The following is a 72,089-nucleotide window of genomic DNA, read 5'->3' on the forward strand; positions in this document are numbered from 1 at the left end:
CTGGCTGAACAAAAAGAACATGCGCAGATCTGACCCAGACATGATTGATTGCTCTGATTTTTTTTTTTCCCCACACCCTTCTTTTCCTGCTGTAGCTGCCGACTGATTTAGTGGTCTGTGCTGGCTCAGAGAGACTGTAAGGTCATTTTTACTGTCTCTCTCCCACACTGTGCCTAATGATTTGGAGTCGCAGCACCCTTGCCTATAAAAGGGAACATAAAGCAGTGGGAACTGCTGCCACTTGCTGTGCCTGTCCTCAGCAGAGACAGGGAAGTCTCCATGCACAGATAATCCTGTTTATGCTTCACAGTCCATAGGGACCCTATTCAGAGTAGAATGGAAAAATGATCCCTCCTCACTCTGACAGCACAGTCTCAGAGAAGACTTACAGGTCACTGCCAAAGGGGTGAAGACATTTTTACCTGTCCAGGAGTAAAAATAAGGGGACTGGAGTTTGTCTTAGGGCAACCATGTTGATCTTTGCTATCACTTGCTTTTTACAGAGGTTAGCAGTGGACAGAAAAATCCTTACACATAGGATCCCTGACCTTCCCAGGGACTAAGGTGCTCATTTTCAGCTCCTCTGCTGCCCCATAAGACTGTTACTGCAATTAATCAAATAGAAGCATCCCCACAGAAGCATCTCAGTTTTTGTGTCAGCCTCATACTTAATATCAGACACGGTCCTGAGTGTCTTGTAAGCACTTGGATTTTTTTTTCTCCTCTTGGATGTTAGCTATGAAGCTATCTAATCTTCAAATACAGACAGAACTTGTGTGTTCTTCAACTGTTTTTTTTTTTGTTTGTTTGTTTGTTTTGTTTTGTTTTTGCTTTGGTCATTTTTTTGTTTGCTTTTCATTTTAATTTTTCTGTTGAGCATATCTTCAAACTGCTATCATTTATTGACCTTCTCATGGCATAAATTTGTACAAAATCCCCTAACCCTGCAGCAAAATAATACTATTTAATCTGCATAGCCAAAAAGTCATAAGTAAGAAGGAGCTATAATGAGGGCTGTCTCTAAAGCTTTAACTTGACCCCAAAGGCAGATCCATCATTTTACAATGACATGATCATACGTTATTTTTCTCCAGAGAACTCCTGAGTAATTTAACACTTGAGGAGTGTTTTCATTTCTCTTGCTAAGTGTCTGAGTCTTGTGTCGGGCCATCAGGCTGACTTATTTGCTGCACAAGACTCAGTTGGAGGACTGTGGAAGGACAACCTCTGTCCCATCCCATCCCTTGCCACTGACCTCAGGTATACCCATTTTTTAATTTTTTATTCTTTCACCAAAGTCTGGAGATGGTTAGAAGCCCCAGACACACTTGGTTCCTACAGTTGGCTGAAAAGGGGGGAAGTATTTTTAATGCCCTCCTGCAAGGCCAGTCAAACACACTTGCCCCTTCACAGAAACCAGATACTCCCCTCAGAAATCCGTGTCCTTATGCACAGAATAAAGTAAACACTGTCATAGGATATATTGAGTTGGAAGGAAACCAGAAGGATCATCAAGTCCAACTCCTGGGTCTAAACAGGACCACCCAAAAATCAGACCATGTGTCTGAGAGTGTTATCCAAATGCTCCTTGAACTCGCACAGGCTCTGTGCTGTGACCGCTGCCCTGGGGAGCCTGTCCCAGTGCCCGACCACCCTCTGGGTGCAGAACCTTTCCCTAACCCCCAGCCTGTCCCTCCCCTGTCCCAGCCCCATGCCGTTCCCTCGGGTCCTGTCGCTGTCCCCAGAGAGCAGAGCTCAGCGCCTGCCCCTCCGCTCCCCTCGTGAGGGAGCTGCAGGCCGCCATGAGGCCTCCCCTCAGTCCCCTCTTCTCTAAGCTGAAAAAAACAACCTCAGCAGCTCCTCACACATCTTCCCCTTTAGACCCTTCACCATTTTGCTGCCCGCCTTCTGATAGTCTCTAATAATTTTATATCCTTCTTGTATTTTGGTTTCCAATACTGCATACAGGTGTCCTTGGCTGTTCTGTGCTGGAAATGTCTGGTTTATCTTGGTATTCTTCACTGCCATGTTGATGCTGGCCACTTCTGATTATTGTGTTTCCTTGTCAGTCTTTTTTTTTTCTTTTTTTCTTTCATTTCCCTGGGGCAGAGCAGTGTGAGAAATTGAATTCCTCTTAAAAAAACAAACAGACAAACAAACAAAAAAGATTTCTAAGTGATATATCCTCTCCTGGAACAACACAAAAAGGGCTAAAGAAAGGAACAAAAGAGTCTATTCCTTATGACAAAATGCTAAATCTGCAGTGAATAATAAGATAACTTCTCATGATGAGATCTCAGGAGTGGCTCTGGGGCTGGAGCACGCAGGAACTTCCATAGCACTTTGTGTTATGCTCCCTCTTGATGGACTAGAAAAGGGATAATGGCTCTGCAGAGCAAAGAGGTCCAAAGTCCCATGGTATTCTCAAGAGGTGTGAGGGAAAGAAATTAAAGACTGCATCATTAGCTGATCACCATTACTCTGACATGTGCAACAAATGGGAATCTTGTCATCCCCAGTCAGTACACCAGAAGGAAGGGATGCCATCCAAAGGGACCTGGACAAGCTAGAAAAATGGGCCCATGTGAACCTAACGAGGTTCAACAAGTCTAAGTGGGAGGTGCTGCACCTGGGTGCAGCCCTGCAGAGAACTTGGGGGTTCTGGTAGACGAAAGGCTTGACGTGAGCCAGCAGTGTGTGTTTGAGGCCTAGAAGGCCAATAGTGTCCTGGGCTGCATCACCAGAGGGGTGGCCAGCAGGCCGAGGGAGGGGATTGTCCTCTACTCTGTCTGCCCTTGTGAGGCCCCACATCGAGTACAGTGTCCCAGTTCACAGGGCCTTTGGGCTTTTACCTCTGTTTCTGATGGTGTCAGACCGAGAAGGCAGTTATGGCTTAAATACTGTGAATAAGAACTACCCCAAATATTATTTTGTCTTGACTGAAGCCTTCTGTTGCTCTCTGGCCTATGACCTCTCAAAGAAATTGAGCCAAGGATAGCAACTTCCCCCAGAAGGGACTTCAAGACTGTCAAGGGCAAGCAGAGAAGAATAATCAAAGCACTGGAGGAAATAATATTCCTGGTGTTTGTTGTTGACAATTTGGATGCTATGCTTTGGCAACACTCATGAAGAGAGGCCCACAGCAGCTTGAAAACAGGGCTCCAAACCACTCTCAGAGATTTGCCACACTGGCTCCCAGCCTGTGTCACCGGCGCAGGTAGATGCAGCAGCTCTCTGGCACTGCTGCTGTTGGCAGGAGAGGAGCAGGATGAGCCTCTTTTTCTGCCTCCTTCTCATTTCACTCATCAACTCCACTGTTACAATGCAGAGCTTGTGTCCTGCTGTCCTGGAGACAGTAGATGGTGCTATTGATAACACTATTCATGCAAATGTTTATCAATAAAAGCATACTAAGATGACTAATATTAAATGCTTCGTGTTTTCCTTTTATTCATCATCCCAGGGAACCTCAGGGCACTTCCACAAGTTCAAAAATAGCATTTTTGTGTCAGGCCATGTTTGACCTTGGTGCAGCCACCCTTTTGTGTGTCCCCACAGACCTGCTCCAGAGAGAAAACAGGAAAAGATAACAGACTGCAGATAAGTAGCAAAGAGCCTTGTTACACCGAGTCTCACTGAGACTTCAAGGATAATTTCAGTAAGCAGGGTGCAAACAGCCAGGTCAGAATCTGGCAGGGCTAATCTAAGTGAAACTAATCTCTCAGTTTTACAAGAGAATCTTTAACAACTTGAGGTCAGGCTGTCATCTCCATAATCGCTTGGGAAGTGCTGCTCTCAAAAGGCTGCACTGATTACCCCATTGCTACATGATAGCTGCTCTGCTGCTTTTCAGAAAAGAGACTTGTGGTCTTGGTCTCATTACAGTAATTGACTATTATTACTCACAAAGTAGCAGATTAGGGAAAAGCCCTGGATCCCAGTGGGGCAGAGGCTGTGCAAAGACACAGCTTTTGCCAGAAACTATTTACAAAGGCAACCCTGCTCCCCACACCCAGCCTGCAGAAGTGAAATGACATCAGCAGTATCAAAATGTTGAAACCACTCATTTCTGACTCCCAGATCAGTCATATTTACAGGAACCAGATAAGCTTCTTTTCTACCCTGTACAAAATTGTCATTACAACCAAGAAATGTGCATTCTAGCAGAGGCTAATGAAGGAATGGGCCAAGATACACCCACAAAGAATTGTCCCCGAGTAACATGGAACCGGCGCACAAAGCACCAAGACACTCTGCAAAGTGTTTTGTATCATCAGGCTTAGAGAAAGACATCGGAGGCCCCATGTCAGTGCACGTAGGAAAGACAACACTTATCTGAGAGAAGGAGATGCTCAGAGTTGAGTTTCAGCTGTCTGCCCACCTTAAGTCTTCTGTGTTCTAAAATCAGTGCTTCAGGCTTTCCAAATGAATCCAAACAGACACATCCAGCTTTGTGAACTGCATACCAAGCCCGGGGGGTCAGCCTGGTCCAGCTCCTAGTTCTCCTTAAAATCACCACTCTTAGGTGTTCTCTTATTTTCTATCATTTTCCCTTGCTGGCAGCAATTCTTTAAATTGATCTCTGAATGTGTACAATTTTGTACTCTGTAGATTTCTCAGAGAATATTTAAATAGCAGCAGATTGTGTTTCAAGCATTTCACATTGATGGAAATTAAAGGCCTGTTTCCTGAAGCTTTTAAATGTGTGTTTAACTTTGGGCACATGAGTAATGCTATTGATAACAAGGGGATAATTCATGTGCTTTGCTGTATTGCTGCCCAACAGCTGTGCAGACAATACAAATGGCTTGAGTGACATTCATAAGGTTGATCTATGTTTTTTTTCTTTTCTTTTTTTTTCAAAATAAGACTACAGAAGGTAAATAGGTTGGAAACATGTTTAATTCAAGGGGTAAGGGGCCTAGTGACAAAGGACATAGAAAAGGCTGAGGTACTTAAACTCTTCTTTGTCTCGTTCTTTACCCATAAGAACAGTCTTCAGCAATAAGACCCCTGAGACCCAAAGGAAACTCTGGGGCAAGGAAGACATTCTGCTCATTCTGCCATTCTCAGACACTTGCTTTTGTGTAAAAGTCCTTTCTGTTGACAACTACACTAAGGATGGCTCTGTAGTTTCCTCTTCTTTCACTAAGGCAGCAAATACCTTTTAAACTTGCAGGAAATGCCAGTTACACTCCTAGAGTACTTTTGGTCCCTCTAGTAAAGGTTGAATCATATTAACACCAAGATGCTGGGAACCCTGAAGTGGTCTTAGAAATATTGTCGCTATTGGTGAATTAAAGGCCAAATTCTCCAGATGTGACTAAATCACCAGCTTTCTGCAGGCCTCCCTCACCATCTGGAGGAAGGTTTAAACTGATGAAGCTGCCCAGAATCTCAGAAGAGAAAGAAAGGAAGGCTTCTATGGCAAAGCAACCATAGTAAGAGTATTCATCTTTGACAGATTTCACTGAGTATCCTCAAACTCATCTCAGCCATTTTCCAGCCATACCCATTCAGCTCAGTCTCTAATTCTAACATCTGCTGCATACAAAGTGCATATGTATGCTATTTTCACGAATACTAAGTTTTGTCCTAAACCTTTGCAACACCAGAAGTATCAGACTAGTATCCACGCAAGCCCTGCATTAGCAACAAAAGATTTGAATCAACAGTTACTTCTGTAAGTCAAAACTAGCACCTTTTGCAGGGAAACTGAAAATAAGAAACGTTGCTAGCAGGTCTACAGGAAGGCCCATCACGAAGTGACCAGATTAGCAGCCTTCAGATTGGCTGTTAGTGGCTTCACTTTTCCCTTGTGGCCTAACACAGAGGTGGCCCACCACTACTTAAGGCAGAGTGGCACATGGTTTTTGTTATACTACCAGCACAAAAACTGGGTGCTGCAAACAGCAGCTCTCACTTACATACTCTGCAGACCACCCTAAAACAAGCACTAGGAGATTTTGTTCCATCAATACGAATGCTCCCTCTGTTGGTACCAATGCCTGTACCATTGTTTTCTTGTTTGGGAGCCTCAAACATTGTTGAGACGTGAGGCAGTAAACTTGATTTTCTCAGGCCCTGGAGTTTATGGGCCAAAATCTGAGTTGCAGTTTTAAGCCACTCTTCATTTAAAAGATATTTGTACTCACGAACAATGCTGAATATTGCCCTCCCCTTTGTTCAAAAGAGGAGTGAAAAGTAGAGAGAACTCCCACCTGATTTTTTTTCCCCCCCTCTGAATTCCCAGTCACAGAAGCAAACGAGAGCAAAGAAAGAGCTAGGCTGAGCCCCAGCTGAATCATGATACTTGCAAATAAACATGTTCATTAATAGCATGCATTGTAGCCTAACTCTGCCAGCGTTGAGTATCAGTTGAACCATTGCTGAACTACATAGAGGCTGGGTTTTGTGCAGCAGACATTTTATGGAGTCAGTCCAGCAAGACAAAAACTGTTTTCTAACTCCAAATGTCAAGGCTAAGCAGTCTGAGAGAATAACCTTCCAGGTACTAAATGAATGTAGTTCCACTGAAGCAAAAGTTAGGAAATCAGCTAAACTTCTGCTCAGTACGATAGTAAGTTCAGTGCTTGCTTTTCCTTGTTCATCTCTTTTAGAAAGTTTTAATTTCAGTTTCAGCTATTCATTTCTACAGAGGGCAGTACTGACACAAAATAAATGGAAAACTATACAGGATTAGCTTTATATACCCATTGGACACTTGTTCTGCTTAGCCATGAAGTTGATCACTATGTAGGTACTGTATCTTTTCCTATCATAGCTGATTTATCATATTTTTTGCTCACAAGTGCCTGCGCATCAAACCATAAATCATAGTAGTTTGTGTCTCTCCCACAGCCAAGGCAAGGTCCAAAGCACCAGGTCTGGATGACACTGACCTGCCAGAGCTGCTGTCAGGTATTGGTGTAATTTCATAAAAAAGGCAACACATGAGGTGTGAGCAAAGCCTTGATACCCTTGTAGTGCTTTTCCATCAATCACCTCAAAATTTTAATTGCCAAATGTTTGAAAATGAGAAACGATTGTGTTTGCACAGCCCACTGCAGCCAGTGCCCCTGCAGCAGGGTAAGTAAGAAGAGGCTGAGTATAGAAGTACTTAGAATATGCATGAAAAGAGTGACATCATTTAATGAACTGAAAACGTTGCCTCAAAATGCTGCTGAAATATCACAGCTCATGTTTTCAGGGGTGGAGACAGAACTGAAGCACTGCAAGGGTACACTTCTAAAAAAATGTTAGCGTTGTTTATAACTTCTTTCCATAAATCACTTGTCTGGCTAGAAATAAGTTTCTAAACACTTACTAAATGTTTATCATTTTCCTGGACTCACTGATTTGGTGGCATTTGTGTTCAGTAGCTGAATCATGCCTTTTCCTTCTTCCAGTGAGAGACCAACTTGTCTTCTTGGTTTATGTAAGAGATCCTATTGCAAAAATATATGGCCTAGCTCAAATGGAAATAGTAAGATTTATAAAAACATTGCTGACCATGATGTAGTGTGGCTTTCAAAATCTAAGATGAGGATGATGATACTTTGAATAGTCTTTCGAAGTATAAACAGGCGGCTAACAAACACTGTTTTGAAAGTATTAATTAATACACAAAACAGCACATATTCTATCCAAATTGGTTTCTTTGATTTCTACAGCTTTTGTATCCTTTTTGGAAAGTGAATTCTAAAGAACAGTGTTTCTGGGGGGTGGAACAGTTTTGATGATATTAAGAAAACAGGAATTTCAATGTGAAAACCACACAAGCACGTGCTCACTGTCCTGTGCACACTTCAGTGTACCTCTTAGGATCAACAGGTTACAGAACGTACCTTGGCGTTAAGGCTAGGTACTGTCTTAAAATCCTTCTTGGAACCAAACATGGAAATTGATGGGAATATTTAGGAAAGTCATACTGATGGAAAAACAACCTGAAGTATAAGAGAGACTTCCAGGAAGCAGAGAAGAGTCAGATTTGGTGATCATGAAATGAGGTCTGAGCTCTGTTTGTAATGAATATGTATCTGGTTCAAACCATAAGAGTTTTTAACTTTTGCTCTGGGACCCTTTATCAAAATAGAATATTTTGTCTAGTTTCCAAAGCATTCCAGATCCAACAGTGGACAGCCACTGACATGTGCTGATAGATGGCTATCTATATGTGGTATCTATAACAGGGCATCTGTCACAAATGTCCCAGGGATGTTTCTCACTGCTGTTGTTTTAAAGATGACAGGACATGTTTTCATTCAGAAAGGTTGTCTATTTATATCCCTTGGACGCAGCTGCTTTCAGTGCTCCATGGAAGTTTTAACCGAACAGGAAGGAGGCCTTTGTACCCTGAAGGATGCTGTCCCCATGGAAATACTGTGTACAGGCATCTCTGCCTGGGAAGGCATGGGAGGGCAAGACTTAAGTTAGGGTTAATCCATAAATGTTGGTCCTGGTTCCTTTATGATACACTACCCAGATGATGTGTCACTGCCTGCAGGTTCATCCTGCACACACCACAGGTCAGACACCTGACTACTGTCACCGTAGGAAGCCACTTATGAGTTATCTGGTTTTTGATTGAGCCTTAAGCTGACACAGACTTGTTCCTGACTTATTCTGCTGAAAATTTAAGGGACAATATGTTTCACAAGGAAAAAAAAAGTGTATTTGTGTTTGGATATCTTGTCAGTGAATTCAAAAAAGCCAGGATATTTTCAGTAATCTCAGGGTATTAACATAACTTTCAGGTCACCCCTCTTTTTTATCCATTTCTATTATTTTCAGGCCCCGTACACCGGAAACAGCAATATTACAAGTTAATCCAAATGCAGCTGTTTGTACCCTCACTTTCTGTTTCATCATAGTAAAGTTCTGCCTGAGGAAAATGATGGGCTTGCTCTTCCTTTAGCCCTCCCTGAAACTGCTACCTTAAGGCTACAGATTCACCGCAAGACACTTAACTCTTTATAAAGATACACCAAATGAAAATCTTACTAGGTATTAAAGCAGCAGGTTTAACTTCATTAAACCACTGCAGGGAAAGGTGCAAGGAGACCCTCACAGCTTCTGTTTTACTCCCAACAGTAAGAACACTAAACAGACATCCTCAGCTTGTCCAATTACAAAACAAGTAAATCAAAATGACCTGTCAAGACTCATTGACTTTCCCACTGTTCACATCATTTTTTCCTGAATATAGATACATCAAAGGAGTTAAAGACATGCTATTAATGCCTATAACTGACTTAGGTTCACTCACCTAATTATTTCTATGTGCTTCCTTGAGTAGCTGAAGGAGCAATTAGCCAGTAGATTTCAAGAGTATCAAAGATGCAACTAAGAGCTAATGCAGTAGTACACTCCTTCCCATGGAGACAAATGCAGTAAATAAATAAATATATGTATATATATATTGATAATCCAGTGCTGTTTTCTGCAGAGTGGATATAAAATTCAGCCTTGAAACGCCTTCTTTCACACACTATCATGGACCACAGACACTTTTGCAACAAGCTGAAGATCTGCAGTAGAAGACAGAAAGCTTTAGAGATCAACGTGCTATGGACAGAAAGGAGGAGATACTGAAAGAATCCCCCCAAAACCCACTTGCCAGTGGCATGAATTTAGCTTATGTTTTGAGTACCTTAGCTTCCAGATGCTCAAATCTTCTGACTGCTTAAACACTGAAACCTTGAGCTTCTTGTCTCGCAGGTCTTAGGACTGCCATCAGGGAAGAGACTCTGCTACTCCTCCCTGTTGGGGAGCTCGGGGAGGTGAGGCAGGAGGCTTCAAGGATCAGAGGGAAATCAGAGGCTGGGCTCTGGGTCTGCCTCCTGTGATGTGAAGATTCCATCCAGATGTTCAAACAGACACAGCAAACGAGCACCAACAAAACCTGGGCAGAAACAATATGCTATGTGGGGAACTAACTAAAGGATGGGGCACTTCTTTGCAGGGACCATATCTATTTTGCCCCTGTGGGTAGCACTAATAGCCCTACCAGCCTCTTGTAAATACTCGTTCTCTCTGTGTTTGGGTCTCCAGAAGAAGCTCACTCACGAGGCAGAGCCCCTTTGTGCCGGCTGCTCTCTCTGTGGTGGTCTTCCCTACCTTTCTGTGCCTGCAATCGAGGACCGGAATGAGACAGAAGAATTAAATGAAACTACTCACGGCCAGAAAGTAAAAAAATAGTCAATAAGATGGGCTCCATTGACTCTGGACGCTGAATTTATGGCAAAAGCTCTGTTAAGGTAAACCTCAAAATGTAACAGTGCATGTAGTACATCTAACCACCCCCAAAGCACCTAGAGTCTGTGGCTCATTCTTCACTATCCACAGGACAGCAGCTTTGCAATTGGGATTCAGGTAGTAGGTGCAGCAGTATGGTGTTATTCAGAATCAAAGCCAGTTCATCAGCCACTACAACGTGAGTGATGGCATTGCTGCAGTCGCTAGTGCTGTGTTCATTAACAGCAGCTGATAATCCAGCCCTTGGGGCCTGATTCAGACAAATCTTTAATCAACTAAAAGCCACACAAGAAGCTGCAGATGTATTTGTGGAGAGCCCATCAGTAAGAACAGGCTGAAAGAGGTGAATTTTTTAATGTATTTTTAACAGCTACATTGTATTTAATTTCTAATCTAACAGAAGTTAGACCCAGGATGTCTCTTCAGAGCAAGCTACACTAACCAGAGTCCCTGTCCTTACATACAGAAGCAATGCAGTGCAGCTGAGGAGTACGCTGCCCATTATTATTCTCGATACGCTGCACTCTCATTACATTCCAAGGGAGCTGTCTGAGTCGATTGCAATGCTCAGAGTGTTCATCACTGCGGACCGGGGGCTGGCTGAACTGAGAGCCAAAAATGATGCTGGGGAATACGTAAATGCAGAATGCAGATTCCTCTGGCATTCAGAAGGAAATTAAGTCACCTAATTTGATTTCCTGGTAAGAATCTCCTCACGGAGCAGTGGGGATGTGTGCTGGTGCCAGAGATCCTCCAGGAGCTCCTGCAGTTTGGGAATTTGTTTGATCTGACCGCCTCATGGATGAGGATCAGAAGGAGTGATAGGACTTCCAGAGGGCAGTCCTACTGAGAAGGTGAGGTATGGGTGGGACTAAGCTGAAGGAAATCCCATTCTCTGTGATCCCTACATGTGTTACTAGGAGAAGGACAGATTTAATAGGACATCCCACCCAGCCTGGGCAGGAGGGAGCTGGGGCTTCTTGGGCAAGGTGGTGGTCCCAGGCAGAGCTGGCTGGTGCCTAGCAGCCAGGCTTTTTCCATCTTGTATAAGGACAGTTCAACCAAAGCCCAACATGAAGGCAACCCTTCAGAATAGGCTGTAATGTAACGTATCCCTACACAACACCACTAAAGACTGAGAGGTGCCACAGGCAGCTCTGAGCTGTGTCATATGTCTGTTAGCAATGCTACTGCAAATCTGTCTGGAAGCTGCTGATGCTTAGGCAGATCCACAGACAAGCACTGATTTATGAACCCTTCCAGAAAGCAGCATCATGTAATGCATTTAATTAACAGAGGTTCCCTGCTCATTTTGGCTGCTTAGCAGAAGGATGCGAGGGCTCTCTGCCTCCAGTTACTGGGGACCCAGTCTGGAGCACTTTGCTTTCGGCTGAGCTCTGTGAGGAAGGAACAGTAGCAAGGCTACAGCTTTTAGACATGGAAAACCCCAGTGAAGAGCCATTCTTCTGCAGGCTTTATCACCAGAAGGGAACCTATCAGTCACCCACCCAGACTGTCCGCCTAATATATGCCAGAGAAAAACATTAGCTAATTTCTGCATCCAGTTGACAGGGCTGGAACTTGCTGGTCTTGTCTGAGACACTCCTAAGTGATTCATTTGGACCATGCTCCTAAACACTGGCACTGATGCTATTTGATTCTTGCCAGCCAGCTTTGCCTCACTATGACTTCCATGCATCATGTCCTGGCCAGACCATGAGCTGGTGAACAGCTGAGTGGCTTTAAAAAACACCAGAACCTTATCTGAGCACTTCACATGGTGAAGGCAACAGGGTTAAAATGCTTGGGCTCTGTAGAGGAGAGGTAAAATATTGTGCAATGCATCCACTGTGTGACTTCAGCATATTCTGGGTCATCTGATACCAGAGCAGCATAGAGAAAAATGTTCTCTTGGACCTGAGGTAACAGAGGGTTCAGGCATTTGCTAAGTGACATGGAAGGCTTTCTCTTAAGGAGCCTTTCACAGACACTAAGGCAAGAACTTAGAAGTCCAGTGCTAGGGTACAGAGCCCCATTTGCCTAGATCACCAGCTGAAACCTACCCACACAGCAGTGCCCCAAATTCTCTATTGCCTGATGGCTTTGGGACAGCCTGTAATAAAAGGCATGCCTAAGTATGTAAGAATTGAGATCATCTTCACAATTGCCAGGTTAACCATTCTGCTGGCAATTTATACAGAGTGGTAGTCTTCGGAAGAGCTATGGTCCCGTGACTAACCACTCCCTTTCTAGTCCACTAGGCAAAGAGAGCTCTTCTGGGGCTGGGGAGCATCACCAGAGACACCTGAGAATCAGACCCTGGACCAACATGTTTATCCAATTTACTGCAAAGTTATTGATCTTGTGAGCAAGAGGCTGTATACAATCACTATTTCACCACAAGCTAGGAGTTCATGCTTGGCTGATGGTCCCTTGGGTTTCAGTGGTTTTCTTAAGACAAAGTGATACATTTGCAAAATTCTTCAGAAAAGTCATCTTGGAAGAAGGGGGAGCTCAGCCATTAAGTATGCGAGGCATGAACCATGGCAGTGGGCACTCAAATATGAAGGCATTTCCTTTGCTAAAAAACAACAACAACACATCTACCAGATTGTGATGTTTTGACACTAGAAGCATGCAAGTTGTACAGTTGTGTGGCACTTCTGGTTCTCCTGGGCTGTAAGTACAGTTTAATCGGTAATTTGCTGAAACGATTTATTAAGGAGGATGTAAACTTGGTAATCATGTTGCATAGCTGTGTAGACACGAGGAGGGGCACTCTTCACAAGAGATCTGTAGCTTTACAGTGCAAGAGTCCTGCCAAGATCAGCTGTTCCCCTCTCAGTTGTCTCCCTGCCCATGGCAGGGGGGGTTGGAATTACATGACCTTTAAGATCTCTTCCAACACAAACCATTCTATGATTCTATCAGTACTTCATAGAAAAATGGGAAGAATTGGATTTTGAATCGCTGTCCCTGGAGGTCTTCAAAAAGCATGTAGATTTAGAGTTTAGTAGCATGGTATAGTGGTGGACTTTAGTACTAGATTAAAGGTTGGACTAGATGAGCTTAGAGATCTTGTCCAACCTGAATGATTCTACGATAGCTCATTAGAAGTTAGGAAGGAAAAAATATTCGCTTTGCTTCCAAGAGAAAGAGTTTTTCCCTTTTGCTTAAATAAAGAAGAAAAAAAATGACTCAATCTCACCAGATTTTCTATGCTATGCCACAGCTAACATCAGGGGAGGACCAAATTCAGTGCACAGTTATTGGCAATAGTCTTTTGGGGCTTTAAAACTGATTCTTCAATCAGATATTAATTTGCGTTGCAAGACATGAAAATCTGCTGCCTGCAGATTTAAAGCATACAGCTGCACCAGTTACACTGAAGGCACAATTTCAAAGCAATCTATGCAGCTTAGAAAGCTTTTTTTTTTTTTTTTTTCTTTTTTTCCCCCCCAAACAGAAATAGACACTCTGCAAGGCAAGACATAGTACTTCAGGCCCTGTATACCAAAGGCACAGGGCCAGTGAGTGACAGAGTTAACTATCCCTACAACACCATGGCTGCTGCTGCTTACAAGAGCTTTTATTTTATTTACATGCAGTGTGTTAGCAAGACACTTAAATAGACGTGTGCTGAGTATTCCAGCAGGCAATGTTTTGTTCCCGGTAAACAACACGTGCAAAGCAAGGATGAGAGCTATGAGGCAGAGCTCCATTTAAAAGGCATCTCATTTAAGGCAGGTGGCAATCTCACATAACATGCCAACAACATCCAAATTGCCAGAGCACATTTTTCATTCCTCTATTGGAATCCTAACGCATAAAAAGAGTCTGTTGACAATTTCCATTCACATAAGTAAACATTTTTGATTGGCATTTCTCTAATGCTCTGGGAGGTTACCCAGTCAATGTATGTCTGCCATTTCTATCTTTAAAAACCCAGCTGACATAATTTTTCCCACTAAAAATCAATGCAGGCTTACAATAAAGTGTCTAGCAGGAACTTCATATTTCTTTCTGCAGCCATGTGCCTCTTGGCATGAAAAGAGAGGGCAGCAATAGGACCTCTAGGGGAAACCCTGGCCTTACAGGGTTTTGTGTGCCCCTCTGTTAAGTCCAGACAGTAGTGCCATTTTGCACTCCCTGGGCTTCCCTGGATGGTGGGAGGACAGAAACATGTCGCAGGCTTAGCTCCTTTATGTTCCTATTTTATATGGCTCTAACCCTGCCTGTTTTTGCAAAGCAAGAGCCACAAATCCAGTGCAGCATCCCAAATCTCTTCACTTTCTTAAAGAATCAAGGTCTCCCGCAGAAGCTGCACCTTTTCCTTGCTATACAATAAATACAAAAGGCAGTTCTGGAAGCATGGTGCCTTACTGCTGGGTCCTTCCTTTCAACCCAGGCCCTAAAAAAACCACCAGGTTCAGGTTTCACAACCCTTTGAACTAACCTTAAGTACAGTCACCACGCAGACAAGGATTCCATGTCTCTCATTGCTTGCAGCTCCCCGATCCTCTGAACTGTTCCACGGGGTGAGCAATCTTATCAAGCCATGACTGGATGCTTTCATGTCTCTCCTGAGAGGGACCTTTGCCCACTTTTATACCTAGGTCTCTGCTGCAGCTCATTGCATCTATATCAGCCTTCTCTAGGCTCTTGCTTTTTGGCAATGTAATCACTACTCAGCTGTCACTGTAAACTCCTTCCTATCCTTTAGCTTGATTTCACCTCCCTTTCTCCAGATGCAAGAAAAAAAAAAAAAAAAAAACACTCACACCTGCTTCCATTTACATATAACAATACGTAAATATCTGCCCTGACTCTGACCAGCAATGGTTTTCTATCCTAAATTGGAGTAACTCCTTACATCCAGCTGCAGGAAGGCCTCACCATGCTAGATGCTGCAGGGATACAAGCAACCAGCAACTTTGTCCATTTGCTGGAGGATCAGCTCACTACATTTCTTGTGTTAACATGACTTATGTAGCAGAAAATCCCTTTTAGCCCAGATGAAGATGTAAGCTGTTGTCCCTTCTCCCACCCATTTTCCATTAATGAGTTATTGCACCCGTGAGGCCTCACCTCAAGTATTGTGTGCAATTTTGAACATCACAGTGTAAGAAGGATGTATAACTGTTAGAGAGTGTCCAAAGGAGGGCTACAAAGATGCTGAAGGGTCTAGAGGGCAAGGAGTGTCTGAGGCCCGTTGGTTTGCTCAGCCCAGAGCAGAGCAGGCTGAGGGGAGGCCTCATGGCGGCCTGCAGCTCCCTCACGAGGGGAGCGGAGGGGCAGGCGCTGAGCTCTGCTCTCCGGGGACAGCGACAGGACCCGAGGGAACGGCATGGAGCTGGGACAGGAGAGGGTCAGGCTGGGGGTTAGGGAAAGGTTCTGCACCCAGAGGGTGGTCAGGCACTGGGACAGGCTCCCCAGGGCAGTGGCCACAGCACCAGGCCTGCTGGAGTTCAAGGAGTGTTTGGGACAACTCTCTCAAACGTATGATCTGATTTTTGGGTGGTCCTGTTTAGACCCAGGAGTTGGACTTGATGACCCTTGTGGGCCCCTTCCAACTCAGGATATTATATGATTCTGATTTTCACCCACATATTAAAGCCCTTTGGAATGAACGTCACTTGATTTTTGAAAATCAAACTGAACTGATTTAACAGTGGTGAAATGACTCTGCAAGAGAAATTCATTCACCCAGAAAAATGTGGAACACCCCAGGAAAAGAAGTATCTAAGACCACCCTACCCCTTCTCCTACAGATCTTTTACTTTAATACAGAGCTTTCTCTTTCTCTTGTTTGGGAAGACCTTTCTCTCCAAACAAATCTCTGCTCTGTGTTTTTCCTCCTGATTTCCTGCTGAACATGACACACTCTCGGACAGGAACACTAGAACCAAGGAACACTAGAACCAAACATCTTTTTCTTCCTAGTATCTGGAAAAGTGATCGGATTTTATTTGTTTATTAAGTATAGGCCCTTCTAAGCCACAACATCGAAAGGCCCAAATAATTTATTCAAGCAAAGCTTGCAAAACAAATTAAAGAAATATGAAGCTTTTTTTCTGGAGCTGATATTGGACGCTTTGCAGTAGTAGAGAAGTGTGCAGTCAGTGTAGACCACCAAGTAATAGCAATGTACCTGTGTATATGCTTGGGTGAATAATACAGAGAAGTGGGTCCCAGTTCACAGAGGCTTAAATCATGGAATCATTGAACAGCCGGGGTTGGAAGCGACCTTAAAGGTCCTCTAGCTCCAACCTTCATGGGCAGGGACACCTTCCACTAGATCAGATTGCACAAATATTGTTTTTAGTTTATTATTCTTCCTTAACCTCCATTAGAGACAGAAGGGATCAGCCTCGGCCTCTGCATCTGTAGCTAGTTTAAAAAAGGCTGTGACTTTTTTTTTTTTTTTTTTTTTTTTTTTTTTTTTTTTTTGTCAGGGAGTAGGTTCTGTGGAAGCTCCAGCTTTTGTATCAAAAGAGATTAGGACCATTTATGGACTGTTCTCAATTTTGTAGGCCGTTGTCCACACTGTCATCAATTCATTTGCAATAGGTATTCCAACCAGGTGAGAAAAAAATGCACAGAAGAAACTGGACAGATTTTCTCTCTTCAAGAAAAGCAGTGCCCACTATGAGACAGTTACTGCAGCTCAGTGCTGGTGTGAAGTCTTCCTTCTTAGGGAAACATCCAGTGGAGAAAATGTGACTGCTTTGTGCTCCATCTGTGCTACCATGAGGGAACAGGCCAGAGAAGCTGGCTTTGGCTTTACAAGGGAAGAGGGAGAGGTGAGAAGTGAGTGGCAGACAGGGAAAAGACTGCTCACCCACTGCCTTTCCGAGGAGCAGAAGCCACATCCTGGCTGCATTGCTTGCACTCAGTTTGGTGACCTCAGGACACGACCCAAAGCACAGGAAACCACACTAAGAAAATCCATCACAGTTGCTGGTATCACTACAGCAACATCCAGGAAGTGAAAAACAGATGAGAGAGAGCTAGCATGAGAGAGAGCCGTGCAGCTGTGAGCTACTTCACCCCTCCAAACTGCCCTTCAGCATCAACTGAGTCAAGGTGGTGGGTGAGGCTGAGAGGAGGGAGAAAGCTCTGCATAAGAGAGGTGGATGAAGGAGTTGTAGACTGCTATATCATAAGCTGTATGACAGGGAAGCTAGGGTGAATACCAGGAAAACTTTCCCACTAGAGAAGTATGTAAGCATGTGGAGCAATGTCAATAAAGGCAAAGAGATAAACCCATAAAAAAGAATACTTCACATGGGTCCAGTATCTGTACAGAAGCTTCTCCCTTAGTTTTAGACTTACTGAAACCTAAGCAATTTGTCTCATTAATTGATAGCCCACTAGTAGCTTATACCTTTCTGATGTTATGTAAGTGGATTTAGAGAAAAAGCACTGCCATGAGCAAGTTTCATATTAGGAAAAGAAATAAAGAGAATTATGGAATTAAGGCAGAACCCCAGCTTGAGTGACCCAAATCCCTTCCTTGTGCTTCAGTCCACTGCAGGCTATTAGAAAACTTTTTACTTTTATCTTTTTAAAGTTAATTCATCACTAAGATAGAACAACAAAGGCAAATTCCCTTGCAGGCTGGCAACCACACCCCCAAGTTGTTGGGCCCACCTAGTCTGACTGGTGCAATTGCAAAGGACGATGCTTTACTGAACTGGGTGCTCTGCCATGCAAGCAGCTGGACCCTCACTCATACAAGCACTGCTGGAATACGAACAATAGTGCATACATCACCATTTCCTGATTTGTGCTGGCAACTTTCTGTCAGTCCAAACATGCAGACTGTCATTATTATTCATAGTCAGCTACTACTAATACTTACCTACTACAGTACTGGGTATAGGTGTCTAATTAACAGTGGCTTTCTTTGCAGAGACATCAAGTGTCCACAGGTCTCCACGACCTGACCTCAGCAGGAGAAAAGAGCACTCTATACTTCTCACAGATTAGGGCATATTTACCTAAATACTCAGCTGCAGATTTAAGTGCCTACATTTTAAAACATTGGTTTGTGAATATAGCAATTTATGGTTCTCAAAGGAGCAATTTGAAATTTGGTGAGGGAGTCTTAAGGTCTCCACTCACAATTCTGCCACTTACTGCAGAGTGGTTTCAAAAGCATTTGAATCTCTGAAAGTATTTCAGTTTCCTTATCAGGTTAAAGAAGCTAAGCAGATATCCTGGGTTGTAGTGCTGCTGGTAGGAAATCTCACGTACTCAGTAAATCAGTTTATACACAAGTAAGAAGCCATATTTATTTTTTTATACATGCAGGCACTATCTCACTGCTATGTTGTATAGTATAAAATCTGTGTCAGATGGAAATGGTGCACTGGCGATGACTGGTTTGATAGGATGCTAACTCTTTTTCTTTTGCAGAATTGAGCACTGGTCAGTTTTTTGCTGGGCAGGGGATCTCTAGGATTTTTCCTTGCTGCAGTGAGGCTACACGGATGAAGTAGGAACAGCTCTCAGAGGTTTTCCTGCCTGGAAAGGAAGACTGTCAATTGCAGCATGCAGCTGCACGAACCCACCAAACGCAGGGGAACACCATGCTCCTGGCAGCTAGGATTCAAGACTAATCTTTGGCAGCTACTGGCATGCAGGAACCTGAACCGTATGACAAGGAATCCAGCAAAGCTCATTAATAAATTACCCTGTGTGATTGCCCAAAACACTGAGCACTTAGCTGAAGTAACCTGAACCCTCATAGCCAACCACAAGGTACAATGAGTATAGAAACACACTTAAGGAAATAGCTAATTATTATTTTGGGAAAGAGAGCTCCAGCTTTGGGTGGAAAGCCAGAGTTTCCCCAGCAGCAGAGCCACTGTGTAACCACATTTGCTCAGGACCTATTTTACTCCTCTCACCTCTCTGAGTGTGGCAATGTAGGAAGGTAGGAAATGATTTTCCATATTCCCTAAGCCATTGCCATAGTAAAGAGCGCCCCTAGGTAGGGTCGCTGTGTCCTCCAGTAGGAGACAGGCACGTTGAAATACTACACCTGTAACAGCATCAGACCAAAATACTACTCTGCCATTGTCTGTTATGCTCATTCGTATCATGAGATAAAACTTCTGTTTCCTTTAGGGGCAGAAGAGGGTTCAAAGTTATTCTGATGCTGGTACTACCAGCACCTCACCTTGCACCACTTGGTGCTTGTTGTGCACGAGTGTTGGATGCGGGGGATGACAATTTACTAAACAGTGTCAACACAGACCTAAAATCCTGCCCTTTTCACCCTACAAACAGAGACCCAGAATAATTAAGACAGTGTTAATTTTATTGTACTCAGCATGGAAACCAGAAGATGTAAAACAGCAAAACATTAAATTCCTAAGGAAGTCAATCAGGTGGGTAACATTGCTTTATATCATTGTAAGATTTCTTCACATGCAAACTTCTGTTGGTATGTCTCGAATAAATGCTACGGTACATCTCGAAGCCTAAAACTAGCTTTACTTTGTACAGTACATCACATTCAGTCAGTATAACTATAAAAATAATAAAGCCACAATAATATTAGTCATCATTAGAAGCTCCAAAATTGGTTTTCTTCTTCTGCTGACTGATTTATGGCCATCATTTTTATGGTGCTTGCAACAGGCAGGAATTCAGAGGTCATCCACCCACTCTCCCTTTAGCTCTGGGTACAAACTCCCATCACTTTCCAGTGTGCTACTGAGACCTTAACTTCAGGCTTGAGGCTTGGTTTTATATACCATGAACACTTAGATCTTTCTCTTCCCTGCTACTGAAACTCTTCAGGTCAGTGTCTAAACCTGGGTTTGATATACTTGAAACTACTTATTGTGAACTGAGCTAGAGGACGTGTTTTTGGGAGAACCCTCTAACGTATGGATCAGCTAGATGAGCTGCTGATCCATCTTGAGAAACATCTCAAGAGTCTTGGATTCTGCAGCACACAACTGCTGGAGACTTTGCCATCATTTATTTCTACCCCAGAGGTTGTCAGTCTCAGCAGAAACCTAACAAAACCTCAAGGTCTAGTACGTCAAGAAGGACTTGGTTCATGTGATTCTGTCCCTAATGAGCTCAGATGCTTGCTATCACCCCTCTGCTATCGGTCTTTGTGCAGAAACCCAAACTAAGTGTGGATATCCACAAAGTTCTGGAGTCAGTGTATCTCTGTACACCCAAGCCACTGTGCTTTCTGTTGGCAGTTCTTTCTCTAGACACAGAGGTTGGCCAACTCTTTTATTTTAGCCAGAGCGATGGGATTTTTTTTAGAGACCAAGTAAAGATAAAATCCTTGTCTGTCTACCGAAGAATGATCTAAACTTGCCTCAAAACTGTAGAAAATGCTGATCCTCCGGCATTCAGTCAGAAAGAGGAAAGGGAAAAATATTAGAGTGTGAGTAATGCATGAGAGCTGCACACGTGTACAGCCCTTTTAAACGTGTACTTGGACATGTATGCACACGCAAGGTGACCTACAGCAAACGTCTTCCTAGAGGAAAAAATATTTCCTCTCTGTGTGTTTGGACTCTATCAGTTTCTTTGTTAAAAAAGCCTCAATGATGAAGGATAAGTTTCAAATCACAAAATATTCCTTGCCAGGATTTGATTCAAAATCCAGGTTATAAATACTGGGAAGGAAGAGCTAGTCAGAAAGGGACGCAGCAGATAAATTAGTAAATATCAGAGCTTCAAAGAAATGAATGGTGTTCATTTCAGTTCAGATCAGTTCACCTGATCAGAACTTTAAATATCTATACTAACGCAGGTGAAATAATGAAATTTAGGCCCCTAAGAGAACATTTCAGCCATTTTAATGTACAGAAACTGACCTTCAGGCTCATGGGCCACTGTAGCATCCTGCAACTCCAGAGATATTTGGTAGTGTGCAGCATTTGGGTAGGAATCTATCTGCATACTTTTGGGATGGCTGTGAAAACACTGACCACTCATAGAAGCATCACGCAGTGACTAAAAAAATAAATGAGCAAAGTCTGAGATGCTACTAAAACAGAAAAAAAAAAAAAAAAAAAAAAAAAAAAGGTTATAAGAGGGTTTGTTTTACTCCAGGCCACGGCGCTTGATGAACAGGTCTCTCACCCAGAGCCACCATCTCCATAAGCTGCCTGTGAAAGGTTTACTCTGCCTTGGTAACCTTCTGAATTCGTTTTTAAAAGGTGTAAAGAGATAGACACGGAGCAAGGCAATGGAGAATCAGCCTAATAAACTAATACAGATTTTACTTTTATGCTTATACAAACTGTGCTAAGTAATAAAATGCTGATGTGGGAGATGTGGTAGATTCCACCAAATTTCCAAACTGAAAACCAATAGCATCACAAAGAAATCTCCCATCAACCTCAACACTGGTTTTCGTTTGCATTTCCGCTTCCAACTTTAACATTTCAAAGCAGTCATGACTTTCAAGACAAAAGTTAGCATTATCTTTAGGGCATATATTCACTTTTTCTGAATCCCTTGAAGGTACTTCTCTGAACAATGCATTTTTACAAGCTCTTACGTGACAGCAGTGGTAATAAACTGCGGCTGTTCACCTGCTGGGATCACCAGCTAGTTTATCAGATCAGTTTTGTTGAGTTGTATTTGGATATACCTGTACACACCAGCAAAATATGCAGCCTTCGGAAATGTTCATTTTCCTAAAAAACACGGGACACCAAGAACATGAAAAACGTGTGAGCTCAGAATGAACAAATGGGGACAACTGCAAAAGTTTAGTAAAATAGTGGCTTTATGGACATAGGAATAGAAATACCCTCATGAAGGATCCATATCACCTACGTTTTAGTTTTCATTTGGTCCTTTCTTCCTCATTTTTCTCAGCAATTCCTTCCTATACGTTCAAAGGGAGGTTTCCTACCTCTGAAATAGGGAAGACAGGTGTTTTCCTCCTTGTCTCCAGATCTTTCTTTGCTTTTTTTTTTTTTTTTTTTTTCTTTTCTTTTCCTAAGCCAACACGAGATCTGGGGCCATGCTGCAAGCTGCCTGCAGCCAGGCTCTCCTTCAATTCATCTTTTATATTGGAAACATTGAAATACAGATTTGCATTCCTATTACCTGTTTTGGTTTAGGTTCTGGCCACACCAATCCCCCCAGAAGATGCACTGACAGAGGTCCTCTGACAATAAGCTTGTTGCCACAGTTTCTCATCTTCCACCGAACTGAATTTTGATTTTTTGAAGCTTCCAACACACCGAGTTACTTCAGCTGTCCGGGCTGCAACACAGGTCCTTTGTTTTTCTTTTTCCTCGTACATATTTACTCTTGGGAATGACAAAGTAATTTCTGTTTTGAGCCCTCTTTTTATTATCCCAAATTAATTTCCTGGCTTGTTAACCACTGAACTGACACTCTGTGGTGCTGACTCCCAGGGCAGGGAAAAAGAAGAGGATGAAGGCACGTGGATCACCTCCCCCTGCCCTCTGCCATACAGTAACTTCTATTTTTGACACTGATGTGACACCAAGAACAGTCGTTCTTGGCTGCTAAAGGACTATTCACACACGTATTTGCTAATTGCTACCCAAAATATGTTTTCCTTCTGGTGAAACATGCATCATCCCTCCGAGGATTCACATAAATCATCTAAACATTGTATGCACGAGAAAGCATAAATTGCCAGCGTAAAGCTAGCAGGCTGCCTACAGGCTGCACTAGCAAGGCGAAGTGAAATCATAAAATATTTCACATGAGATGTGCTGGTGATTACTGACTCATTTTTTGTGTGTTTTTTTTTTTGGCACGATATTGCTTGGCTGTGAATGCACGCCTGCAGGAGCTCCGTGCCCACAAGACGGTGTTGCTGACATTTTGCAGGTTGCCTGTGCATGAGTACTTTCACAGCACACAAAACCACAACGCTCTGCTGAGCACCGTGGTGTATCCAGCTATGCCCATGCAGTTATTTAGATGCATCCAGTTGGTAATTTACCTGCCTGCATTTTGCTGTACATCAGTATTGGTGAAATTTCCCTGGAAGAAAGGTTGGTGGGTGTGGGGGGAAGGTGGGAGTGGACCGGCTGGTGCAGACTCACAGCTGGGAGCAGCTGCAGGGTACCTGGAGATCTCTGGTTCCTCGTGAAGAAGTGTTAATTGCAGTGCTTACTCATTGCTAAGTCCAGTTTGGCCTCTGTAAAGCCATTCATACCCATACTGTAGAAACATTTAGGAGCGCTTGAGCTAAAGGATAAAGTTCATGGAAATTGCTGAGTGCACGACATCCATTTATTCTCCTTGGGAAGAATATGACAATCCATTTATATATTCAGACCGGACACATTTGTAAAGGGACAGTTCAGAGCAAGCTGGCAATGAGGAGGGCAGTGGAGGGAGGGATGCGAGCTCAGTCAAAGGACAAGGTTTCACAGGAGGACAGGCTAGACAGCAGCTAAAGAGGGAGCTGGCAGAAGGGAGGTGAAGGTGTAGGAAGGAGCTGCGCGAAGCCTTGGACCTGGACAGGAGACAGCAAACACCACAGAAAACTCTGGGAACCTCTTCATGGTTGACACAGACACAACGTGGTAAAAGACACCGAACTTGTCAACTAACCATACCTAATGATGCTGCCGAGATTAATCCCACACAAAATTTCACAGAAACTCACATCTCAGACACTGCTAGGAAGGTAACGGAAACAGCAGTACTAACAAAAAAAAAGACGGGAGACTTTCCTCCTAGGAGGCAGACATGGGAAGTCACCCTCTGATGTGGTATTTCAGATTCACCAGTTCAGCATCAGGTGGGAGACAACTTGAAATAATGTACAGACATGGAATGAGGAGGTGCCACAGAACTCCAAATGTATACCAGAGGAAAATGAGGTGTAAATTAGAAGTACCAAGCATAGGGGCCACAACTTTCATTGAAGTAGGTTGAAATACTGTCCATTACAGAAACCTTACAGTATTTTACCTCCTACCTGGGGGAAAAAAAAAATGCCCTGAAAGAGCTGCTTTGAAAGCTCGGCAGTCAATACACTCAAAAAGTCTGGCCTCCTAAATACAAGCGGACCACCTCACGGCTGCTTCATAGAAAAAGAAAAAAGAAAGGATATTCACATTTGTTTACACTGTGTTGTAAGATCTACAGAGTAAGTCGGATGTGTGGTACCACAGACAGAAATAAGTTATCATCATGATTTATGAAAAATCTTTAATGGGATAAAATTAACTCCTATTTAACTCTAGCACTCGGCAGGATTACATTATCCCAATCCCTGGTGCTTTGCAGGATTGAAAAATAAACTTTCTATAAACTGCAGGAGTTCCCCAGCCTACCGTAAACGCTAGTGGACAGAATGAAAAGCTAGTGAGAAGCATTTCCCAGGTTGAAAAATGTTGTTAAGCTGAGAAATGTGACAAATGTACAGTTGAGACATTATTGTACATCACTCTTCTGGAGAAACAGTCACTAAGCTACCTTTTATTGGCAGATGCTACAACTTCTCTAACATTAGAAATACAGTAAAGATTGTCTCAAGATTTCAATACTTCTGTAAAGTAAATGCTTCAAGTTAACAGTACAACGGTTTATAATATAGAGAACATTTGGTAAAACAAGATATGCACAGGCTAAATAAATGGCATTAAGTTTATGAAAGGCAGCGAGAAAAGCACCAATATACTGAAGAAAAAAAAAAAGGAGCAGATTCGGGTAAGGGCTTAAAAAGTCAGAGCAGTGTAACACAGTAGACATGTAGGCTCATGGACCTAGGTGCACAGCACAGCCTGCTCCTACATTAAAACATCACCGTGCATCTCTAGAGAGAGAAAAAAGACCCACACCACTTTAAAAAGTGTTTTACAGGAGCAGCGTTCAGCACTTCTGGAGGCTGCTGAGAGCCTGGGCTGGTGTGTCACTGTGCCAGGAGACCTGGCTGCGTGTCCTCTCGTGGCTGGCCTCACCTGCAGGCACTGCCTGCTTGCACACACCTCGCACACTCCTCTCTCACCTCCCCTTCCAGCCATCAAAATCCCATTTACTCAACTTCTTCTCCCAAAGAGTTCTTCAGCCCTGATCCTCACTCTTTCCTTCATTCTCCGTTTCAAGGGAAAAAGAAGAACCGTCTCACTCAGGCTCACCTAAAAACTGTGCGCCACGGCACCAACAGTTCATAACCTTTTTACAGCCTTGCCTCAGTGTAGGTAACTTAAACATAAGGAAAGTTGTCTCGCTTTACTGCTCGGTTAAACAGCTGTTTAACCTTAGTTTCCCCTCATCCAGCTTCCCCCAGCCTATCCCCCTGCATAAGACCTTGTGATGCATACCAGTAATCTCCGACAACGATCCTCACAATCCCTCTGCTTCGCGCTTTATCAGAAGATGCTGTTCTCCCTGCCACAAGGTGGCAATGCAAATTTGTGCTTTTGCTAAGTGCCTAGCTTCTCATCTGACGGTGGACGGGATGGGGGCACCATGTGGAAATACACACCAGCTGTGGCAATGACGAAGGCATGACGGAGTGAGTGGCTACTCAGAAAACAAAGGGCAATAATTTCCACTGTTGCTGCACTGCAACCCCAATAACACAACTGAACAGCAGGACTTGAGACTCGAGGGGAAGGATTCTCACTACCACTGCACATATCCACCCACCCCTGCGGACCGCTTCAGTCTAACACAGATGACGGAGCAGGTCGGACACAGCAATTGGGACGCCTAAAATTCTGCAGCATGGACTGGAATATGTTATGCTGCCTCCCTTTCAGTTTCTTATTCGAGGACGTGTCTGAGGAAATGGATTTCCGGTTCTGACTGTTCTGAGCCCGGATCAGTTTCTCATGTTCCCGGATTTGTCTCTGTAAGTGGTTCTGGATAGCGATTCCCAAGGACTCGGGGTCGAGGGAAGCACCGTAGACCTCCCACGTCATGCCTTGCTCGTCCCAGACAACATCCCTAACGTGCTTGGATTGCTTCACCTGCACTTTCGCCTCCGTGGCGGAGGCGGGCTGCTTCTTGTTTTCCCCACGGTTTGGCAAGGCCTGAACCGAAGAAGGAAGAGCTGCAGCACGAAGCTCACGCTTGGACTCCTTGGCTTGCTGGGGAGCTGCCGAAGCCTCCAGGAGAGGGGTGACGTGTCCAGAGCTACAGCTCGGAGCAGCCACTGGTCCCACCGGCAGAGCCTGCCTGCTGGCTGTCGGAGTCAGCCTCATCTCACCCTGGCGTCCGCTCTGCTCCTTCTCACCCACCTCCTCCGAGCAAGCCTTTCCACCGACGGGCTCTCTGCCGGCATTTACCCCTCCCTGGGCATCACGCACCATCAAGTTTTCTCCCTTTGTTTTTACCACAGATTGAGGAATCGCCTCCACTTCGTTCGCACCCTTACATGGCACTGGCTTTTGCTCAGAGCCGCCCAGGGCCTCACTCTGCTTGGTTTCACTCTGCACGTTACAGAGTGAAGGTAACCGGCTGCCTCCCGCGTCATGGACAAGACACTGCACCTTGCTCTCGGTTCTGGCAGCAGACGTGACGTTTGTTTCACCGGCAGCAGACCGTGCTGCGGGTTGATCACTGGGGCTGAGGGCAAGCTGCTGGGCAGGCGCTGGCTTCGACAGGGCTGCAGCACCTGTTGGCAGCGCAGGAGCAGCCTCAGCGCTGCTGGCTGGGCCCGGCCCTTCAGCATTATCCACAGGCGTACCTCGGGAGGTGATGGCTGCAGGGGAGAAGGGGAGGGTGGGTTCTGCATTGTCTGCTGAGCCTGGGGACGCTGTGTCAGGTGGGACACCAGGCAGCCCGACAGGCTGGCTTTGGGCTGTAGCAGCCACAGCCGTAACGACAGTCAATTTTGATGCCGTACCAGGAGAATATGGGGGCTTCTGCTGCGAGGAGAAGCTGTTAACAAGTTCAGACTGGCTGAGCCCCGCGCTGCCTTGGTAGATGATGTGCAGTTCTTCCTTCTCCTCTGGAGGAGGGTTCCCTTTTAAGAAGGCAGCGAGGATGCTGGGGCTGGTGGAAGCTGATTTATTCTCCACAGTAGCTACGGCCTGAACCTCGGCATCTCGCCACGTCCTGCTTGCTGCTTCCTGAGTTAAAGAGCTGCTCTCTGACTGAACCGTCATCGTACCCGTCTCTCTGAATTTGGAGAGCTGGGTGGGGCCCGAGCTCCCCGGCTCAGTGTCTGCATCACATCGGGGACGTGTGCCCTCACAGCTGAGCTGGGCCGGTGCCCTGCTGCTCTGCGTCGCCTCAGTCTGATCAGCAGGACACAGCTGCTCAGGACCTGCAGACCCGCTTTTTGCCACCACAGCCGCCTGTGGATCTCTCCCAGCATCGGTGGCAGTGTTCCCGTCCCTCACCGGAGAGGCGGGCTGGCAGGCAGCAGCGTCGGCTTCTGCTCCCCCCTCTTTTCCCTCTCTTTGCAGAAGGCTTGCCTGAGAGGTGAGACACGACTCGTTACCCCTGGCCGGGCTGCCCGGGGAGGAACACTGCAACACCTGGAGAGCTGGCTGCTCCTCAGTCCCCTGAGGTTTCAAGGCAGAGTCCTCCACCTGCGCCAGGGGGCTCGCTTTCGCCTGGCCGCCCTGCACGAACTGCCGGGAGCTCTGGGGAGCTGGCATCATGTCTGGCCCACACCCTGCCGCCTCCACCGCCGGGGCTGGCCCTATGCCTGCCAGACACCCCTCCACAGCCTGGCTGGAGAGCCCGGGAAGCAGCACAGCTTGCTGGTTAGCATCCTCCTTGCAGCACGCCTCCTGCCTCTGGGTGCCGGTGTGCTTCAGGCTGCAGGTGCGAGCGGCTGCGGAGCCTGGCGCAGAGCAGGGGAAGCCATTGCTGGCCCTCTCTTCATCAGCAGCTTTGGGCTGGTGCTTAGCAGGCAGCAGGTCTCCTGAGCAGTCCTTCTCCTCGGGAGGGGCAGCTAGGGAGAGCTTGGCAGGTCCCAGGGGATGTGGTACAGTCCCCATGGACTGCCCCAGGGATGCGGCTCACTGTCAGCTCCTCCTGCTCGGGCTCTCGCAGGGTGGCGGGTCCAACGGGGCAGGCTTCCAGCAACAGTTTTCCTGTATAGCTAATCTGTCAACAAAAGAAACACCGTGTAAGCTGTATTCAGTTTTAAGAATAAATGTTCAAAATATATTTATTTTACGGCTTGGAGAGAAATACTTGCAGGTAAGGGGGAAAGTGAAGCACCCAGTTCTGCTTAACAATCACATAAAAGACACAGATTTCAAGAATGTCCCAATTCCAAGGTCTGGATGGAGAAGACAACGCTTGGGACAAAGCAGTAACAGCTGCCCTGCCATGGATACATTAATGGAAACGTAATGACATAACAAGGAGCGCAAAACAAGAAATACAAAGAGAAAGCAGGAAGAACAGAAAGGGGAGCAGGCTTCCCAAGGAAGTTTGGGAAAATACTTAGCAGCAAGAGGTCAGAAAGTAAACTGTGATAAAATCCTGTGTCAAGCCACCTGTGGAAGGTGACCGAGCAGCTGCTGCCTTGCCTGTTGTGCATACATGAAGACAAGACATGATTCCCCCTGGACTCCCCTGTGACACGAGTGATCCCTCCACTTGCTGCCCGCTGGTGTCCCCTTCCTCTCACGGAGAGCCCTCCTTCCCCTCCACCACCAGCAAGGAAATGCTGACGGGTCAGTTCAGTCTAACGTGCACGGAGTTTACCTCACTGGCAAAAGGAATACGGAGGAAAGACAACCTGCTGGACAGCACAGATGAACACCACGAGAAGCTACTGTGCCTCAAAACCATGGAGCTATGCATGCACGTACGGCTTTCACATTTAGGTTCTTTGAAATAACTGCAAAGAAGCCTGCCCGGTCAATAAACACGGGTATAGACGATCTCGAAATCAGTTTATGAAGAGGTGACATGAAACCAGAGGGGAAAACATAGCTGCACCACCTGCACCACTGAACAGGAGGGGCCCAAAGCAGCAGTGAATGCCACAGCCAGCGAAACAGCGGGGAGGAATTTTAAGCAGGTGGAGCAGAGTTATCCAGGTTGAAACCTGGCCAGAACTGCAGAGAAACCGTGACTTCAAGCGGGAGGCAACCTCAAAAACCTGCTTCTTGACTGGGGTTTTCAGAAGGACTCGGCACTGCCCAGCTCAGGTCCTGATAAAGGTCAACAGCTTGGTCTCTGTCAGTGCCAGAAGAGCAGCGGTGACTGGCGATTAAGTCCCACTCCAGTCTTATTTCAGGCTACCTAAGCTAGCAGAAAAGCTTCTTTTAAAAGCTTTCCGCAGCTCACGCTGCCAGCCAAACACCAGCATGTGACTTGGGAGACATTCCCAACATTTAGCTTTATGTTAAGCAGAGGGATGGTGCTGGGAAAATTACCTTTGTGTCCATGTCCCTGCAGGCACACAGCGCGGTCTCCTTTGCAAAATGACTTGGGAGATGCTGCTGGCAGGAGCTGTGATGTCCCAGACCCTCCCTACCCACTGGCAGTATCAGTACGAGCCCTCTCCCAAAAGGGTAGGTCCCTACCCTTCTCCTCTCTTTCAATCATAACAGCAGTGCTATAACTTTCCGGTTTCTGTAAGATTCACCCTAAATTTCAGCACCTCAGGGTAGGTAGAAAGAATGACAGGAGAAAAGCGCTCAACAAGAGGAAAATTGAAAAGAACACAGACAACTTTTTTTTTTTTTCTTTTTTTTTCTAAGAAAAGGAAAACCCTGCAACTTATTACTTATTCATTAAACTTTATGTCTTCCGGATATTAGTAATTCATTATTTTTTATATAGTATCTTTGGGCTCTCTCCAACCACAGATACACAGAGCCTGCTGGGTTAAGTCAGCCCTGATAAGCTGTGATCCTGCCCCTGGAGGATACTGAGCTGCCATCTGTGGTCGCAGCCGTGTACCACTCCAAAGAGGGTCTCCTCCAAGGCTAACGATGGCTGAGCTTTTTGAGACGCACTGAGTTTATGGAAACCAGATTGCAAATCTGCACAGCTTTGTGACCGCCTACAAGATGTTTGCTTCATTTTGTGCTCACTTTAATGCCGGTTAGTGGAGTCCTGAAGAGGAGAGCCATTCCACGTCCCTGCTGTTGTACCATGACCGAACGTCTAACAACCGTGAGCGGAGGAGCAGATGGCTTTGGGCATCTGTTTTCTCAACTCTGGTACTCTCTTCTTTGCTTTTCCAAGTATCAGTGCAAGCTAAACCGGCATATACAATTGGGCAGGTCACATTTTTTTAGGCCAATAGTTTATTTAAAACAAACAAACAGATGATGGAACAAAACCAAACCGAGATCTTAAGATTTGCCATGCTACGTGGTGAAAGTTTCGGAACAGAAAAAAAGAAGGCAGAGCAAATCTGCTTGGCTCTTCACCACATGAAAACCTCTGAAAGAGCAGCACCCAAAATCCAATGCTCTCGATGGAAACAGATTGCTTGTGTCATCATCTGAAAATCCTACAGCAGCACTGATGCCAGCCCAGGTCTGCGAGTTGGCAGCCAGAAGCAGCTGTGAAAGGCACTGTGAACAACGGAGCACTGTCCTTAACTCAAACCCGCCCAATGATGGAACAATTCCTCCTTTTTCAATTCACTAAATTAGTTCTGACCTGAGCTCCCACATGAAACCCCACATCTGCTTAGTGTCTCTTCAGCGGCATCACTAGAAAGTGTGTTCAAGAAAGTTTATTTTTGAGGCCTACATTTAGATGCCACAAGGGCTAATTAAAACTGATTCTGCTACTTAGCCCTAGACGTGTCATGCCAAGAGGGGAAATTCTGCTCCAATAAACTCACGCAGCCCTATTCTGAGATACGGGATAACAGAGCATAACCCAGACATTTCACTTGACCCCTAAACACTGGGTGGGGGGCCAGGTCATTCCCCGGCATGGGACCAGCTTGAAAATGCATTAATTTAAGAGAATATATATATGTATATATATATTAAATACTTCTTTGTTGCCACAGTCATGGGAGCTATCTTATTGCTAGACTCTTTATTAGATAGTCTGATGACAGGAGCCAAGGGCACTGAAGTAGTCTAAATAAACGTGGTAATTTTTGACAATGCTTCCTCAAAAATTAATAAAAATCAGAATGTAAGTCTTACGCAGGGGAAAAGCCGCAAAGCCAGCTAATTACAGTATCGGAAAGGCATTTTTATTATTCCTAGGAGTGAAGAACAGTGCTGAGACCTGTGGGCACCGTGTACACACACTACTCAACTGTCAAGGCAGTAAGGATTCAAACCAACAAGCAACACTGACTGCAAGCAAATACCTAGAAGAAAAAAGAAATACAAAACTCGGTGGCCAGCTAAAAAACATGTCAAAACAAATTAAGATCGCTAGTGAATGTTGCAAGTGTTGTATGCCTGACCTGGCGCAATCATCCCACATTTTCTTTCATAAGGCAGCGAAATTAATATCTCCCCAAAGGCCAGAATCATTCTTTTAATAATAAGAACAGATTTTTGACATGAATACATCTCTCCTACATCATATTCTTTCAGACCACATTTGTCTGCCTGACTGTCTCAATCTTATCTCAATGTAGATTTTTTCTGGCCCTTTGCAACAAGAAGTTTTTAATTTGGCAGAGTCTATGTTCAGCTTGTATGGCCTGGCAGAGTCCCCGCATGGCCAGCAGACCTTCGCACACTTGTGTCACTGAGCATGTTTTCTTTATGTGCTCTAAGAGAAAAATAAAAGCGAGCAAACAAAAAACACTAAGAAGTTTCCAGGCAACTTAATGTTATTAACCTCAAGCTACAACGTGAAGAAACTCCTATTTATTTTGGTAACCCCCTTCCCCAATAAAACAATAGTACAAATTTCCCTCTTACTGCTTACTGGAATGTCAACAAAACCAGAACGTCTGCAATTTACTAAAATAGAAATAAAAATAATAATAAAAAAAAAAACAACAGGAAATTTCAGCATAAGATTCTGACTACCATTTCCTCTTGAAAAATTTTGAAAATCTGCAAAAGCACACATAAGACTACCAGCATTTCCAACTGCTCTCAATTTTAAAAATAAAGATGAATAATGAAAAACAATTAAAATCCAGTTCCCAAACAAATCAAGTGCCCACTCCCTAATCTAGATTCTTATCAGCTTTCCAGTCATTGAGACCCGCATTCTTCGAGCCCTTTGTTTGGCCTTGTCTCTATAAACAAAAGAACTAAATATTTATTCTTAAAATTTCTAATCTTATCTTATGGTTTCTCAAATTATTATGAAAATCATCATAGAACCGCACGGGTTAATGGTGCAGGTGAACACCTGCCAAAGTGGGAATCCAGCCTCCCTTCTTGTCTCCTAATCTGAGGAAAAAGCAACGGGACACTCAAACTCATATTAGACCACTGAATACATAGATCACAAAGCACATTTATTTAAATTTTATACATACACAGGCACATGCATTCTTCTGATTTTGCATTTTTTTTTTCTTTTCTTTTCCCTTTTTCCTAGCTTTTTATGCTGTTCTCTGTAAAACGTTGTGGCTTTTTCTTTTTAGTGTCAAAGGGTCTTAGTTATTCCATTTGTGAAAAATTTACTTAATGGGTTATTTCTTCCTAATTATCTGTAAAAGATAAAATTGCCTTTTAATATTCATTAAAATACAAAAGGGATGGCCCAAAGAGGTAAGATACAAGATATACACAGCTTCCATCCCTCAGCGTGCTTTGGGATGCTGAAAGGAGACAAGACCTTACACGGGGATGCAAGAGGGGATGCACACAGACACCTTGTGTACATGTGGTTCCCAAAAAAGGTAGGGCTGGGATTTATAGGAGACAGTGCATAGCTCCCATTTTGCAGTCTTTTGTCCAAAATGCAAAGGCAAATGGTCAGAAAGTAAGAACCGAGGTCCCACTTCCCTTCCTGCAGCTGGGGAGAACACCTGGTATTGCAGGTGGTGCAAGAGCATCACTCTTTCTGTGATCTCATTTGTGGAAAGAGTATCGCACTCCCACCACAGCCACAAGTGTGTCACACCCAGCACAAGGCTATTTATTTACTGTCTGCTGGGCTTGCTGGTGTACGAAGGTCACACCAAGCCAGCTCAAAGCTTTGTTTGGCTCTATGACATCTGCCCTGAGGACAGAAACCGGGCAAGATGTGATAGTGGCATGTGTCACATTTGCACATTCGCTATTCTGTTCCCCTAAAAGGCTGACTGGGTAAATTGCACAGCTCTAGAAGAAGGGAAGAGAGCTCAGCCTGGCGGGCCATGGAGCAAATGATGGGAAAAGTTGAGAAGGAGCCAGACATGGAAGACCCTGAAGAAGCCCCACAGGGAGCATCTAGCCAGGCACCAAGGGCAACAGGAAGAACGTCCCAGGGACCAGAGAGGATAAGGCAGGGCCTCTTGCAACTCAGAAGTCTTTGGTCTGGCTGCACAGACTCTTATCTTGCCTATTTATTTTTATTTTTCTCTATATTGAAAATTGCATTTCTAATTCCAGAGTTCCTAATTCTAAGTGTCTGGGATTTTATTCTGAAAGGTTTTCAGTCTCGATCTTGTTGGGGGCAGGGAAGTTTGCTTTAGAAAAACTCCACAACCCCTTGAAAGCTCTGGCCAGCCTCAGGTCCTGGCACACAAACAAACCCTGATCTCCTCCTGCTCACCCAGTTCCTGACGATCAGGGTATGAGCACCTGCAGCACCTAGTAGGTCTGGCAGCACAGGTGCCAGGACACAATGATGAAAAATTGAATAAACAGAGGGAAAATGGGATACGAATCCAAAGGGAAAAACAGAGAAAGTGCTGAAGAACAGCATCAGGCTGTGTTTGTGCTTGCTTTGTGATGGCAATAAACACAGGAAAACTAGGTGAAAAATTAAGGTGAGGATGTGGTTAAATACCACTGCCTTTTTTTTTTTTTTTCCAGAAAGAGCTGGCTGCCAGTCAGCCCAGCAGCCACTAGAAGTTTATCCGAGGGAGATTTTATACACACCAAAGAAATACATTTTTCTGGTTGTCGACTCCTCTCATCTTGCATCTCCGGGCCAGGTGTTGGCTTTAACTTCGCACAGCGTGGAGCGCGGGAGCTCTGCTTCAGGAGAACAAAGCCCAGCTTAACCTGTAGCCCACAGCCTACAAACGAGGACACGGGTTAAGCGAGTCCCACCAGACGGAGTGGTGGTCTCTAGACCTAGCCCAAAGCAAGGCAGACTGCTTCGCATCTTTCTTCATTTAAAATAAAATATTTTCTCACTGCAGCATGCAGATACCATTGCCAGATTTTGTTGCTGCGGGTGGCTATTGCTTTTTTTCCCCCTCTATAAATCTAAGGTCCCTGTACTCTCTAAACTCTTGCTGAACTCCTGGTGGTCCAGAAAGTGCTGTGCCCAGATGGCTGCAGAAGAGACTGGACCTCTCTTAAGCACTCTCTAGTACTTAGCAGTGAGTACAAAGGATTGCCCATCTATAATTTTAATTCTGCAGTGTTTACCCTAGTTTAGAAGCAAGCATCAGTCACAGCAGCCTGAGCATGACCTCCAAATTGCCAGAGAACACAGTACTGTAAACTGGCTCAGACTTCACTCCTGTTTTCACTCTCTTTGTAATCTCTGTCAGTGAAAAACCGTATCGGAAGAGATGCAAGTTTAGGTTTCTTTACCCTGATACAGTTACAGTGACCTTCCCTCAAAGCCCCCCCAGCACTGAACTGCATGGCTGGGCTGGCTGCTCTGAGGAGGACACTTTCCCCAGCCACCTTTCTCCGGCCACAGCCAAAGGCTGGTGGTACGCACCTTGGTGGAACAGCTTGTTTTCATGGGAATAACGCCAAAGTGGCTACGGATTTATGGGGACACCACAATTTTGCAGAACTCTGTTGAGTTTTCAGAAAGAAAGGGTTGCTTTGCATTCACTTCAAACCAGTTCAAAACAATATTTATAAATATGTTACAAAATACAGCCTTGAGTAGTGTACTGGGAATCAGCACTTGGAAAGGATTTTGAATGTCCTGATTTAAATTAAGGATTTTGGCATCTGCTGTGGCTCTTGAAGTTTTGAGTCCTTCAAAGTCAACCTCCTTCTCATAGGTTAAAAGCCTTTTCTGGGGAAGCCTGGGCCACTCACACTATCACAGGCCTCCAGGAGCTCCCCATAGAGCCCCACAAAGGGTGAGTTTGGCTGGAAGGACCAGCAGGAGGGCTGGGTGCCAGCTGCCTTTCCAGGAAAGCAGCCCTCATCTGTCCCATCCCAATCTCATCTTCCACAAGTGCCACCCCATGTCCTCCTCCCTCTCCACCCCCATCCCCTCTCTGCCCCACTGCCTGTCCTGCCTCTGTACCCCTTGTATATATCCTGATATAAAATATACATATATACACCCTGATATAAAATTCCCCCGGTGAAAAACAGGCTTGCTACAGAGTTCCACCAAGAGCCTGGCAGCCTTTCTCCTCCAAGGTGAAAAGGAAGGAGAAATGGCTCTGTGAAAGCAGCCAAATCAAACAGCAGCGACCCTAGCTGGCAGCCCGCTCTAACAGTTCCATAAGGCTTGGCTGTCATCCCAGCTCATAACCTGGGTCACTCTAGAGGGGACACGACGTGTTGACAAAACCCACAGGGCTACATGCTTTTGTTGTTGTTGTTTTATTTTTTATTTTTTTTAATGGCACGTTGTTATGTTTAACCTCATTACTTATCAGAGCATTTTTTAAATCTCAGTGCCTGACGCTGGAGGTGACTTTTAAGGAGGTTGCTGCCTGACGTCAAGGGTAAGCCTTATGTCAAGAGGAACGTGTGCCTGCACGCTCCTGACACACACACGTGAAGGAAACAAGAAGTCTGCTGTCCACATCAGGTAGATGACTCCATTTCACATAGCTCATGTCACGTTAGCTTCCTTCAGCTTATTATTGAATAACAAGACAGTGGTGTTTGAACGTTACCAGGCACCGCTTCCACCTGTGATGTTGAAAGCAAGAACGCTGCCCATCATACAAGGGGGAATTTCAGTCCTTCCATATCCTGCTATCTTTTTCTGCCTGGTAAAATTACAGTGAAACCTAACCCCTCATTAATGCATTTCATACAACTGAATGCCTTTGAACATCGACCATTGATGAACAAAAGCACTGTTTTTTGAGAGAGCAGTTTAACAATAGCTAATGATAAATACCCCTTTCCCACACAATAATGCCAATGTGACTTCATTTTAAAGCAGAACAATCATCTTCAGAGATGAAAGCATAGTGCTGGCTTAGTGCCCATACAATTCTTGCCTTCTCTGCTAAGAGTCCCGGTCAACTAGTGACAGCTGTGATGGTGCAGTTCACATGGACATACATCTACAGTGAGCTGGACCAAAACCAAACCCATGTTTTGTGCAGCTAAGAAAACCTAGCTGCTGCCAAGTATCCCTGCCTCGGAAAGGGTGGCTCTATGGGACAAAGGATGCTACCTGACATGCTTTCAGTTCCTTGAATGCAGATTTCCACAATTCCATCACCACCTTTTCCATAAGAGCATTCCCCCAGCACACTGCATGCAAACACCATTCGTGTGGCAGAAGCAGCCCTAGTAGTGGTGGTAGCACCCCCGTTAATGAGGCCTGACTTGATGCTGACGAACCGTATCTGTTGGTGCTCAGAGAAGTGTGTTGTGGCAGCATCGTTACTTCACCAACCCATCAGGGAAGGAAATTTTGCCTCGGTGAGCCTACAGGAGGAGGATTTTTTTGTGTGTGTGTGTAAAGTAAGAGCCAACTACAACTTTTTAGCTCCTGAGAAATTATGCTCTCCTCATATATTATTGTAATGAAGACTCCGGGCTCAATATTAGAAAAGAGAACAGATCTCTACATAACAGGCACCCAGCAAAGCACATATCCGTATCCCAATACATACAAGTATTGTCCTAATGGAAAAGAACTACTCCAAGCGGTGTGTAATTAGAGAAGGATGCAGAGTGTAGCCATTCATTACTGTAACAAAAATTTGCTGTGGCATGTGATTAACCTAAGGAAGGCATGATGATGATCTCACCATGTCTACTCTTGCCTCCTGGCTATAAGAAACACAGCTGATGTGAATAAAGAGGCTGGCAGCTGAAACAATGTCACTGTGGCTCTTTTAAAAAGTTAAAAATATCTTCCCTCCTTCCTGCCTCCACCTCACCACTTGCTTCCTGTTTCTTCAAGTTCTCTCTCTGCCGCGCTGCTGACTGCCATTGACAATAAGCACGGTAAAAGGGACAAAACAACCTCCCTGGTAAGCTGCTTCCTGCTAAACACCTCAAAAAAACACTAGAGGAAGCAGAGTGTGCTACAACCACTTTTTGTCCGATGTGCTGAGGCTCTGCAGGAAGCCAAACGGCAGCAGGCTGGAAGCCATCGGTGTTCAGAGATAAAACTGGAGCAATCCACTGGGGGTATATAACGCTAGTAAATGCTCCTTTGAGGCAGTGACACAAACCCGTACATTCAGTCAAGGGCTCCAACCTGCTCACCTCAGTCACAAGAGCTTACAGCATGACTGTAAGTGAGGCTGTTACAGGAAAACTCTTTTCTTCCTGTTACAGGAAAAGCTGCTGTCTGAGTCTCAAGCTCCTTTCTTTTTCTTTACCTGAGGCTATACACTTCAGTTTGAACTTTGACCCTGGTGGAATTGGACCAAACCAGAGACAAGTGTGAGATAGCCTCATTCATTATCTTTATAATTCGTTCTTGTTATCATAACTGACTGCATGTGGGACGTGGGGAGGGTAGGAAGCCAACCAGCGGAGGATGGGATGACACACGTTAAATGGCACCTTGCGATGCCTGGGAAAACAACATTTGTCATTGTTCTTTATATCAAAAAAGACGGAACAGCTTAGCAGCATACACAACGGTGCATCTATAAGGGCTTCCAGCTGCCTAGCCCTAATGAAGGCAAGTACTAGATAAGAAGACATTGGGAAACCTTACACCTATAACTCACACCACGTTTTCTTCCACCTCCACCCAGAGCTGACAGATGGTGTTAAAAGACACATCTAAGAAAACCTCCCAGATTACAGTGACTACCACCGTGGCATATCTGATCAGGTAAAATTGAGGGGAAAATGTTGTTCTGGCTCTTACCTTGAAAAAAGGAGGTTTGGTACCAATACCAACTCTGTATTGGTAAAAATAGACCCCAACCTCGCTAACTTTGAGCCCTGAAATTCACTGTATGACCAGAGAGCTCTTCAAGACAAAGAAGTTCTTAAGTCTTCTTCATCTATCATGTGGATGTGCTTGAACAAAGAAACTGTAGTGATTTCCGTGGGCTAAGAAGCCAACTCATTCACAAAGTCAACACCCCAGCCTTTCTGCAGCAAAGCACCAGCAGCTGTGCCGTACAATGGCCTATTTTGGGAAGAGCTTGTTATATGTAGTCTATCCCACAGGTGTCCGATGGTAATAGCTTTTCAGAATTGCTCTTGCAGCCAACACAGGTGCGTAAAAATCTCTCATGCTTCACAATTTCAGGAACCATCCTCCTTTCTCCTATTAGATTTGTCCCCTAACAATGGCTTATTCAAAACATATATTTACATCCTTAGATTTGATGCGCTTCTATTCTTCCAGCCCCACCAAGGGTGGCTAAGGAACCCACCTGCCTACAGCTTTTCACACTGCTTTAAATGTGGATTTTCATGGCCTTAAGAATAATTTCATTCTCTTCTTCCAAATTGTCAGAAATCACAAAGCTTATAAGACAAATTCTTATTTAGTGTCTGAGACACAGGAAACCTCATCTGTGTCAGAACCAAACTAAAACCAGACATACTTCCTTAAGACAGCAAATATTAAAGAGATAGCAATGCAAGAAGTGGAAATTAGTTCAATAAAATTCTCTTCTCAGCTATTTTACAGTATTCCCAACGTAATTGCACTGGAAATAGAGACCCAGCATGTCTTACTTCATAATACCCTTCAAAGCTAATAATAAAATCAAGAGTCAATTACTGGAGCCATACACAAGCCAAAATTCTGCCTGTTGCAACATGGCACAGTGCCCTAGCCCTCTGCAGGGCCATGCTGACTTACACCAGCTGTTGCAACATCCCCACTCCTGTCACGGGTTGGGATTTTCCAGACCTAGGGCTTCTTCTGGATTTCTCCTTTCTACTGGGCCTGAGTCAGGGCTATTTAGCCTTACATTTATCCTGTGAGTGAAGCAACACACACCATGAGGGAAGGACGGGTGAAGGACATCAGCTTTGATTGGAATTACTACCCCTCACAGTGGTAGCAAAATTACTTAATTACTGTAATTAGCACTAATTGAAACAATGGCTCAAACAAGATATATGATGTCTGGGTTTAGCAAAGTCTTAGGTTTACTGAAACTGGCTGCCTCAACCACCTAGCCAAGGCTGAGTCCTGGGCAGCGTGACTGGCACTCACCATGCAGCTGCCCCTGCGTGTACCATCTCATCCTACACACTGCTGTTTCACGGTAAAAGACCAAAGCATCCCTCCAAGAACTAATAGGGAAAGAAAAAAGAAAAAAAAAAAGGTTGAGATGTTACAGCGCAATTATTGAATTTATTACCTAACATCCTACTCCTCACATTGCATTCCTCTTTGGAGGAACAAATTCCTCTTTTAGAACCGTTTCAGCTGCCCTCGCTCAGACTGCCAGCACGTTTAACCTGCAAATCTTAGAAGTGAGTGGAGGTCAGGCTGTACCTTGCCAGGGCAGCTGTGAGCGAGCGGGGCTCTGTGACAGCTTTGTCCTTGTTTCCAAGTCATCTGGAGGGCATGAAAACCAATCATTCACAGCTTAGAGCTTGATTACTGGACTTGCATTGAATGTAGATGCCTGATGCACAGATGACTACTTGAGGGAATGAGAAAACACACAGCAATCCTTCAGACAGTATGAAAATCCAGGCAACATGATTTATTTCCACATGGGATCTTCTTGAAGATAAGTGCTGGATACTTCACCAGCTGTGGATGCACAGAAGGCTTCCTACCACGATTTGTTTTCTCTGACATCCTATTTATGGACACATTTTCTTTATTACCACAAAATAGGCACACATATATGATTGCAGGCAGATACACATATTAAAATAAAATTTGATATATGCTAATGTAATGACAGGCATCCTGCATAAACAGGATGACTGAAGCTAGCCTCTGAAATCAAATAAGTCTGATTCTCAAAACTGCTGAATAGCCAGAAATACCAGTAAAGCCAGCAGGAGTCAACAGCTGCTCAATATTTTTGAATTCCTTTTAGTTCCTTTCGTTCTTGTTCTTATGTAGGAAATCCCAGAAAATATTCTGCCATTTTACTGGATGCTATACATGGGCATAGAGATACCTGCAGGCAACGAGGAGGAATTGAAACTTTTTCAATTTCTTCTTTAGAAGCTAACGCAGATGAAGATCATGGAGAAAATCATGGTATATTGTTGGTGTCTAATGCCAATGATTTAACAAGAGAAGAACTTTCTTCCGCACCTCTTCACCTACTCCTAAAAACTCTTTGCAATCATTAGTTTAGGAATCTGGCTTTAGAGATCCACTTTTGAAAGACTATCAAAAAAATATGAGAAGGGGTTTCCCCTTGCTGGATTACCACCATAGAGCAAGTCTTGAATCCATAAAGAGGTGAAGCAGCCTGGTACCTTTGCTTGAGCACAAAATATAAAAACAACATAAAAAAGTGTGCAGAATTTGCTGTTGCCAGCATTTGCAAAAACAAACACACACAAAAACAACAACAACAAAACCTAACAAATGCCTCCTTAAAGATGAACGAGCCCTAGGAAGGTTATCCATTCAAGAAATGTACTTGCAAACAATTGAAAATCTGTATGTGTTCATACTAGGAGGTAAGCACTTCTGAAGAAGACTCTGTTAATGTTCCTGCTCTTCAGAAAATTTAGGATGACCATGGGATCAAATGGAGCATGAATGTTAGACCACGGAGAGGCTGACGTCCAATGTGAACAGGGCAGCAGGTGGTGAGATACTCAACAAGTGACTCGATTGTCTTTTTTCTTCTTACAGGTAAGCTGCTTCTTTTCCCCAGAGGGAAAAGGCGGGCAATTTGTGCTGACTGCCTTTTCCTATAAACCTCTAGTCCGTGCGCAAGAGCAGGGGGACACAGAGCAGACCAAAAGGAAATGGAGCAACTACGTGAGCAGAGAGGCAAATACTGTCAGAAGTGTAAGATCAAGCAAGTCCAGACCACAGAGCTAGGAAACTAAGAGATCCATTAGGTTTTCCATGTATAACTGTATTATTTTAAACTTAGGCCTTGGTCCAAGAAACTCAGCTGTCACTAAGGTGAGGAGTCTGCCATATGCCTTCCCCTCCAGACCTGCTCAGCACCATTCCAGATCATTACTGCAGCTTGATCCTCACTACCTCAACTCTGTGCACTCCGACCCCTAATCTACTCATTTATTAACAGCTACAAATCACAGGCCTGGACAGCCACCGGGAAACTGTGGGGTTTATACTATTACAAGTCAATTGGAAAAAAAAAAAAAAAAAGTCTTTTCAAATGCAGACTGCTGTGGGAGGTGGTAAGAAAGAGACAGATGTTCAGCTAGCACTGCAGATGAGCTGGAAAATCCCACATCACTACTTCAAACCTTTCACCCTTTTCCTCTCTCAGGAGGACAGAAAAGTTTTTTTTTTTTTTTTTTTTTTTTTTCTCTTTTTTTTTTTCCCCCCTAATACGTGTGGACTTTGCCCTTGGTTTTCAGGGAAAGGCTGGAAACTTGCTAGCCCCTTGATCTTTTCCCTGGGCAGCAACTAGAGCAAGCTGCTCAACTGTTAGTTATTTCAAGGTTAGTGTGCCTCCCCCTTAGGTTTCTCCCACAAAACTGGAAAATGAAGCTCGTCTAGAAATGCTGATTCTGGGAACACTGTCCTTCTCCCATATGGACTCAGTGACTTTATTCCACTCGTTACACAGGCTTATCACTAGAACAACATAGCGAATTTCGGCCTGGTAAGAAGGCAGTAGATGGTGAGAGGTAAAGGTGAGATTTGCTCACTTACAAAAAGAAGATATGCAGGAGAAAGTTGGTTGATTCATGTGATAGCGAATTTTGCTGTCCCTCTGTGTCCTCAACCTAGGCTTGAATGGTCTTCCAGCACTGACTGCCCATCTGTCACTTGCTGTGTGCTCCTTGCCAGACCATTTCTCAGCCTCATATAGCTCAAGGCAAGGAAACTGTTCGCAAAAAATGGATGCTTTTAAATGATGTTTTGCACCACGATATATCATCCTTATGAAGGACAGTTTGAATATTGTTTAAATATTTGTGAGGTGACTATAGTCGCACTTCTTGCTACCCCACGTTACATACTCAACCTGAATGTCATGAACATTCCTCTGTCTTTCTAAGACTCTGATGGGTATTTATTCCATTTTCGTTTTTTGCTATCGTTGTTAAGATACTTAGCAAGAACCACAATACAATCTGTTAGAAAACAGGTACCTTTGCACTCTTGCTTTCATTCAAGATACGTGGACAAGTTGAATCATAAACCACGCCACAAAAGGATCAAGGAAAACTGCAGAAAAGTGATTGGAAAACTCCTTTCTGCAACTAGACACAGAACTGAGAAGGTCATCACAAGACCTCTTCAGTGTCTTTTTCTCTGTAAGTTTTCTTTTTGTCCATTTTAGCATTCTTTTGGGAGTTCATTACCATCATTATCTGCTCTTTGGGATGGCAACATTGCTCTGTACAGGCCAGGAGCACTTCGGGACCATCCCTAAGGACTGTAGAGGACAAGAATTTAAAAGGACATTTTTCTGGCAGAATGAAGTACCATGACTAAATATTCTGCTCATTCATCTTTAACTCATCTGCCCTAATTTCATTCTGAATCAGCTGCCTACAGACTGGATGATTGAAAGGATGTTGTTGTTTGCTTTCATGTCAGAACGACAACTATGGCGTTTAGAAAAAAAAAATCACATCTACTTAATATCTCTGGTTGGATACTGCTATTAAAGGCCATATTTATACCTCAGATAAACTTTGGCAGCTTCGTTAATGGGGTTTGTGTGTTAGCTGCTGACTAATCTGATTTTTACAGTAACAGGTGTGTCTTTGCTGACTAGTTTAACTCGTGGTGGTTAGAGACTGATTTGATTGCTGAAGTTAGATTATACAGCACATTGAAAAGGTTGAAAGGTTTAAACAGACAAAATATGAGACAAACTGAAGGTGAGTAGGTGGGATTCAGGCTGTGTTACTGGAGAAGCAACAACACGTGGGTTGTCTTGGAGCACCAGTGCAGATGGAAGTGGTGAGTAACAGCAAGTAATGCTTGTTACACAGCTCACTATCAGGGATCATCGTATCAGAAACTGAATGGAATAGAAGCTTTCTTTATAGTTAGCTACTTGCCAAAACTATTATTAGCTTTGTCCTTTTTTTTTTTTTTTCCTTTCTTTCTTCTCCTAAGTCTTTTTGAGGAGCGGCTCAAACAGATAATTGTGTGATAGGGAGAGCTATCATCTGCCTGTTTGGGTTGGCTGCTGATAGGAATATCTGCCCACATGAAGGCACATTGCTTTGAATGTGACAGACACCTACAAATACACTGTATGCAGGAACCTACCCAAAAAAACCCTGCCTGCTATATTATTAATACATTCAGTCCGCTTATTTTCTTGTTAGGGAGCGAGTGTGAGTGTGCTTATTGTCCGGCTCCTTGGCAAGCCTTCTGCCACCTTCCTGCCTTCTCCAGCATGGAAAACTGTAATTCTAAAATAGGTCATTTTATTATAAAAATACATTTCCCAAGCAGCACTCCCCTGAGGCCCTTCATAATAAGAGTATCTTTTGAATTGGATAAATATTGTTCTGCTATTTCCCAGTATCAACTGCACGTATTTCTATGATAATGGCCCAGCATGGTCTAGCTGGAAGCAACTTTCAAAGTACACCACTTAAGATGGGAATATTTCCCAGGGAAGGCTTCTAGGCCTTATGATGGGATTATATCTGGCTGATTTTATTGCTCCACCAATAGAAAAAAGTGGCCCCGTGACTCGAGGCTTGAATTGTTCCCCTGAAGTTAGCGTATACACTGAACTCGGTCAGGAGGTAACGGCCCCCCTCCTTACCAAAGTGAGGACCACCTCTGTGTTAGTTTGTCTGTCTGATACAGGCAGGAGGAAGCTGCTTGTCCTTACCATTTCTTAGGCATCAAGCCTAAAAAATGAAGGCTGGATTCATTCCTGAGTGTCAAAAAGCACAAGCAGCTAAATTAATGAAGTTAATCCTGTAATCCTCATTTGTTCAAACTTCCCTCTGCTTCTCCCGATGGAGTTTGCCTGACTTGTCAGGAAAAGAAGAAACAGGCTTTATTCCTCAGTCATATTTTGCATGTCCTTATGCACTTCTAGCATCATTAGCACATGGCCAGAACTATAACCTGAATTCAGCTTTATGAATCTTATGTTCTTTGGCATGAAATAAACAGCACCAGTTCTGCACAGCCCTAGCCAGAAGTCACCCTGTGAAGGTATGGGTCTTCCAACTCTGTTCAGCCCTCTGCACACATAGGTGAACATGCATTTGCAATTCATAGCCCTAATGCTTATCGCATAAGCAGGACTGTATGAAGAACTGGAAGGCAAGGATGGGCCTGAAAGCTTGGTCACTTCCTTCTGCCACACCTGCGGTGATCCTCAGAAATATCACTTACCCTTTCTGTGAAAATGTCTTTGGTGCTCTAACCAAGAATTGTCTCATGTTATCACAGCTACGTTTGGAATCGGAATACCTGTCCCTATGGATTGGATGGAAAATCGTTAAGATATTTTACAGAGTATCGAAACAGGGGATCTTGTAAAGCTGTTGCTCAGCTTGAGCAGAAATCTGGGTTCTCATAAACTTATGCAGATATTTATAGCCTGCTCACTGGCTTTTAACAGATACTACCTAATTATTAACCCCAAGGGGAGGACTAACATTTTCTTTTAAATAAATACGGAGATGTCGTGGTGTGCTGCAGTGTTAGAGAACTTATAGATCTTGTTTTGAAATACCAGACTTTCAGGGTGGAATAATTCTGTCAGCTTGTTTCCGTACAGCTCTTCTTTCTGAAAAATGTTTTACCACATTACTTCTACCCCTTCCAATGCCACCCAGCATGCTTCTTATGTTGTATCATTTCCCTAATGACTCATCTCTAAAGCTAAGCCTATCAACTGTGAAGTCTTTCATGGAACTGATGCTTCAGAGAAAGGAGAGTGACATTAACAATAGGGGCCCTTTTGTTCCATCAAGAATTTAAACAGCAACACTGATTATCCTTCAACCCTTTCTAGTTTAAGGGCTAGACAATCCCCACTAGCCAGACTATTTCTGGGAGAGCTGAGCTGGGAAGATTTACAGGACTTCTGTACCTCCTTATTCTCTGAGCTTGGGACCTGGTTATATCCAGTTAATTCTCAGTGCACAAAAGCCACCCTAAAAGCTGCTGGCTTGTAGCTCTGGTAGCCTGAGAAAATTAGGAGTGCTAAAAGGCAACAGGATCCTTGTCCACTTCATCTTTGCTGCACGCTGCTACGGTGGAAGATTTCCTATCTAGTCCATTACACTGACATCCCAGATTTACTCTGTTGTTCAACCCTGCTTTTGGAAATACTCCACGATTGGAGTCCCGGGGCCCTCTTGAAGGAGAGGTACCTTTCCAGGAGCACTTAGCAGACATGCTGTTTTTTGGGTTAAGATCACACTGGCAAAATAAGAACCCACTAGAGGTAACGCACCAGTCCTTTGACTTCAAAAGGTTTTGGTTTCTTTATGAAGGCAAAACGGCTGCACAAAAGTAGAAAATCAGTTTCAGTCAGTCTGGCTTTAGGTTAAAAGACTAACTGACTGCTCACTGTCATCATCTGAAATAAGCCGTTTCTTTTGATAATAACTTTTTAAGACTAGTCTTAATGTAGCACTGTGTGTTCTCTACTCATTCATGTACTCTATTTGAATCTGCTGTCTTTTTGCACAAGCAGTAAAAAAAAATGCATAGCACCTTGCACAAGATGCTTGTTTCATCTTTCTATCTTGAGATCCCTTTTATAAACTGAGGCCTTTGCATATTAGCATCACTGGGGAAAAAAAGCTTTCAACACACTAAAATGCAATCTGGGATCCTGATCGCAATAACAAATATTTCTCCAAAAAAAAAAAAAAAAAAAAGCATATGGAAAATCAGGACAAAACACCAGTTGCATGATGATCTCAAAGAGCTGACAGTATTAATTAATGTCAATGATCCTACAGCAGGATCTAAAGGTACAGGTGTCACAGAGAGAATTCAAGTAAACATTGATTACTTTTCAAGAGAGACACCTAGAAACACCTGGTACAAGATTCTAGAAACAACTTTTTAGCAGACAAAAAAAAAAAAAAGGTCAGAAAAAAGGTCAGATAATTAGATCCTCCTTTCCAAAGCTGAACATTTTTTTTCACTACTTTATGCCTGTGCTATGCATATTAGTCTTTTGTTTTGAGACAGTAAGGACATGTTTCTTCTAACTTCAGGCTTTCTTCAAGCAGCCTTTCATATTGTTTCCTTCAGTCTTACTCTATGCTTCAGCTGAACAAGTACATAGCTGTAGCTAACTGAGCTAACTGAACTACTTGCCAGTCTTGCCAGACTACCAGCCCTTTGGAAAACACCCATCTGCCTACCTCTTGTGTGCATACATGAATGTATATGCACACAAACGAGTGTGTGTGTGCGCTCAGTACGCACCTTTTGATATTTTTGTATTTGTTTTATAGTATTTAACTATAAAGCATCACTGGCATGCAAATGTTAAGTCTATAGATAGGATCAATATGGCATGTAATGGCACAGTCTGCAGTACTGACTGCTTTCTGGGCTTCCTTGGCTCAGACACACTGGCTGCCAAATCACAACGCATGTGCTCCACACAACAGTCTTGGCAGACACTTTACACACAGAAACCATACTAGTGCAGGTTCACCTGAGCGAGGCTGCTGCTAGCAGGAAACAAATCATCCAGAAAGAAAAGGAGAAGGGGAAGCAGGTAAACCCCTAGGTATTTCTAAAGGTGTGCTTGTTATCATTAAACTGACTGCTAACTGGGGACATCTGTACATGAAGAGCCTGGCAGAATGCTAACACTATAGCCTGTCCTCCCTCCGTACATCTCTTCACCCTCTCCCACAATGTGCTGACAGGTCGGTCTTGTGCTGATGGACTCCTCTGGCCTGGCTTCAGAAATTCAGTGTCCAATGGACAGGACCCATGGTCAGTCCATGGACAATATGAATGATTTTATATTGAGCAATGCTACAGCTTCCTGGATCAGAAGTTCATCAGACCACGGTTAAGATTCCTGTCTAACAATGGGCTTCACATCTTTTTTTATAACCGTTTCGTTTGTTTCCCTCGTAGTGACTGTGAAGGTTGCCCAAGAGGGTGATGAGAAATATCTCAGCTCAGAATACACTGTTAAAGATCCCTTTTTAAAAAAGTTTCTCTTCCACTCCCTCAGGAAAACAGTTCCATCTCCAAAGCTAAACAGTGATATAACTCAGCTGGGAAAATGAATTGTCATCATTTGCCAAGTGATACAAACTTGGAGTCTCATCCGAGAGCTGGTCTCCACTGTGCTAGGCACTGTATGCACAGATACTAACAGATACAAACACCATCGTGTTTGTTTGGGTCCCCCTTGATTAATTCCTTCTTGTCCTTCTCAGATGACTGAGGGAGGACAGTGGGCAAGCTCAAATAATGCTGCATTTCACTGTTTTATCGTAAATATAATAAAATGAACAGTAGAAGTAATGGGAGTTGCTGACGATTACAAACATAGATATGAACAGATAGAGACTCGTGGTCCTGATCATTAAAAAAAAATCAATCTTTTACGTATGTCTGTTTGATATTGGCTATGGTAATGGCTTCCTTACCTGCTGATAAGTTTTGTAACATGGGATCGCAGAGTGAGAGATAGAGGGGGAAAAAAGAATACAGTTTGTCCACTGTGGACTTGCCTCATTGATTAGACTGTAGCACCCTGTCAGAGGCTGCTAGAGTAATTCATTGCAATATTTGTGACTGTTGGCATTCTTCCCTCTACTTAATTATTTTTCCCACGTACACGTGTCCACTGCTGGCAAAGGACAAAGCAGGGGGCAAAATGCTATTATGCTGGTTCCTAATCATTACTCTTTTGGTCTCCATCTTCACTGCTTTCTCTCTCACCCATACACTGCATGGAGTTGCAAGTGTCAGTGATGTGCTTTTCTCATATTTACTCAACAGCATACTGACACCTCTGCATTTTCAGATGTGCTGCTGATTTACAAATGCGAATACTTAGCCATTGCCTCCGAGAAACAAGTCAGTCGACCTTAATAAGTGACTGATGTTCCATGATTAAAAAATTAAACAGTACAAGTCTTCGTTTCTATAGAACTGCCAATGAGTTCAAAGTTCATGTATATAATAAAAGATATATGTAGCTCTTTTCTGGTTCTGCTGGTTGCAAAAGCAAACTGTGGTCAGATACACTCTCAGAAGCTTTTCCTACTGGAAGGTAATTTTACTTGATTCAGAACACATCCAGAACTCTTTTTTTTTTTTTTTTTTTCCCCTCAAATAAATATTATCAGTCTCTACTTTGTTCTGTCTCTTAAGAAGCTGATGTTTAATGAGAAATGAGCTGACGAATCCCCCCAGATGGGATCAGTTTAGACATCTTGTCACATAGTATAGGTGCTTACAGTCAGTACATCCAATTTGGTTGGCTACATGGTTAATACATTAACAGTACCGGGTGACTTCTGGTACATTTCTAATCTTCCATAATAATATTGAAGTATTGCTAACAATTCCCCCATATTGATCACATTTTTGGCCAGTTATGCTATCCACGTATCTGAAGAGGTCTAAACTGAGGAAAAGGCTGATGCCTCTGTCTTGGTTCTTCAGCTAATTTCTTCCAGAAGCCTAGTCAAAATGGTGTTCCATTAATTTAACTACACAACTATTTTGCACAAATGAAGCCTGTTTATAACCCTGCAAGACATGTATTAGAGTTTTAGCAGATATTAAATTATTACATCATTAAATAACATCAGCTATAAATCCACAATAGAAACAGATTCAGCCTACATGTCACCTGTGTCTTTAATATGGGTTTAAAAATTAAAAATGATGCACATCTATAAGAAGAATCAAGCAGGTTACAAAGTTTTCCTGTCTGTAGCTGTAAGACCGCAAGCAGCTTGCTTTTACTCCAACATTAGATTTCAGAAGCAAATCACAGGCAAGGGATTGTTCTCAGCATAATCAGCTTCTCCTTAGTTTCGACTGCATTTGATGGATGGCGTTTATGTTGTTCAAAAATAGAAGTGACACTAATGGTTGTAGGGCCCATTTGACGAGTTTTACTACTGCCACCACATTTGCTAATGAAATCCAACTACCTGTAACCTAGAGCTTGTCCCTCCTTGTTGAACACTCTTCAGCTGACACTGTGACAGTGAGACTCATACAAATACCATCTTCTGTCCAGCTTGGCCTTGTAGGGTTAACTAACAGCCGCTGTTCGTAGTACTGTACTGACCCAGCATGATAATTATAATGCAGAAACAGATGAATTTTGGGACCTGTCACACTGTGGAGGGAGATGCATGTCCTTCGAGTTGCAAAAGAAGTTAAAGAGAAGATGCAACCTTGAGAAGGTACATGTCAAAAAAATTCAAAGAAGTTATCCAAGTCTGGGAGAGAGAAACAGAGTTTGAATGGATGGGTGAAGTTACCTTCCAGGTAATTTGGGGAAAATCCACAATTAAATCCACAATAAACAAATTCTAAGATGCTGACACTAATGTGAGCAGAATTCACTGCAGTTCTAAGGCTCACCGGGTTACTGTATTCAAACAGCAGATATCTTAGCTCACTAATTATTTTTAGGCTTTTTATGGGCACCTCACTCATCCATCATGGCTTATACCTTCTGCAGTATTTGGCATAGACATATTTTCAGGGACTTGAAAAGAAAAACAAAACAAAACAATAAAATCTTTGTGGCATTTCAAGAAAGCTCCTTGTACTGATACTTAAGTCATTACCTGATCAGAATGAACATTTCCTTAATTCTAACACCCTGAATACCTTATTTCAAAGGGCTAAACCCTGCCATCTTTGTTCATGCAAACAAATGTTAGTCACAGGAATCACTTCACTTACTTCACGGGATGGTGTACATGTTCAGGTAAGGTCTTTAATTTTGCATACTGAAACACCTCAAAGGAGGAAAAGAATGGAACAGTATTTAACCCTGGGGTGTGACTTTTTTTTTTTTAACCTTACTATTTATATACAGCCTGTTCTTCAGTGTCTGCAAAAACACAGTTGCCTCTAACCTAAAGCAATGTTTGCTGCTGACCTGCAATCCCCTGAAAACACAGGCCTGTATGGTATTGTCACCAAGCTCCATACCAAGGAATGTGTGACATGCTGGGGAAGTATAAGGGGCATTTTTATGCCTTTGCTGTAAAAGGGCAAATATCCTGCTATTCTGTTCCGCAGAAGTACCACAATCGAACCCAGCGGGAGTTTTGCAGGCATTACATTTGTTTGTAGACTCAGAATTTCTTCACGAGGCTACCGGAAACGGTTCTTGAAGCGTTATTAGCTGGTAAGTGCCTGACTCAGTGCTCTGCATGCTGCACTCAGCAAGCACACACAAAAACACCCGTACAACACTGTGTGACCTCTGCCTTTCTTGCATCACCCGACCTCGGTGTGCACTGAGCTTTTAGGCAAGCAATAGTTGGCTTTACTAAGCAGATGTGATTTAACAAAGAGCCCCCCCAAAACCCTCAAAAAAACAAGAAAACACAAAAAACAAAAGCACATCACTTCAGAGAACATCTCCCATGCCAAGCATCTTCAGACTGCTATATCCATTCACAGCATCTCAGTCCCCATTGGGGCTGCTACATGTTAGCAGAGCACTTGACAATACCCTGTCACAAACACCCGCCTCTGGCCCTTACTCTCAGACACTGTACTTTCTGGAGAGAGCTATAAATCCAGGCTCGAGCACACTTCAAAGTCAATAAAATTCAGCAAGTTCAAGTTCAAGATTTGCAACACACTGACTATGCACGTATCAGCTTAGGCATCATACCAAGCAAGGGATTTACAGCTCTGTAATGCAGGAAAGCCAATTTCTCTCCCACCAACACTCAGAAGCACAGCTGAATGAAAGCAGCTACGAAACCCTCCTGTGTGCTTTCAGTTTTTGTATTACCCAGTATAACTTCTTGCCCACTAAACTTCAAAGAACTTAAAGCTCACACGGACCAAATGCTACCAAAAAGACAGTTTTATCATGGATGTCCAAGGAAAAATTCAGTTGACTTGCAGAGGGAGAAATACCAGAGCTTGAACCTCATTACCAAGCTGTAAACTCCCTGGAAGTAAAGTTATAGGAGTGGGGGGAGGGGGGAGAACAAAGGCAGATCCAAAGTTATGCATGTAGGAAAGCTTAATTTAAATACCCCTCACAGGACTGGCAACCAACTTCTGAGAAAACAGCGGATGGTAGGGAAATGCAGGGATCACTGCATGCGACTAACGGAACACAAGTTCCCACCGTGCAGTCGTGGGAAAGAAAAGTTCGTATCGTTGGGGGAATAGACAGGGGAATACTGAGCACGATGTTATTATCTCTGCACGTGACATTAATGGGAGCCTTCCTGGAATCCACTGCGCTGTGCCGGTCGGTGGCCACGCTTTGCAAGCGGCCACTTTGGGGGCCCAGAGAACAGCCAGGCCGTTTTTTCCTCCGGAGCATTTACGTTCTTGGGAGAAACCGAAGGAGCTCAGTCTATTTATCTCATCAGAGACAACGTTAAGTGGCTATTTAATTACCATGCTTAAATACTTGCACAGAGAGACTATCTGAAACTAGATAGCTATTTAATCTGACAGAAAAAGACATTACCAGATCCAGTAGCTGGAAGATGAAGTCAGAAAAGTTCAAATTGGAAGTGAGATGCAAACGTTTAGCTATGAGATTAACAATTGGAGCCAATTATCTGGGAATGTAGTAAATTCCCGATCATTTGAGGTCATTAGATCAAGACAGTGTGAAGAGGCTGGTGGGTCAGAGCTTGGATTTTTTTTGGGGAATAGTCTGTGTTTTATGTTATGCAAGAGCTTAGACTACAGGACCATAACAATTCCTTTCGACTCTGAAACCCACTAGCAGCACTGTTATCTTTTCCTGGGAAAAAAAAACAAAAAAAAAAAAAAAACGATGAAGAAAAAAAACAGAAAGATAAAGGAAAAAAATGTTAAGGAAGCCAAGACTTGTGCAGGGCACAAAAAGTAGGTTGATCTGTGGACAGCAGACAAGTTGACAGACTAGGAATGGGTAAGATCATCCAGAGTTTTGCCACTAACTTCAGTGGCAGAAGGAAAAGGCCTGTTAGTGATTTACGACCCCCAGCCAGGTTGCTCCAAGGGTCTCCAGCAAACTTGCAGCACAACCAAAGCTGGTTAGAAGGGGTGAGCAGCCTCAGGCAAGTCTTTAAGGCGTCCTGTTATTTGGATGCAACACAACAGCTTGGACACCCGGCGGGCGAGCCTCCCGCTCTTGGCCCTGCACCCAGAGAGCACATTTTGGGAGCCCTGGCGTTAGGACCCCCGGCGCCCTGGCACATCAATGCGTGCGCTCCGCTCCCGTCCACCCGGCAGGAGCGGGCCGTGGGGGTCTCCCCTTCGCACGGAGACCCCCGGGAGGGGGGCCAAGGTGGGGTCGAGGGCTGCCCCTACCAGCGGGGGGGTCCCCACCGTGCTGCGCCACCGCGGGACGTGGCCGTAGCGACCTCGCCGCTGCCGTGGCGACCGCGCCGCGCATCCCTCCCGCCCCGGGCCGGCTGGGCGGGGGGTTATTATTAATAATAATAATCCGTAGCCCTCCGGGCACCTGCCCCAGCACCGAGCCCGCTCCTCACCGGCTCCGTAAGAACTTGCCGGGGGTGGAGGTGCTCCCGCTGCCCCCCAGCTCCCCCCCCCCCCCCCCCGCCCCTTACCTCCGCGGCGGCGCCCGGGGAGCTGCGGGCGCGCCGCCGCCGCGGGCAGGGATGACCTTGCGGAGAAATTCATCATCCGGGCAGGAAAACAAGCCCTTCCTCGGGGTGTGCGGCGGAGGGAGGGAGAGAGAGAGGGAGGGAGGGAAGAAGGGAGGGAGAGATGGAGGGAGGAGGGCTGCGCCGGGGTGCCCTCCCCGCCGCGGCGGCAGGGAGAGACAACCCGGGCGGGCTCGCAAGAGGCACCGGGAGGCTCTGGGCCGCTCGGAGCTGCGGCGGTGGGAGGCGGGGAGCCGGGGAGCAGGGCAGCCGAGGAGCTGGGCAGCGCTCCCCCAGGCGGCCGCCGGCGGAGCGGGGCAGCCCCGAGCCCCCGCCAGCCCGCCCCGGGTCCGCGGTTTCGGCGCAGGCATCCCCCGCGCCGAGCCCACCTCGGAGCCGCTCCCGGAGCAAAAGCTACGTGCTCGGAGGGAGGAACCGCCTGCTCCTCCGCGGTACGAGAGCCAGACCTGCGGCACATCGGGAGGAAATCCGCCGGTCCCATCCAGTCCTCCCCCGTGTGCCGGTTAGCTGAGCTCTGCAGGCACCCGACGAGCCATCATCCGAATTTGCGTGGGGCATTGCAGCGGAGGCAAATGGTGGTGGACTCCTTCAGTTCGGGCTGCTTGCTGCTTCTGAGACGGAAATCTGGCTTCCGCTATGAAGCTGTCCGGCCTGCCTGCGGCTCGCCATCAAAAAAATAGATCCCCGCAAAAATAACAGCAACAGCAGCGCTTTGCGTTAGGACTCGTATTTGTCTGGAAAGCTTTGATCTAATTGCGGTGCATTCCCACCAGCAAGGAATTTTATCTGCTGCAATCACAGGAAACGGTTCTGCAGTGCCAGGAGGTTCAAGTAAAGTACAGGTTTCCAACCAGGAAGATTGTAACTCCTCTACTTTTCTTAATAGGCATATAGGAACAGGGTTTCCAAAACTATAGGACAAGCTGTGAGGAGAACTCCTGTTTTCACACTGGCTTTGCAGTCTGGAAAAGACTGGGGAACAGAAAGAACAGTGGACTAGAGCACCTAACAAATCATCATTATTATTATTTTTAAATCTCCAATCATCATAAACATCAATAAATCATGTCCCCATGACCCATATTAGTGGATCCATATTTTATTTACTGTTCTGCAAAACACCGTCAGGCTCAGTTACTGATCCTAAATCTCTTTGACTCATGGGTTAAGTGATCATTGCTGGATCATGAAATGCTTCTCACATCTCCTACCATGGTATATGCAATTTCTTCCCCAACACTGGCCAGTGAGATTAGCACATATTTATGTAATATCCATGCTTGAATGTGGCTTTCTGACTTTATTTAATCACGGAAAAAGAGAGATTTTCAATAATCACCGACAATAGCTGCTTCCTTACATGTGCCAAAATCAAAACAGTACTTTCAAGAACCTGAACATTCAAACACCAGGAAATCTCACTGGAGGGGGAGAGTGAGGAAGGCATCAGACTTTATCAGGAAAGGCAAAGATGTACAGCATTAACAGCCAGGGTTTCCTGGTAGTTCAAATCTACCTTGCTGTCTTTACAATCTCACTTCCTTTTTGGTGCTTTGGAAGACTTTAGTATAGAGTCTAGTCCTCACCCTGGTCACGTCTGAGTCAGGAATTCAAGGTCAGGCCAGCCAACTCCTCTTCATTATTCTCCAAAAGAAACTATTTTTTACAGAAACACTGCCAGACTTCCTAGAATTAATCCCGCTGCCACTACCATTACTACAGTGCAGCTTCCACTTTTGTGTTAAAAAAGAAGAAAGACTGGATGATTCAATTTCCTTTGTCAGCAATTGTACTTTTATGAAGAGGTAGCTGTAGACATTTAACAGACCTTGCTACTAGAAGGACTTCCCCGGGCCTCAGTTATTATAGTTTTCCTAAACTTTGCTAGACAGAAGATTCCTTATCTAGATTCTTAAGAGAGACTCCTTAGCCCAAGATTGTAAAACCACAGTCTTGGCACTCAGTTAAACAATTAACTCATAATTCTGTAAACCTGTGTCATCTGATGCAGCTTTTCCTTTCTGCATTTTTCTCCCCATTCCAAATCCCCAACATAATATTAGCTCTAGTCCCTTCTACAGCAACTTTCCCTGCCCCGGAAGAAATAAGACGCCGTGGAAAGGTGAGATTGAGGCTTGTCACCAGGCAGTCCTTACATGACTCTGACACTATTTACAAAGGAAGGAATTTCAGTTGTTTTAGTATTTATAGCTAATACATTTGTCTTCTTTGGAAATCAACTTTGGAATTAATTGAAATGGAAACATGGTAGGATTTTCAAAGGCATGCAAGACGGGCAGCTGACTGGATGGTCAACTTGAAAGCCTTGAAAGTCATAGCAGTAAGAGCCATACAGGTTCAGCTGGAAAGGCTGGGAAGATTTTCTACGGGCTATTGCACCCTTCCTGTTTTAGGGTTGTCAAGCGCCTTCAGAGCATGTAGAGGAGTCAGTCCCAGTACCTGCCAGAAAAGAGCAACTGTAATTCTGAGGATGAAAATAGTTGACCAGGAAGCTTTCTTTGTTCTAAGCCTCTTCATGCTGATGCGCTTCAAAACCAGTGCCTAAGTGTTTTCCTGCTGAGTTCAGATAAACATTTCTCTCTTTATGTCTGTGCAGCATTACTGAAAATTCCTTTGCTGCTCTTAGTGCTCATGGCTGAGCTCTGGGTCTGAAGGGCAAGGAAATCAAAGAGGAACGAAGCAGTAATATGACTGAAATACAGCTCAATTAATAAGCTCTTCGCCATGCCCAGTAGGGCACAAGTGTTTCACTTCTGAATGCACTGATGTCCCAGGAAAGCTGAGTAGAGGCATCAAGAGATTTGGGTCATTGCAGGAATTGGTTAAGGTGATAAAGTGCACACATGCACAAAGGGCATAGCCGCTTTATTTACATAGTCTTCTAATGTACATGTTTTGTCTCCTACCCCTCTTCACTGAACCCCGGCCTAACACAGAATGGTTTCATTTGGTACACCATGCAATATTAGCATTAAATATCTTTAAACCATCTTCTAAACCCTGCTATGAGCCTTGAACTCCACTAGCTGCTGTACTGATGTGCTAAAGAGGCCACTGTATGTCAACATACCAATGCATCACCGTATCAGTACAAACTAGATATTGAGATTAATATGCTGGTCTACCAGAATTTTTACCTCATTTGCTTAATCACCTGTGAGTCATGGCCAATATTCTACAGTTTTTCCCCATCCTTTTGTCTGCTTCAATCTCCAGCTATAAATATTTGTTTTTTATGTTAATTTCTTGTAGGTGTTAATGCAGAGAAGCATTCATACTGAGGGCAGCACACAGACATTTGCATAGATTTAAGCATTGTGCTTAGCACTTACTGAAGTCAATGGAGCATACTTAAAAATAAATGTGTATATAGGTCTCTATAATATCAAGAATAATACAGAATTAAACCTCTCTAACTTACTAATGTTTAACTGTAGAGAAATTGGTTTCTGATATGTATTAGGCCAGAGCTCAGGGCACTGGGAGGATGGATTTTCAAGGAGCTGCCAAAATACAAGTAATCATCAGAAATGACAACCACACTTCTACAGAGCCTTTGAAGACTCCTGTAGAATGTTTTAATATTTTTTGACAGGCTGGAAAGAACATCATTTTAAAACTATATCACCATCTTGCTAAAGAAAGTTCTTTCCTGTAGCTGAAAAAATAGAGCTGATGACTATTTAAAATGAGAAGCGCTCTGACACGTGGAGAAGATTTGTAGTTGCCCTAAGCTAGCATAGTCTCATTTACTTCAGCAGCAATATACAGATTTGCATTGGTACAGATTTGCCCTGTTGCTTTTTGCACTGCTTATACCATATCCCTTCATATATTTTCAATTTTAATGACATTGATACTGAATATAAATTCTGTAGAAGCAGTTTTTACACAGCATATTTCATGTCTTCTTCATGAAAAAGAGCTGTAAATACTTTTAAAAAGTAAATAAAACAGCTTTTATGGGCAAAACAGCTGAAGACTGGGCTGAGAAGAATAATGAAGAGCAAACTTGTGAATACAATCATTTAACATTCGTAGTTTTGTGAATGCCTTTACACCTTCATTTCTCATTAAAAAAATATTGAAGGACTGAATGAACATGCTTGTTTTGGACTGGGAACCAAGCCACAAAATATAAAGTCCTCCGGTATGATAGCTGCATTGAGTAGCTGTACAACTAGAGACAAACATATCAGTAAAGAAACATACACAAGGTGACGTGATGTGTGTGTTTTGTGATCACGCACTTCCAGTACAACCAACAGAGCAGAGCAAACAGTAATTCCATGTTACATAGCACCTCTGTCTCCCTTCACCTCTCACATACCTAATGGGCTGTACTGGGCATCCCATAAATGGATGCCCCGTTCAGCCAGAGTAATAACACTCCTGGATCATTAGAGTGGCTCTGATGACACTATGGTTAGAAAGATAAGGATTTCTTGGTCATATTTCTTCTAAGATCATGTTCTTTAAACATTGTGGTCTTCATAAATATATATACAAAAAAGGAATATAAAGAGCAAATAATATACCATTGTGAGTGGTTGTTTTTCAGTTTCATGGTGGTTCCAAGGCACTACAAATCCATATGCGAGCTGCAATACCTCAGACAGCTGTGTCACATTTCACTTGCAAATGTGTAAAGATGCGAGTTTCTACAACACTATGAAAATGTCCTTAGCATTTACCATGCACAGTTTTTGCTTGATGGTTTTTGTTTCAGAGTGTGCCATGAACATCCTAGTCCTCATGGGGAACTTCAGCTACAGAAATACCTACAAGGACAACACAGCATAAGCAATCCAGGATGTTCCTCGAGTGCATCAATGATAACTTCCTCACCCAAGTGATAGAGGAGCCAATGAAGAGAGGTGCTCCACTGGATCTCATACTCATCAGTAATGAGGGGCTCATTGGGTATGTGAAGGCCAAAGGCAGCCTTAGCTGCAGTGGCCATGAGATAGTGGAGATGGGGATCCTGAAGGAAAGGAGGAGGTTAAAAAGTAAGCTCATAGGGGCCTCTCCACAGGCCTCAGGGGAACTGCTGCTGCGTGCCTGGAGCACCTTCTGCCCTCCTTCTGCACTGACCTGGGTCTCTGCGGGGATCTTTCTCACTTCTCACTCTCTGAGCTGCTGTTGTGCAGCAGATTCTTTTTATTATTATTATTATTATTTTCCCCTCCTTTCTTAAATCTGCTCTCACAGACAGAGGCACATACAACATCACTTATTGGCTTGGCTCTGGCCAGAGGTGGGTCCCTTTTGGAACTGGCCGAATCGGTCCCTCATCTAACATAGAGCAGCTTCTGGACTCTTCTCACAGAGGTCACTGCTGCATCTCCCTCCCCCGCCCCCCCCCCCCCCAAAAAAAACACTTTGCCATGTGAACCCAGTACACCAGCTTACCCAATTTTCCTGACTGTTCTTAAGCCTGTTGCAAGAACATGAGAGATTTCATCAGCCATAAGATGGGGATGAGGTCTGCCACTCCTGCAACCCTCCTGCTATCCAACCCTTGCCACATAAACCCAATACCTTCACCTCGTTATTTAAGTAACAAGACCAGCTTTCAGGAATCCCAAGCCCCAGAGAGCAAGAGGAAACTCTGGAGCAAAGAAGATGTACCCATTGTGGAAGAGAATTCGGTCGGGGATTACTTAAGCAAATTGGACGTCCATGAGTCCTGATGGGATACACCCATGAGTGCTGAGGGAGCTGGCAGATGTACTTGTGAGGCCACTCTTTCTAATCTTTGCTTGATCATGGAAACTGGGCGAAGTGCCTGAAGACTGGAGGAAAGCAATTTTCACTCCTCTCTTTAGAAGGGCAAGAAGGAGGACCTGGAAAACTACAGGCCAGTCAGCCTCACCTTGATCCCTGGGAAGGGGGTGCAGCAGCTAGTCCTGAAAAACATTTCCAGGCACATGAATGACAAGAAAGTCATCAGGAGCAGTCAGCATTTGAAACTGGAAACTTTTGGTTGATGCGTTGTAATAATTAGATTTTCACCCTTAGTTTCTGCATAGTATGCTCGGGTATGATTAATTTCACCATCTCCTATTCCCATTTCACACATATTCTATATATTCGTTACTGTGCTTCTAAATGTGAAACAAGCCACACACAAGAAAACAAACAAACAAAAGAAAACCTCTCTCTCACACACACACAACTTCCCACCCCTTCGCCCCCTGCCTTCTCAACAAATTAAAACAACCATTTGATGAGTCAGTAATTTATGCTGTTTACCTCTTTTTATGTCAACAAAACTGAGATCTGGAACAACACATAATCATAATGATTATAGGCATAATGGGCTGATTTATTACGTACTCATGGTATTCTGGTGCATATTCAACAGTAATGATGTCAAATAACACAACTAGAAAACCTATTTGCTGAGATAACCACTGCCTACTGTGAACAATAAATTAAGCTAATGGGATACCAGACACATGGGGGCTCTGGATTCAGAGCCCTGTCTCCAGTCAAGCTATGATGGCTGTATGTATATATCAAATGTTTTTGATATTTTCAGAAGTTCAGGAAATAAGAAAATCAGTCAGAGTTTCTTTTAAGGAGTGGTTGTGAGCGTTGCAGGTAAATGTAAATGAAAATTAAGTACTCTTCCCAATGCAGTTCTATGAGGCAGGACTGCTATATGGCTTGCACATTTGTACAGATTTTAAGAACCTGTTTGTTCTAATTGCAAGTCTAGTTCTGCTGATGTCCTTGGATGTCATCGGCTTGCTGTGTAAGATGTTATTCCAGAGGGAAACATCCTTTGGCAGGGCTACCGCAGCCATTTTAATGTTTTCACGTTTTGTCACACAAGACAGGATCTTCTCCTCATGCTACCAAAAGAATCCTTTCCTGGACAACTACCAAGGCTGTTCATGGCTCACAGCTGCTTTCCCTACAACACGGATTTTTATGCTGATTCATACAACAGGGGAGATGAAATGCAGATATAACAGAAGTGGCAAGGTGAGTAGATAAAAGATGGATAGGTGTAAGCATGGAGAATAAGTACCAAGAACAGTAAGGAGTGCAGATGAAAAGAACTGAGGAGGAACAGAATTTCTTGTTTAAATGTAAAGAATATGATAAAACAAACAAGTATGTACAATGTACGTCAGTCTAGAACCAGCTCCCCGAAAAGATAAAATGTCTGGAACGAAATCACCTGTCAATATGATCTCTAAACACATCAATACTGCCCTGAAACAGAAAGCTTTACATTCAGTCAAGACAGCTGGTAAAATGAAAATGTGGATGTTCCTGTTTCTAGTATGTATTCATTAATTCTAACATTCATTATAATTCTAATCATATAATTCTAATCATTCTAATCATTCATAATTCTAATTCATTAATTTCTGCATTGTGAAGTGACATTCCTGTATCATCTTTAAATGTGCCTGTGCACCTGTTATTCTTGAGTTATTTTTAAAAAATAATCTGATTTATCTTCCCTTGGCTATTCTTTGTGTTGTTTTATCTATCATCATAATCTATTATGTTATTTCATCCAGTGTTTCCAAGTTTTTTGCCTTTTCACGCCCCTATTGCACCTCCTGCCCAGCCACATGTCTAATAACATTTAGATCCTCTATTTATCTAAATAAACAGGGACCAAATCTTTGGCTAAGAAAGCCTAGTTGTAGCTCAAAAGTAGCTCAGTGTAGCTCCTTCTAGAAGCTGAGCTTGCTCTTTTCAGAATGTTTGCTTTGCTTTTATTTTTTCTCTTTTTCTTAACACAGACGTAACTATCTCCCTTCCATCTAACCAACTAATTTTACATTTCCTCAATTCGCAGTAAGTCAGGCCTTTTCTTCTGCTTTTCAGGATTATTTTATGCTAAAGCATCCGTGCATGCTGTAAACAGCTCACTCCATTCACACTGGACCCCCTCATGTGCAGCCAGCCCCGTCCAGCAGGCTGGCCAAATGACCTCGTTGCACCTTCCCCATGGACTCTACCAGAACGGTGCTCACCACAGAGCTCACAAGGGTTTAGTTTGACTTGAATGGACAAGGTTTGCCTGGGAGTTTCTCCTTCCCTGTTTGGCCTTATAACGCTTTCTGCTAGGCTGATTTTCCCACTGGTCCCTAGTTGCTACCCCTCTGAAGTATTTTCTTGCTGCAGGCGGCATCCAAACTCTGTCACTGACACCAAAGAGTTAGACATGGCCTGTTCAAGCCAGGTCAGTCCTGATTCCTCTGAGGTATGCGCAGGGCCTGTTCTGTGCGATTCCAGCCCTCTATGACCTGCAAGCCTATGGAAAGCATTTTGAGATGGATTTTCTGCAGTAATAATCATCACCGTTCCCCGTGCAAATCTAGCTAAAAACGTATCCATTTTGTCTGTGGGTGAATGCGTTAAGAATATCAATACAGTTGTAAGCTGCTTTACCTGCATATGCTTAAAATACTCCTTTTTTTTTTTTTTTTTTTTTTTTCCTTTGGAATCTGGGATATCTCTCCAGAACAAGAGCTAGTCAAGGTTTTGAGAGTCATGAGCAGCCTTGCAAGATACATCTCACAGTTGCAGAGCACGAAGGTATTTTCCTGCTGTTTCTAAGGAAATGCACGGGTACCAAGAACTGTCTTTGGGTTCAATATGACTAACACTGAAGTTGCTGGGTGGTTTCTTACTGATTTCAGTGCATGAGGCAAAAATAAAAGAATAAGCCACAGACAGCAGATGAGCAAATGAGCTTATAAATGGTTACTGTCCTTTTGAAGACAACATCCCTTAAAATAATTTCAGAAGAACTTGTCTTTGAGATCAAATATCTTCAGAATTCAGGAAAACAGGGAAGAGAATCGGGGAGAAATAACTAAAAATAATTCTAATTATTTTATATTATCTTGCCTGCTGATAACATATTTGAATAGTGTTCAGCATAGGAAAAAAATAAGGCATTTTTCCATCCACATCTAATGGGAGCTTAATGACACATTGCTTTATGTCAGAACCTTTGATTAACTATCACCATTCTGAACTCAGACGTTGGTGGTCTGTGATTTTATCTCAGCTCTAGAAAGCTGTTAAATTCAAAATTACTAAGACTGGTTATTTCTTCTTTTTGGTATATTCCTCCAGAATTCAGAGCCAAGAAAAACATGCTCTACAGGTATACATTATCAGTAGTCACAGCCACACATACTTGGCTCTGGCCACATGTGCTAGACTTCACACTGCTACACAGAAGTCTTGGTGTAAATTTCAGTCATTCTGGGACTTGCATTTTTTGTTATCTAAGAATGTTTCAGATAAAAAACGTTCTGAATGAATGAATGAATGAATGAACGTGCATTTTGTTCAATTTGCAAAGCTAAACATCTTATCCGGAGTCTCCAGAGACTACTCGTGTACTAGATGAAGTAGTGTGCAACTATACGTATCTACTATGTGTAGCTAAAGAGCATTAAGATCAATGCCATGCCATTTCACTGCTTTTGTGCTGTGGAATTTTTCCTTTATGTGAAAGATCTGGACAGGCTTTTTTGGTTGGATTTAAGTTCTACTGTGGAAGATTGGAAAAATAACATCAACAAAAAGAAAGAAAACCACTTCTTTCCAATATATAAGACATGTAAAGACATGCGAGACAAGTCAAAATGAGATACAGTAGGATCTCCTCTTTATTCCACATCAGGAATGAATTACAAAACATCCCTCTTGCAAGCTTAGGTAACCAAGCTGCATGTTGTGGTTGACATACCGGAGGGAAGGGGTGCCATCCAGAGGGACCTCAACAGATTTGAAAGGTGGGGTCCCTGCAAGCCTCATGAAGTTCAACAAAGCCAAGTGCCCTACAGAAAACAGAAGTGTTCAAGGCCAGGTTGGATGAGGCTTTGAGCAAACTGATCTAGTGGAACATGTCTCTGCCCATGGCAGTTGGAACTAGCTGATTTTCAAAGGTCCCTTCCAACCCAAACCATTTGATGATGATGATGATGAACCTTTCCTCTTCCAATTCTGTCTCAACATGTCATACACTTGTGTGAGCCCAGTCACCTCCTCTGTCCTTTCCTTCTACAGTGAGTATTTTACATAATCTACTAGGAAAGATGTTTTAACTCTTTTCTTTAAGACAGTATTGAAGCTTTTCTCAATAGATGTTAACCTCCTCACCTGACCATGAATCCAAATGTACATTATAGTGAAGATTACCAGATAAAGTTGTTGTAAGAATCATAACATCTCTCTTACAGATAGCACAATTTTCTCACTGAAAGTCAGTTGAGCATGTCAGACATGTTTGGGATAACAAAAAGAGCATTTCACAGTTGGCTCTGTGAAATAAATTCAGGCACTAAATCTGACCAAATGACTTCACTTTCTTTTCCCACAGGGTAAGAGTAAGACAGCAGATATTAATTCTTATAATGCACCTGAGAAAAGATAAACCATGGGTGAAATTTGTTATATTGATATCCAGGAAACATTACAGACATTAGTCAAAATAGTTCTTGTACTTATTATTATCATCCCAATGCTTAGGTACTAATAGTGGTGAAAATGCAAACATTTTCAGAAACAGACACTATTTTAGAGAAGACAGTGTCTAAAATACACGACCGTGGATCCACCTTTTGTTTACTCTCTTACTTTTGTTATTTGCCACTCTTCCTAGTTGAATATTTGGTACTACTAGGTGTAGCTAAAAAGCATTAAGATCAATGCTGAGTGCGTAGACAAAAACATTAAATAGCACTTACTGTCAACATCAACAAAGCTGAACCACCTGCACATAAAGAGCAAAACCAAATCAAAACCAATCCTCTCTCCTCCCTCACACCCTCAAAAATATAACAGAGAGAAAACACCCAGATTAGTAACTGAGAGGCTGAATATTCTTGAAAAACAGGGTTGAGTGGGGTTTCAGAGTTTTTTTCTTTGCTAAGCTTGCGATGGAGTAGGACATACCCAGAAGTATGATCACAAGAGTTGACAGAGAGGACTCAGTTTCGATTTGCTTTTTCAGACCTAGCATTGGTCTCACCCTTATGAGTCTCCACTGAAACACATTTCCCCATGCTCCCATTGGGAATGGCCTCAAGCCTCATGTGATGGCCTCTTTCACCCTCCCATCTTTTCCATAACAGTGCTAAATGTTTCTGACCAGCTGCCAGTTTTTCTCTGATGGAATATTGATGGGGTGACTACAAAACCTGAAGCGTGGGGCTAGTCCTGCCTTCCTGCTCATCATCAGATTCAGATGGTGTGAGGTCCTGGATGTGGTCACAGAATGTGATGCCAAAGCTGAGGGAGAATAAAGCAAACCAAAGTCTTCTTTCCTCTACTACTTCCATACCATAGATGAAAAGCGCAAAGCTCTCAGTCATTAGGGTCAATGTTTTCTGTGGGCATATACACAACCAAACACAATGAGATATAACCTTCTAGACAAAGGTTTTGTATGGCTAACTCTTAATGCTGCATGACTGCTTTCTTCAAAGGAGCTGGCACTCCCCTTTTATTTTTTATTTTTTTAATGTTCAGTCCCCCAAACATAACCATGTTGGATTTAAACGAGAAAACTGTTTTGACCAAGAGACAGGCTCTTGATCAAAATGAAGCCAACTGGCAATACTGCACGGAGAAACCATTATCAGTAAACTGAAATCAATAGATCTGTGGCAATTTATAATGGATAAGAATCTGCCTTTAGCAGATTCTTAAAGCCTTAAAGCTGATCTAAAATGCCCAGTAAGACACAGAAATCTTAAGCAGTCATAAAGCTGTCGTAACGGGTTAAGTGGGCATCCTGGGGACTTAGAATGAGGCAGCATTGCCATACAGAGCAGATGCTTCAAAAAGCCCTGAGATACAAAGCAAATGGCCGCAGCTTCAAGTAGTCATAAAACAGCCCCTCCTTTTGCTGGGTGTTGAGAGCTGCAAAGACCCTGAGAATGAGGTAGTGACATGAGACAGCCTGGATCGCAGGAAGACACACTGAGGTTCAGCCAGAAAAAAAAATAATAATAAAAATAATAATAATAAAAAAATGACTTGAAATTTTAACTCTCTCTTGGCATTGACTCTTTAGAATACATGGAAGAAGAATTTTTCTTACTTAAAGCAAAACAGGGTACTTTAATGTCACTAGAATAAAAAAAAATAAAATAAAATTTATAGGAGTCTTTTTCTATCAGCTCTTTGTCCACATATAAATCACTTTTACTTGTTATGGGGGAATAAAGCATAAATATGACTTGACATTCTTATCACCTGCTCAGTCCTCAACCAGAAGATTTATTGCATTGTTCTCTGGGAAATGTTCTGTAGTCAAGGGACTCACATAGAGAAAGTCAGCTTACCATATGTACGTATATGAGAGATGTAAGTGAAGCTGTAGTCATCTCCATAAAGCTATAGTATATTAACTACCAGATTGCAAAGGGTGGCTAAGACTCTGCTATTAGTCACTTCACCTTGACATGACTATCATACAACCCATATTCTCCACAATATCATGCTTGAAAGGCTCACGGCCATCTAAATTTGCTAGTGAATGGTTTACTATTCAAAACCATTTTTAAAGGCAGTGAATTCTTTGCTGAAATAATATCATCAACATAACTGAAAGAAATGATTTCTATTTGGTAAATGTGATTTGCACCCACAATCATTGCAGATTTCCTCTAATTCCTTTTATATTCCATGCCTGTGCAGAAGTTCTCTGTCCCCAGAAGACACCAATACCCTGTTTCAGTAGGCACCAGAGCCATTTTTTCCCCACTGGGATGTCCCCAGTTCTATTAAATCATGCAGTTACTTCACATTATTCCCGCTTTTCTTTGAAAAGGGTCACATTATTTACTGGAAAAGCAGTCCATGAACTCTCTTCAGCACAGGAAATTTGGTTGAGCCTAGTCTTTAAGTGGATTGCGCTAATGGACAAAAAGGCTGAAGCCTGTAACAGATGGTGTACAGCAATTTGGGCAACATAGTCAATAATAAACTCTCATATGTTGCAGGTCCTCTAGAAGAACCTCTGCACCTCTGTAACTTGTCTTGAACCCAACACAGCATCAACCTTTAACATAGACAAAGATAAACAATAACCAGTAATTACTGAAGATGGTATCAGCAAATATCTTTTAGGGTAAATCTTAACTGGATTAACTTCCACTGAGATGAATGAGCTTGCATTTGATACTAATGGCAATATCGTTATCTACCTGTACACATAAACAATTTCCTATTATGCATATACACGCAAAGAATTCATATTGCCAAGAGGAAGAAAATGTAAAAAAAAATAATATTGATATTAGTTGAGGAACAGTATGAACTAGTCACATAGGCATAGACACATGGAGATGGAGAAAACCTACTTCTGAACCTGTTCACATGACTCAACACCTCTCTATTTTATTTTATTTTATTTTAATTTTGATCCAGCTGAATTCTTTGCCCTGGAATAAATGACAGAATGTTTGGAAATTTCATAAATGAGCCCTGGTTTATTAAACAAGACTGAAAGTTAATCCTTCCCAACAGGAATCGCCATCCCCAGATCTGTGGGAGAAAAAGGGTACTTGTGCTTCACCTCGGCTGCTTCCATGACAAGTGACATGCTTAAAGCCATCCTTACTGTGATTTTAATAAAAATCTCTTCACGCCTGTCTTTTCTTTTAAAGTCCACTGATGTTCCTCCTCTTTTCAGCCTAGGTTTGCCTTACTCTGTCTCATGAGATGATTTTGACAAGTCTTCTGCCCTATGAGCAAGCATCACTGCCACAGCAAGATGATGCTGAGGAGGAGAGCTTCCTATTTTGCCTGCTTTCTCAAGAATGCAGCCTTCTGAAGCATCTCAGCCGATAGATAAATAGAGCACATCCTGTTCTTTCCTTTAACCACTGGTGACTTTTAAACAACACTGTCCATGAGTTTACACACATCCTCAACTAGCTAAATAATTCAATGGCTGTTCAGGGATATGTTGGAAAGATTCAATTAGTCCTTGAAAAAGTGTGTATTAATGAAGCGTGTCTATCTATAAAACCGCTCTAATAGGCAGCAGGAGAATTGTTGAGAATTCTGCCAAGGGCAAAGGGTACAATTTATACCTCTAACAGGGGATATCACTCACAATTAGAAGAATAAATTGGATATTACCAATGTACTGAATGGCTCTCTTGAAATAGAGGTGGGGAATTAAAAATAAAATCTCAGTTGTATTAAAGAATCTATCAAAGACTTTGAGGCTTTTCATTAAAAACTGTAATCAAAAATGGATCCATTGTGCTCTCAGTCGAGGATAATGGTTGGCAATACTTCTCTGATCTCAGCAGTAGTGCTAAGAGACTCAGCTTCAGCTGAGCACAGTCAGAGACAGATTCTTTTTAGTCTCATTTACTTATATTAAGAGAAATGTGAACTGGAGGGAAAAAAAAAAAACAAACAGCAAACTATTTATTTACTGAGGTTGATGAGAAAAGGCTGGATAAATGAAAGTGATATTCCTTTCTGTGTTCATTTGTATTGCACAACTGCACAAGTTAACCATACCACCTCCAGAGGCAGTCCCCTCCAAATCATGGATTTGAGTCATGGCAGGGCACAGAGGAATTTGTATGTGCTTGCCTGTTCGCCACGGGCTGCTGTATGACTGTCATTTAAGGGCATGGTGGTGTCGATCAGAACTTGTTAGATGACAAGGCTCTGGACATACATACTCTGTACCCTTGGTTACCTATTACTGGGTCAAGTCAGTACCACCCAGCTGGGCTTCCTCAGCAAGGCCAGCCTTCCAGAAAGGCTCGGCTTCTCCTTCAGTTGGGGAGGTTTCTCTCTGCGGCCCCCACAAACAGCATCTCACTGTCCAAAACCAGCATCCAGTGTGCCTTCTCGCTGCCCAGCAATGCCTCTCACAGGGTCAGGAGCAGGGCCTGGGACCAGACATTTCAAGCGGTGCCCTGAGTCACACTGTGCTTCATTTTTCAAAGAAAACAGCACAGATGACCTAAACTTGGACAAAGTGACTGTGAGAATTTGACACCTTTATAAAAGTAGGCTAGATAAATTGCTCTTTGAAGCATTGGCTAAAGTTGAGATTCATATTTCTTTAAAGTTTTTTAGCTGCTTGGCACAGGCCACCCTTGTGTAAGTCAAGAGTATCTTAGGGAAAGAAGATGCAGGAAGACACATCCCATGCTAGGAAGAGATAAGACAAAGTCTATTCTTCTCTGAAAGTCACTGGGAGTTGTGTAATATTCCAGAGGGAGCGGAACTGAGTCCCTGATAAAAAAAATAAAACCAAACCAAACCAAAACAGGTCCCACACTTTAAAAAATAGCAAACCACTAGAAATGTCTCACAAAAACACCAGGGCATATATAATTTTCAAATATTTAATCTTCTGGCAAACACCATACCTCCAAACATGCCCCTAGCGTGGCTCCTCAATGCAGTCAAATATCTGTGTTCACGAAAATGTTGGATCCGTATGTGGGAAATAAACTGGATACATTTACATGGGCATTTCTAACAAATAGCCCCTTGCATGGGCTATGACTTAATAGCCAGCTTTATCTAACTGGCTCTTCAGAAGTTAAAGAAAATTGTGAAGTGAATTGAGACAAATGAGTTAATTTCAAATCTCTCATACAACAGAGATGCAGTGTATTTGAGGACTAATCAACACATTGCTTTTCCATGTAAGTCAGCAATGTGTAGATTTTTCTTCGGCTGCATGTGTTGTTTACTGACTCATTTTAATCTCGTTTCCATAGAGGAGAGCAATATGCTTGCTTTTCATTGTCACGGAGCTCGGGCTTCGTCCAGTCTCCTCCAGGACATTTCCCCTGGGAGCCTCATGCAGGAAGAATTTCCCTGCCTGTATGATGCAGGAGCAAGGACAGCTTTTCCAGAAACATAAAATAAAGACACAGAGGGAATTCAATGCAGAAAACAAGGCAGCTACCTACTATGTTTTTCTCCCTTTATAAGATTTTCTGAAAATCATGCAACCCAGAGGCTTCCTATAAGACAGGCTATCCCTTCTGAAACGTTTATAGCCATCCACTGCAGCACCCCAGTGTGAGTCCGTCATGCCTTCATGTATTTCAAGATTTTATCAGTGCCAGCTAGCAGTCTCCCAAGCAATTCCTGGGCACGAACGGCTGGCAGGTAGGATGCTCCAGATCCACCCCTAACAGCAATTTCCATACGGTCATCCTGTTGTAGAGGATATGAGAATTTACAAAATTCAATGCAGTTTGCTTCATGCTATTTGGACTCATCCTTTGGCAGAGGGGGCACAGACTCAGCCTTTGCTCAATGGCTGCCAGAAGGATGTGCAGGAGCGTAGTTTCAGGGCAGTACAACCTGGCTACAGCTCTGCCTGCCTCACTCCCTCTCCCAGCTGCACACTTCTGCCTCTCCCCAGCATAAACTCCCACCTGCCTTTACTGTGAGCTGGAACAAAGGGCTAATCCAGGCATAATCTGTCAATCTACAAACTCTTAATTGTAGCTGTAACAGCTTTCCAAACCACCTCACCCCCAGTGCCTACAGAGCTCCCATCACCTCAAGTGACGTGCAGATACAGGAGTGAAGCCCCCAGATCATGGACTTCAACTGGCCTAAGCTTTTGTGGAACTGTACCTAAGTCATAGATAAGGTCCCAGTTCTTCTCTATCACTTCTCTTTTCAACATTGATATGAAAGTCAATTGTTTCTCAGTTCTGCTTCAGAAAGAAGAAGTAGGCCTTTCAGTTTCTATAAATAAAAACAAGCCTTTTTTTACAATAAGACACAGTACTCCAAGGTTTATTGAAAAGAAAGGGTGGCTTTTTCAAAGGCTGAAAGATTAAAGAAATATTTTCAGGGATCTTACCTCATAGTGGTTACCATTGCAGCAAGAAACTCATAAAAAAAGTGGCCCTAGGAAAACAGACTCTCCTGGAAAAGCTGAATGGTCGCATACAAGAGAATAGCTTTGTGATGGATACTGTAAGCTCATTTGGCACGTGCTGCTCCTTATTGCATATCTGCATAATTGCACAAGGCTTTAACTTTGCATTGTCAATGCACAAGGCATTGACCCCAAGGCAATACCACAGCATGCTATACACCAGCAGAATTATTGCCATAAATCTCTCTGTTAGGAGACTTTGGGTACAGTTATCTTGCCAAGAATGTTTGTGGTGATGTTAGTTAGGGCATATTTTGGTTGCCATTTGTCATACAGATACTATATAATATATAAACACAGATATAAATTGGAACATGTACATGCTACAAATAAAGTATACTATATGCACATAGCTAGCAGAACTGTGTGATGAAAGGCTTCAATTCAGCTACAGTATCCGAGGGCTTGTGTGTTGAGTTTCCTCTGACCTGTAATTTTGAACTACTTTCCCATTTAACCTACAGAAGGTTAAGTTCTAGATACAGCTGCTGTAGGGAAGTTTGCCCAGAAGACTGTACTGCAGCTGCAAGATCTGGAAGCCCTTACAATCTATTTTATTTTTATTTTTCTTCCAGGAAAGCAAGGTCTCCTCGCACCTAGAAGCCTCCTTAATGCTTTCCTGTGTCTGTTCCCCATGCTATAGTCAAAAGGGCCAGGCCTCCAGGAGCTGGGATACAAGAGCTGGGAAAGAGGGTGCTGGTACAGCCAAAACTTTTTGGAAGCCCTTTTCTGCAACAAACGATTTCTGGAGAAGAAAAGGACCTTCAGAAATATGTAGCTATCTCCATGCTGTTACATCTGCTGGAAGGCAGGCTTAATATGTCCCAGAGCAACACAAGAAGCAAAACGGGACAGTTTCTTGCAGAAACCAGGCAAAGAGCTCCAGAAACCAGCCTATGTTTCTCTGGACTGACACTGACAGGCAATTGTCTTTACAAGATTCACCAAAATCATTTCCAGCTGAGCACTTCAATTGGGTCTAGCATCCCTCCCTCCAGGACAGCTTGATAACGTGAACACACCATTCAAATTGAAAGTGGATGCACTAAGATTCTCCCCTTGAGAGGAAGTTCAGGTAATGCCTAGTTGGCAGCCATTTAAAAGTGAACATTAGTGCACCTAAAAAATCTCCAGTTCCACAAGCAGTACATATATAAAGCATGCCCATTATTCATCACTGTGCTACTCCAGTTGAATTCCAAATCAGCTCTGTAACCGGTGCAAAACCTCACTAATGAAGTGCTAAATCAAGCCCAGCAAGTGGAAGGATTCAATTTTATTTTTTTTTAATATTTTTTTTCCTTTAAAGCTTTTGCAATTAAGGATAATTACGATCCAACATTTATATTGCTTCTGTTTCAGTTTTCTTGCAGATGAGATTTGGGTTTGGCACACATAATACTGTTTAGTTTCAGTAAATATTTCAGTAATAATATAAATGCTCCATTATCACGTAGTAAAGGTCTGTTGCAACATTTATTTACTAATAGCCCTGAACTGTTCAGAAAGAGCCAAAAAATAAATAAATAAAGAAGCAATGGGTTTCCAAAAGCACTGTTTGCTTTTTCCCTGCAAGCTTCTATTTCTGCAGGGAAATTTGATTTATGAAGCCTTGATTCCATGTCTGCTACAGACCCTGGCCTGTTGCTTAATTTAGCAACAAGGCATCGGTTGTGGATTGGCTGCCCTGGAGCAGCACAGTGGTTGAGCTCACTCCTGCTTTCCCTTGTGTAAGGTCACTTTCTCCATGA

At 43.4% G+C, this 72,089-nt stretch overlaps 1 protein-coding gene and 1 long non-coding RNA gene across 6 annotated transcripts; both read right to left on the minus strand.

The window, feature by feature from the left end:
* Window positions 1-2,715: 2,715 nt before the first annotated feature.
* Window positions 2,716-14,861, minus strand: LOC118167072. 2 transcript variants are annotated; one of them, XR_004750916.1, is made up of 3 exons: window positions 14,714-14,861; window positions 9,653-9,904; window positions 2,716-3,560 (listed from the first exon to the last, which is right to left on the minus strand). It is a non-coding gene; the product is annotated as an uncharacterized LOC118167072 (long non-coding RNA). The 2 variants fall into 2 exon arrangements; XR_004750915.1 differs by lacking the exon at window positions 2,716-3,560 and adding an exon at window positions 8,773-9,530.
* Window positions 14,862-19,567: 4,706 nt separating this feature from the next.
* GPRIN3 (GPRIN family member 3) lies at window positions 19,568-54,259 on the minus strand. 4 transcript variants are annotated; one of them, XM_035325415.1, is made up of 2 exons: window positions 53,822-54,259; window positions 19,568-28,311 (listed from the first exon to the last, which is right to left on the minus strand). In XM_035325415.1, the coding sequence occupies exon 2, from the start codon at window positions 28,200-28,202 to the stop codon at window positions 25,911-25,913; it is 2,292 nt and encodes a 763-aa protein (XP_035181306.1). In that variant the 5' UTR covers window positions 28,203-28,311; window positions 53,822-54,259; the 3' UTR covers window positions 19,568-25,910. The 4 variants fall into 4 exon arrangements, with proteins under 4 accessions (XP_035181306.1, XP_035181307.1, XP_035181305.1 ...); XM_035325416.1 differs by lacking the exon at window positions 53,822-54,259 and adding an exon at window positions 53,319-53,800; XM_035325414.1 differs by lacking the exon at window positions 53,822-54,259 and adding an exon at window positions 39,147-39,488.
* Between the last annotated feature and the right edge of the window lie 17,830 nt (window positions 54,260-72,089).

Source organism: Oxyura jamaicensis, chromosome 4, assembly GCF_011077185.1.
Source record: "Oxyura jamaicensis isolate SHBP4307 breed ruddy duck chromosome 4, BPBGC_Ojam_1.0, whole genome shotgun sequence".
Lineage (NCBI taxonomy): Eukaryota > Metazoa > Chordata > Aves > Anseriformes > Anatidae > Oxyura > Oxyura jamaicensis.

Excerpts from the sequence above, each read along its gene's own strand:
- GPRIN3 (XM_035325415.1), bottom strand. The coding sequence starts at position 28,202 with ATGGGGACTGTACCACATCCCCTGGGACCTGCCAAGCTCTCCCTAGCT.